At 42.3% G+C, this 72089-nt stretch overlaps 1 protein-coding gene across 3 annotated transcripts; it reads right to left on the reverse strand.

Annotated features, from left to right (window-relative positions):
- Positions 1 to 3082: 3082 nt before the first annotated feature.
- Positions 3083 to 28559, reverse strand: tut1 (terminal uridylyl transferase 1, U6 snRNA-specific). Of its 3 annotated transcripts, XM_078529641.1 has the most exons (10): positions 28440 to 28559; positions 20833 to 21023; positions 17543 to 17752; positions 15070 to 15184; positions 13977 to 14107; positions 12896 to 13134; positions 11520 to 11629; positions 7036 to 7158; positions 4923 to 5015; positions 3083 to 4384 (listed from the first exon to the last, which is right to left on the reverse strand). In XM_078529641.1, exons 1-10 carry the CDS (start codon positions 28513 to 28515, stop codon positions 3309 to 3311), a joined length of 2364 nt encoding a protein of 787 aa, XP_078385767.1. In that variant the 5' UTR covers positions 28516 to 28559; the 3' UTR covers positions 3083 to 3308. The 3 variants fall into 3 exon arrangements, with proteins under 3 accessions (XP_078385767.1, XP_078385768.1, XP_078385769.1); XM_078529642.1 differs by lacking the exon at positions 20833 to 21023; XM_078529643.1 differs by lacking the exon at positions 28440 to 28559 and having other exon boundaries at positions 17543 to 17733; positions 20833 to 20946.
- Between the last annotated feature and the right edge of the window lie 43530 nt (positions 28560 to 72089).

The raw sequence follows: 72089 nt of genomic DNA on the forward strand, positions 1-72089 counted from the left end.
AAATACTGGATGTTGTCAAATACTGGATGTTGTCAAATACTTTCTTAAAATGCTGCATAACAAGCTGGTTAACAAAATTGAGGCACAAAGAATAGGACAGTCAGTGTCCAATCAGGTAAAAAGTTGTCTTAAGGACAGAAAACAGCAAGTCGTGGTAAATGGTTATTTTTCTGATTCAAGATAGTAGATGGTGGTTTACTCCAAATGCAAGTGCTTTTTTTGGTATATATGAATGACTTGGATCTTGGAATGGAGTAGAATTTCAAAATTTGACGATGATATCAAACTTGGAGGAGTAGCAAACAGTGAGGATGATATGAATTGCCTCAACATGACATTGATAGACTGTCAGAGTGGATAGGCCAAGCAGGAGATGGAATTTAATATAGAGAAGTGTGAGGTGATGCATTTTGACAGAAGGGATAGGGAGAGGCAATATAGACTTAATGACACAGTTCAAACAAGTGTGCAGGAACAGAGGGACCTTAAAGCTGCATGTGCATCATTCTTTGAAGGTTGCAGGACATATTGAGAGAATGGTTAGCAAAGCATATGGGATCTTGGGCTTCATGAATAGAGGCATTGAGTACAAAAGCAGGGAAGCTCGGCTGAACCTTTATAAAGCTCTGGTTGAGTCACACCTAGAGTATTGCAACCAATTCTGGTCATCATACTTCAGGAAGAATGCGAGGGTCCTTGAGAGGAAGCAGAGGAGGATGGAGGATTTCAGTTACAAAGTTAAGCTGGAAAAGCTGGGGTTGATCTCCTTGCAGCAAAAATGATTGAGGAGAAATTTGATAGATGTGTAGAAGATAACAGGTTTGGATAAGGTAGACAAGGAAATATTATTCCCATTAGCTGATAGTACAAGGACTAAGGGGCACAGATTTAAAGTATTGGGCAGGAGATACAGGGGGAATGTGAGGAAGAACTTATTTTATACTGCGAGTGATAATGACCCGGAACTTGCTGTCCATGAGTGTGGTGAAGGCAGGAACAATCAATGATTTCAAAAAGAAATTGGATGGGCACTTGACGGAAACATACCTGTAGGGCTACGGTGATTGAGCGGGGGAGCAGGAATGACTGGACTGCTTCACAGGGAGACAGCATGGACTTGATGGACTGAATGGCCTCTTTCTGGGTTGTAAATTATGCTATGACTCTAAATATCATTATTAGCATCATGTAATTCCACAACACGGTGAGAATAAAAGTCTATCATTGCCAAACAAACTAAAAACTTTATTTTTAGAATTAACATTTAAGTAATATAAAACCAACTTTGTAGAACTCCAATACAAATTCAAACAATAAATATATACATGTATAAAAGTTGAGAGAGCATCTGCCTCATTTCAAAAGTCGCATTTACAAGTGTTAAAAATATGAGAGAATGCGAGATCCAGATGTTCATATTGTTTCATTCTGATATGGTGCTGGAAATACACAACTTACTTTTGATCTGCAAACTATCCTTACCAAACAGCAACTGAGCCCTTAAAGACGAAGGCCACCTCCAACATGCCCCCAGTTTAACAGCAGAATCATGCATTGCAAAGTCCTTTCATTACCAAACAGCTTAGCAGGAGAGATACCGGAGGACTTGTACTGGTAGGTGTTCATTATAAAACTAGTAATTTCATTTTTAAAATGTACGTACAATGAGACTTGGGCCAGGATTTTACAGCCCCTCCCACCCGATAGGATATTACAGTCCTGCCGAACTGAATAGAGATTTAAATGGCTCGCCGCATCGCTGGCGGAAGACACGCCACAGCAGGGCCTTAAAACCCTGCCCCAGGAATATTAAGCACTAAGTGATTACACATTTATCAAATTTACAATGTAGTTGAGGATGGGAAAAGTTCAAAATTAAAACTCCAGGATTCCAGTAAATACATGATTACAGATTTTCATTAATTCCATTTGTCTTTCACACGTGCTACGTATCAAAAGGTGTTAATTAAGCTTATTCCAATGTTTTCCCAATCACTTGTGCTGTTGCCAAGTACAAAAAAATGGTGATAATTGCAATCCTCAAGAACATTTAAAATTTAAAAATAATGGAGTGGTAAATCTCAGTGATATTCCTCTCCTTTTCTTCCAATATTGGCCGCTTGTATCCAACCCACCTCCTATCACTCTGAAAGGAACCCCCTCTCTACTCTGACACACACAAATAACTGCCATCAAACCCTTCAAACTAGATTACAAACACAAAATCACCAAGTTTATGGTGCAGTATATTGCCCATTATACGGTGACAGCATTGTTTAATATGGTTGATCATCTCCACATTCAAATGTTTTCAATAAAGGATATTCACACTGAAGCATTAATGATAGTGATATTCTTAATCTAAGTTTGTGAAATATAGGGAAGGAGGGTAGGTCACACATCACTTCCGTCACCCTAATAGTTTGGTATGTATCACAAGAATAGATATTTCCTGCATTGTTGTATTTATGCATCAATATAAAATGCTCAGTAGTGAATATCAGCCAGAAATACAGGCAAAGTCCCAAATCTATTTTCTTCATAGTGATGTTCAAAACCTACCTTTGACATTTATGTCTTGTACCTTTTCATCAAGAAAAGTTTCAAGAGTCAGAAAAACTCTGGTACATCAGTATAAGATACAAGAATAAAAGCAAACAGATCTATACAAAGCAGAAAATCTACAGTAGAGTAAAAGTGGAAGGCTAGTCATGAAAAGAGCATTTACAATGCCCAAAAGAAACTTCACAAGAATTCACTGTTGATCAATCCCTGAGTGCAGTGCCAAAGCACATGTCCATGTGTTGGAGAGATTCCATTCCCATTTTGTAATTTAAGTCTGTCAAATGAGCTTGAAAGTTCAGTTAAGCTCAAATTTGCTACATCAGTAAAATAAGCAAGTCAATGTATAAATTTTTTGTTCTCTGATGTTTCTCTCCATTAGAGGTAACATGTCTACTGGATTTCTCCCCAGATAATCCCAGTTTACATCAGCTCACTATGCAAATAGAAGAAGCCAAATATCATCATTTTTTTGCTGCAGAAAGTTGGTATAATAATAAGCTTCATCATCCTCACTACATTTTTGCCGAATACAGGTGTTTATTTGGAACCCTGATTTAACAGTTATACTATTTATATGATAGATCCACTCCTGTTCAGATTTACTCAATGCTCTTCAGAGAAACACACAACTTCATTATACATTTCATAACAAAGGCTTTCAGTAATATTCCAGAAGTCAATTCACTATTTTATTAAAAAGCTTATTTAAAACATAACCACATCAATGCCATGTCCTCGACATTTTAGTCAGATTTCTCAAAGCATTTTTCAGTCATCTTAGGAACAAACGATTCTAGAAAATGAAAGAATTCTAGAAATAAAGTAGTGTGTTGAATGGGGGTGACTCTGATCATAGTCCTTGTGTCTTCATTACCTCCAACCAGAAAGGCACTGAGTTTAAACATTATTAACGGGCTAGATTTATCCCCATTCTCCTCCTGCTGCGATATGGCTTCAGTAACTTTTTCTTCAATTTCCAAGGAATTGATAATCGCGCTAGTGTTTGCATCAGATTCGCTTGTTCTATAAGGGAGCTGACGTCTCATTTTTCTCCGCCCAACCCATACTCTGTTCCAAACAGCACAGTGCCATGTTACTTCGCCCTGGTACTGAAGAGTTTCAATTCTTGCTTTTTTGGCGCTTGATGTTTCGGGTATCTCTTCCATAGGATATGGTCTCTTTAATCCAAAACTGTCTTCCTCTTTGTTCCTAGTTCCATCAAAGCTACTGATCTTTACATACTCGGTTTGTACATTATTTCCCTCATTACATGAACAACTACATTTAAGGACAGTCTCCATCACATAGAGGACAGCATGGCACACCTTGTTAAACCAGATTTCTCTGAAATCTGGAGATCCATGCAGTTTTTTCCTTGTTTGCTCTGAAAGGCATGACAATTTGAAGGGAATAGTTAACATATTCCCTACATGGCTCAATTCTTTGCCTGGATTATAATCCACTGCTGGAGAATGTGCAGGGGAACAGTCAGTACTACTTAGAGGTTGAAACAATCTGACTAAGCCCCAGATCTTCCCTTTGTTTGATTTTCTCTGATACTGTAGGCTGCGACAGTACTTGAAGGCTTCATCCAATTGTCGTTTAAACTTTTGTCCCGTCCTTTCGTTAATGTTTCCAGAAACATTGTGACTCAGCTCAAACGGATCCTGGATATTAATTGGCCCAAGTCGGAGATTTTTGTCTGACTCGGGACCAATAAAATCAGTTACAAGATGAACTTTACCTTCACTCAGTGAAATGACAGTTCCAGCAAAGTCAAACTGAGAGTAAAATTTGTAGAACTCAGCAAGAAGCCCACCTGTCATGAACAAAGCAATTGTTAGACTTCCAGGAACAGATTTACAAATTTAGTACAAAATTTTAACTTCTTTTTTAAAAATCCTCATGCGGTTTTAAGCCTGGTGATTGAAATCTTTCCAATTCATGCACCACTATCAATGAACACCATAAGTCTGGTGAAACACATAGATGCAGAGTGAAGTTGCCTCTAACCTTTTCCAATTTCAGGTGATCTTCTTGCACTTTCCATATAAATTATCCTATGGCTGAGTCAAATTGGCAATTAGTGCAAAATTAGCAGTTTTATACTGGAGCTGGATAAAGTTTGCCAGAACGCATTTCATGCAGGATGCTGACAGCCAACAGAATTTTATCTTATCAGTCAAAATTGCAGTCAAACACAGGTCACAGTACTTAATTCATTACACCACCCAGGCCCCATAAATTTAAAGTTTTGAAAAACAAATAAGCAACACTTTTCATTATGTATGAACATAATTAAGTAACCTACTGTATTAAACTAAAACAATAAAGATCAATAACAACTAAATACTTACATAATCCTTCAGAATTTGCACTGGGTTCAATTTTAGTGCGATCACTTGGAAAAGTACAGTCCCAGCCATCAATTATACAATGGTCATCCTCATCTCAATAAAAAGACAATGAAATTAATTTTCACTTCACTACAAAGTTGTACATAACCTAAATACAGACATGAAAAATGATTAAAATTAAAACTTGCATTACCTACAAGGTAAGACAAGTTGTAAGATATAATGTATATTTCTCCAAGGTCAGTTATCTGCTGAAGCTAAGGGTATCTTCATGGATTAACCCACCAAGTGTTAACCCAGTGCATGCCTGTCAAAATAAGAGTGCTCTAGTTTGATTTATTTCAATAGAGCTCGAACAATCACTTTGATTTTATCATCTACAAATGTCTGATGGAGAATCTACATGATTCAACAATCATAAGAGTTTTTTTTAATGAGTTACAAGCTGTTGTGCTATCCTGGCCTCGTCAAAATGGTCTACATAATTCATGGTATAAGAAGCCTGCATCCTCCTCTGCAGACAACACTGTCTCTTACTCACTCGTCATCTCCCCTTTCAAACAATTCCCGAGTAATGCACCTCCAATGGCTAAGAGGGCAAGCTATGGCAGTCAGTCAGCTCATTGAGAGTGCCTTTGTTATCTTATTGCTAGAGTGTTCAAGGCAGCAGTCCAGTGGAGGGTATCCATAAATGTTTCCAGCCAACATCTTTCCCCCTTGCAGCTAAACAAGGAAGAGTAGCTCTGGAAAGAGGAAAATCAAACTTGTGCCTTTCCACCTCATCACTAAACAAGTGACACCTTGCATTTTGAGAACCAGAATATATGAGTGAAAAAAAGTCCAAGTTCTGATGAAAGGTCATCGCCCTGATACATTAACTCTGTTTCTCTCTCCACAGATGTTGCCTAACCCACTGACAGTTTCCAGCATTTTCTGTTTTTTAGTTCAGATTTCCAGCAATTGTGGTATTTTGCTTTTGTTATCTATTGTACTGTGTGATTTTAGCTTTTTTGGAGATACGAACATACGAAAAAGGGAGTAGGCCATTCGGCCCCTCAAGCCTGCTCTGCCATTTAATAAGATCATGGCTGATCTGATAGTAACCTCAAATCTGCATCCCGCTTACCCCCAATAACCTATCACCCCTTGCTTACCAAAAATCCATCCACCTCTGCCTTAAAAATATTCAAAGGCTCTGCTTCCACCACCTTTTGAGGAAGAGTTCCAAAGACTCACTACTCTCAGAAAAAATTTCACCTCACCTCCATTTTAGATGGGCAACCCCTTATTTTTAAACAGTGACGCCTAGTTCTGGATTCTCCCACAAGAGGAAACATCCTCTCCACATCCACCCTGTCAAGACCCCTAGGATCTTATATGTTTCAATCAAGTATTTTAAATTTTGTGCTCAAGGTATGGAATGTTAAGTGTTGGGAAATGCAAACTATTGTCTATTGTTTACATTTACTGATAGTAACAAGCACCACCAAGGTCAGGGAAATCTCTCCCTACATTACCCCAATAAGGTCTTGCCCCAATTTCAGAAAATTCCCCACTGCTTCAGTGTGACATTTCTACTTCCATTGTAACTAAGTAAGATTTGGTTCCTGGTTCATTCTAAGTAAGATTGCACAATTCAAAACTGTTTAATATGACATTTTGCACTGGATTGAAACTGCTCAACCTTATTTCATATTGGACTCTTGCAGTCCACTAGTCTAGGTTGAATTCAAATTGATCCTAGATCTGAAAAAGTCAGTGCCAAACACAAACTTGTTGTTCCTGTAGTCATGCTAAACTTCTCCCAGAAACTGACACTGCTGTACTTTATAAAAATAATTACAACTCAACAAAATTATCAAAGAGCAAGTATAAAGAATTTAAAGACGTTCTACTGGTTTCTTGAAAGTATCGAAGAAAGCAAAAGAGCAAGTCTGCTCTCTAGAATTTTACTCAACTGAAGTAACTTCCAACAATTAGGAAATTTTGAAATTTGCCTGGTTAACCTCCATTGAAAAATCTTTTGGGGATCTGCTGCAAATTTTACAATGCTTCTTTTAACTTTATTTTAGCAGAAATTTTGAATACAAGATCTCCTTTTTTATATCTGTACCTGCAAGCTCTTTTAAATGATTCACGGTAGGGAGAACTGGAGGTGTCCTGTTCTGAAGGAAGAACATAACCAAGAGTGTCACTGCATAATTATTCATCAATGGCCCCCCTCCAAAAGGATTTCCTGAGATAAAAGTGAAAAATAAATCATATATAGCCAAGGAGGTGTAAATATTTTTGTCAAACTATGATTTTAAAAGTTAAATAGCAATCACAATATCATTAGTTCATTAACAATGAAAAATCAGATTTTACAATAAAAACTGAAGCAGCAATTTTCCAGTATTCAATTGCAGAGTATTTCTGTGAATGTTTTGATACCACAAATACCCCTTCTTCAATTATTTTCCATAGATTACAGACAATTTCACATTAGTAGATTCGTCTTTGGTACATACTGACTAAAGCTACACTTGAATTAGCAAACTTCTAAAGCAGCTTTAAAGTAGTTCTTCTGTGCACATTTGGTTCCTGGTTCAAGTCCCAGTAATAGTAGTTGCACCTGCCCATCGTGTGATGTTGACTGGACATTCTTAGGTGCATTCTCCAAGCCCAAACTTCAGAAATACAGAGCAGAATGGTATCAATATAACCATGTAGTAATAAAGAAAACCAGGAAAAATGTATCACTGTTGCAAAGAATTTTATCTAAATATAAACATGCACAATTTTACAAATATATAATTTTAAACTTATTTTTCAATATTAATGTGTTGAGAAGTTGATGAAAGTGGGCTTCAAGGACTGATGAGGGGCATTCACCTCTTTCCATTTTCCCCCTGACTTTCGTCCTTAACACCACCTCTGTTGAAGGCAACAACTTCAACTAAGATATGGCTAAATGGATGCATCATAATTATAAACAAGGAAAAAGAGGGGAGAAATTATGCTGGCAAAATAAGGGGATTTTCTCTTCTGAGTTTGTAGTTCAGGAACCATATTAGAATAAAATAGAGGTAGGTTTACTATTTGTGTAATCTTTGATTACTCCATACATCAGGTATGCAACAAGCAGCATTCAATTTCCCAGCGGTGATATCCTAGGACATCACTCAAGAGGTGATTCTTCATGTGCGAATAATAGGCACTGATATACCGTTCACATACAGAGGCCATTTCAGCCAAGGCTGATCTTGTACCACACGTGGTCACTTTTGACCCCCAGCTGCTGCTTTGTTTTCGGCACAGACCAAGGATTAAGCTTTAGCTTGTAGTTTTACATGGCTCCAATCCACATGCTACATTCAGTCACCTAGGAATCAGCGTAACTGCGACAAGTATGTTTAATCTAAATGGAAAATTAACAGGAGCAGCTCCTCATTCACGAAGGCCCTCCAATACCTCAACCAGGTGTGAGTTCATCTTGCGTGCACACAAACAGCAAATGTCAGATGGATAAAATAAAGACAAAAGATATTGGAAACACTCAGTAAATCAGACAGACAGAGAGAGAAACAAAGTTAACGTTTCAGATCAGTGATCTTTCACACAGGTCAGCAACCTGAACCATTAACTCTGTTTCTTTGATCACAGAGGCTGCTTGACCTGAAGGTTTTCCAGCATTTTTTGTTTTCATTTCAAAATCTATCATATTTCCTTTTAAGAAGAATATTATATGTGGTAGGGTGGGGGGTGGGGGCACAGGACAAGGAGGGGTTGGGATCACAGCAGATACTCGACCTGCCCTTATCTATATGCATGAAGATTTTCCACCAGATTGGGATTGGGAGCGAGAACCTTACTGCATTACCATGCACCATTTTTTTTAACATCTTTTAAATTTTAAAATATTCACAGGCTCTTTAACTACTTTTTAAAGGCAGGGGTTGCTATACTTTATTCTTAACCAGTTCTACTATGCCTTCCTTATTTGATCAGTCATATAAAAGGAGCTTACTTATCCCTCAGTTTCTAGTTCTGATGAAAGCTAAACCAATCTTTTCTCTTCATAAACACTAACAGACCTGCGGTGTACTCCCAGCATTGCCTATTGTTCACATTGTTGGGTGAATCTTCATGCCTTTTAAGATGATGAATGTCACTGCTGGGAAACCAATGTGTGGAGTAATCAAAGATCAGAGAAATTGCAAATCTACTTCTACTTTGGTAAAGTAAGGGGTGTCTCTTCTGAGTTTGTAGTTAAGGCACCATATCGTGACCTCTCCCCATTTCTGTCCTTACTTACAATTTTTGCTCAGGCTGGCAATTCAGAGGAAAAGTAGCATAAAATTACAAGTAATCTTTTATTGTGAACTCTGAAGTAGGTCGGCACTTTGCAAACTCATTTTAGGTAAGGCATGCTCCATCATTTATGGCTGAATTCAAGCCTAGGTTATAAAAGGTGACAGGATAATGTACTAGCCTACTGCATCCTTCAGGTCTCCTGACATATTCTCTCTTTGTTGTTTCCAAGCTTTTCTGAAAAGGCATCTCTAATAATGGGTACAGCTGATGGAAGTGAGGGAAATGAAACAAGCAACAGAATTTGCAATTATGAAGAAAATTTAGTTTTTTTAAGAGTGCATTATGCAATCTCCTCCAAGCTAAAGCAACTTTATTTGGGTCATGGTATTTTACAGACAAGTGTACTTAACTGTAATACATTCCTACTCTTACTTTCTGCAAGTTCATAAAATAGTATAGCACAGAAGGCCAATTGTGATATACCTGCTCTTTCCTCATAGCCCTGCAATTTTTCTCTCTCAAAGTATTTATCCAAATCTCTTTTGAAAGTTACTGTTGAATCTGCTTCCGCCACCCTTTCATGCACTGCATTCCAGTTAATGAAAAAAAATTGCTGTGCAAGAAGCTGTTTACTCATGTAGCTTTCGGTTCTTTTGACAAACATCTTAAATTTGAGTCCTCTGCACACCGATCTTATTGCCAGAGGGCTGTAACTTTCAACTAGTGTCAGAAAGGGATGGCCCGCATTTTCGGATGGTTCCCAGAGCAGGACAATTGTGCAGAGGTAGTTTACACTTCTAGGCAATTGCCGTGCAAACCCTTACCTGGGAACTTCCGAGAGGGATTCCCCAGCACATCTTTGGGGTAGCCCCTCCGATATCCGATGCTGGGGAGCTCGGGAGCTACGGCTCAGTTTCTCCTTACTTTCTCTATCAATACCTTCCATAATTTTGAACACCTCTATCAAATGTCCTTGGAACCTTCTCTGCTCTATGGAAAACAATTTCAGTTTCTCTAGTCTCTCCACATGGTGCCAATCTAGTGAATCTCTTCTACACCTGCTCCAAGTATAAACTGTATATCAATTGCGTTTAATTATATGCAGGCGGAGAGCATTGATTGGGGTTTCACTTGAGCACCTATAAAGAGATACTTATTGAAACTGTGATGTGTTTGAGTTAAGAGGTGTATGCTGGCAATGTTTCACTCCATAAATAAATGTAAGACTAAATAAAGATTGGCTCCACATCATCCTTCACCAACCAGTTTTCCGGATAGAACACCAAGGCCTTGACATTCTTCCTAAAGTGTGATGCCCAGAGATGGATACAGCTGAGGCTAGTGCTTTATGAAGGTTTAGCATAACTTCCTTGCTTTTCACACTATTTCAATATTCAAAAAGCCAAGCATCCCATATGCTTTTTTAACAACCTTCTCAATTTGCCCTGCCACCTTCAAAGATTTGTGTACATGCACTACCAGAACTCTGTTCCTGCACCTCTTTATAATTGTACTATTTAGTTCATATTGCCTCTATTCATTCTTGCTATCAAAATGTATCACTTCACACTTGTGTTGAATTTCATCTGCTCATTTTACCAGTCTGTCTATAACCTCCTTGAAGTCTATTACGATCTTCATCGTTTATTAGATTTCCAGGTTTCATGTTATCTGCATACTTTTAAATTATGCCCTATACACCACATCCTGGTCATTAACATATATCAAAAAGAGCAATGACCCCAATAGTGATTTTGGGGAACAATCACTGTTTACTTCCCTTAAGTCTGAAAATTAACTGTTCATCACGACTCTCTGCTTTTTGTTTCTTCATCAATTTTGCATTCATGCCCCTCTAATTCCATGGTCCTTAACTTTGTTAACAAATTATTAAAAACATTTGCTAAATATATATCTTTGAGGTAAGTGAAATTGATAAGGAACCACCACCTTCTCAAGAGCAATTAAGGATGGGGAATAAATGCCGGCCTAGCCAACAACGCCCATATCCTGTGAAAGAATTTTTAAAAATCAAAATCACTTTGAAATAAAGAATTGGCAGACTAAAAAAAACAAGGAGGCTTTGATGTTTAAATTTGGGGAAAAAATGGCCTGTCACATTTTAATATTGCTAGATATATTATGGATAGTAAATTTAGCTGGTCTTTCAATCAGGCTAAACTGCTCATTCAGTCTGAAGTTTTCACCCTCAACTAAATTAACTCTGGTTAGGTGAGGACTCCACATGGATGGCCTTTAAGGCTTCCTGAACTGAACTGCAAATAAGGGTGCTTTTCTTACCAGCTAGTTGCTTTTGTTTTGCCCAGTAGCGAACAGCATAAACCAGAGGCCTCACTCTTGGATCCACTGATGCACACAATTGAAGAAACATTGTGTTACGTACAGCCAACCTATAAAGACAGATCATCCTATTATTCATGTAATTTCAAGCAACTCAAAACATTTTTAGTTTGTTCTGTATGAAAAATGCATAAATAATTAATCATATAGATAGCTAAAATTGTCACAAATTGTACCGAAGGTCACTGATTAGGCGGTTCAACAAGGTGATATATACTGAGTATGCAAGAAGGATTCTATCGTGTTACCTCTAATTTGTACATTATGATCTGAATGCTGGCAAAGATAAAAAAAAAGGATAGGAAGAGAGAAGTACTCAGGGCAATGAGGCCAAATGTACAACCAAACTGCTGCCCTTTAATTAAGGAAACATCCCAAGAAGCTTCAGAGGACACCAAGCCATAGAAGGAAATATTAGGAGAAGCAACCAAAAGTCTGATTTTCCCTCCAGGGACAGGAAACAGAAGTCAGGTCTGTTTCCAGATCCCAATACCACCCCAGGGAGAAACAGTCGCTCATTGGGATTTTCACAGGGCTACTCCCTTAATTGGCACAGAGATAGGTTCAGGGAGGCAGGGTGGGCTTTCAAAGTTGGAGGGTCAAACAGAGGCCTTCCAGTTTGAACAGAGCAGCTCTAATGGAAGGTAAGAAAGAGAGAGGACTCTTTAAGATGAAGACACCCGTATTGAACCTCTTAAAATATTTAATTAAAAAATAGATTAAAGTGAAGGGGGAGGGGCGAGTGGGGGGAGGGTTGGGGATGTGGAAAGTGGGAGGAGAGTGATTGGGAGAGGGTGAGCAGGGAAAGTGGGAGGGGAGCAGGTGATGGGGGGGAAGGGGAGCAAGTCGGAGGGGGGAAGGGGAGGGCGGCGTTGGGGAAGGGGGGGCAGCGGCAGCGTCAGGGGAGTGGTGGGGTGGGCAGTGGCCAAAGAGAGAGGACCATTTACAATATTAACTAGAAAGAAGGTGAGGAATAGAGATCAGCACTTTCCTGGTAAAGGACAGCAGGGCGCAGGAGATGGCACTCATAATCAAGACAAGCTCTGAGGGAGATGGGAGAAAAACTAGAGAGGGACTTGGGTTCCAGAATAGGACACTGGGGAAGCAGCAAAGCCAGTTGAAGGAATGCTCTCAACGTTAGTGACAATGAAGTCCATGAGCATCTTGCACCTGCTGAACCTGAGGGTGGAGGATCAGAGAAAAGAGGTTTACTGAGACTGTTAGTAGTGGAAGTTATCTTTGCTCTCCAGGGTAGTCCTGATATATATACACAACTTATAAATATCAATATTATTTTAGTTTGTTTGCTACAGTACCTGTTATTAATAGAGATGTCTCCTTGCAAGCTTGATTCCTTATGGATAAATTTAACCACAGGTAATCTGGCTGTGGTGACAGCTTGAACTTTGTGTACACCTGGAACACACTTCTGCAACACAGTCGCTACAAGTTCAAGCACCTCAGCTGTTGTTGACGTCTCTAGGTCTATGTCAGACAAGATCGAATCCTCAGATTGAGTTTCAGACTGAGTATCCAGTTTAGTTCCATTAACCTCCTGTAATTGTATAAAACATGTTATTTGGGTCTATGTATTACAGTTCTTAACTGTCACCTTTTGTTTCTCACTCTTTCAGCAAACTTCTCAATTTTTAAAAACTATCATAGCTGGAATTTAGGGTGCATATACTAGAACTTTAACAGAGCTACAAAGCAGACATTAAAGTTAAAGTTAAAGTGTAAGTCCAAAGACAGGACTCCAGAGCAAAATGGAGTGAATTCTATCCTTCTGTCCTCTCAAAATTTATTTCATACCAAAACAGAGGTTACTCTAAGAGTTCCCAACAGAAGAACTGAAGGGTTATAGCAGATAAGGTTATGAAAGTGACACTTAGGAAATTTGTTGCTAAATAACTATGCCAAAATCTATCAATAAAACTGGGTACATTTGCCTCTTTTCATCATTCAAAGGCTGTTGTGGACCTTTTCTAGTAAAGCCAAATTGTTGTATAAGACTGAAAAATTATGGTGCTTCATTTCAAACTACCTTCACTCATCCAGTTCTAAGCCAGGAAAACAGTGCTAGAGTGGGAGGTCAAGTGTGATCAATTCCAAATATTCTCTCCCAAAAGAAAACTACAAACTGACCATATTGCATCTAAAATGAGTTTATGGCAGATGCTTGAACTTGTTTTCTAAGCATCTTTCTGGGAGTTCCTTGAATGCAAGTTCAAATTGGAACGTTTAATACTCTTTTAGGGATGCTCAGCTTTTTAAAGCATGACTCAGTATGTAAATACAGGCATATACATAACAGCTGGAGACATTCTAATCTTTCGAAATTTTTGACTATTGTGCAGATACTTCCAGATTTCCCAAATGAAGTGATGTAAACCGTACTTCAGTTTCAGCTGTGCTTCTAGCATTAGCCTGAAAAATCTTGGTGTTTTCAAGATCCAAAAACAAATCCATGTCGCAGCCATGGATATCGAATGCATTCACCGATGATCCAAAGGGCAAGATTCTACAACCTAAAAACAGAAACACATTAAGCCACTTGCCACAATGGCCCCATGTTCCAACTGTCAGTAAAGTAAAAGGTACAAATGCTTTTGAAAAACTTAAAGCGAAACCATTCCCTTTCTGAAATAAGTTTCGTCAACATATAATCAATATAGACCAGGATTTTCCGGTCCCACCCACAGCAGGAATGGAAAATTTGGGGAGGCAGCCAAAAGTCCATTGTCTTTCAGCAGGACTGGAAAATCATGACTGCGGATGAGACCGGAAAATCCCACCCATAACGTCTACCAAGAGTATGATGCAGGGAGTTACGTACCAGACTTCCAACACTGACACTTGGGTTTACAAGCACCTCAATTAATGGGAAGAAAGCCTTTTCTGTTTATTGGTTATAAGGGTTCAATGAGAAACAAATTTGCTCATGAGCCCACGGTGTAATAGCTGCTCCTGATTAGGCACAATGCTGGGACTCCAAGTGTAGGAAATTCTTGTGCAGTAACAGGTGCTCGTCTCAGATTGAGGCTATGGCACATTATTAGCACAGAAATGACGGAACTTTGGGTATCTGCACCCTGTGCGGTGAGTGCTTAACACTGATACCAGGTGCCTAAAGTGGGAAAAGCGTTTCACTTCTCAGCGCTAATATTTAAAATGATGAGCGCAAAACTCAAAAATAGAAAATCTACTGAACAGAACTTTATTACAATCCTTAGTTTAAGTGAAACTTAGTCCACAAGCCTTAATGATCTTGTGTAGTGGAAAAATGATATAGCAACAATATCTTTTTTGCAAAGACATTGAGGGATTTTTGTTGATATTAACATATATTTTGAACAGCAGGCCCTACTGTTAATATTGTTCCATTTCATATCTACAGTGTAACGGAATTGTTAAAAATCAACCGATAATATGTTGTTATAAATATAATGTTATATACATTTATAAAGTTAAATAAATTAAGACCAATTACTTGGGAAGAATTCTAAGAAGACCTCCTGTAAAAGCGACACAATCAGCTTCCTTAGCATTTTCTCACTATCTGTAAGTTCAAACAACTGCAACAACTGCTTCATTTGTTCATCCACCTGTCACACAGCAAAATATTGTTATTGAACAAGAGAGGCAATTGAAAGATTTACATGTTTATACATAGCCAAATGCTATGATCCTTTGTAATGACTGAACGGTACATTTCGCATGAGCAGTTGAAGAAAGAATAGTGTGTGGAGTACGTGCAACCCTTGACATGGCTATGCAGGTAAATTCAATTGGATTCAATCATTATAGTGTGGGTTGATGCCAGAGATAGGGTAGCCTTTACTGATGTGAGGCATCCATAATGACAACTAACAAGAAATTTAAATGAAGAGGGAGCTACAATAAAGCATTCAACTTTGTATCATTTCTCTCCAATGGTCTTTTTAAAAAAAAACATTTAATTGTAGGATATCCAAGGATCCCAATATCAACTCATTAATTATGCAGGCATGCTAGTGAAGCTTAAGACAGATAGATATACTGCATCTGCTCCATATCACTAAAGACTGTTCTCTCACAACTTTCCTCTCAATCTAGAAAGTAGTTGCTAAGATACACTTTTCAAAACTGACTATTGCTTCCTCTTCTTCTGATAATGAATAAATTATTCATTTTTTGCCTCATCCTACACCACAAAAGTTCATTTGGAATGACTATCCAATTTGCTTGCATTTTCTCCAATATACCGGTGAACAGTAATAAGTAAGTTTCAGTTGCAGGCATTAGCTAAATTACCTGTTTGCATCAAGATTCTATCCCATTGAAGTACTTTCATTAAAGTAAATTGTTTCCTTAACTTTTAGAAAATATACACCATTCCCTCACATAATTGTACAGAAAGCTGCAAAGCAAAAATTACGACAGTCATATTCCCAAGAATCATCGCCAAATTCACTGACCAAAGGGAAGGAATGCTACTCTTTGCGGGCAACATTACAATGCAGAATTATTCATGTAATAGCTGCAGATGGCATTGAACAGCAAAAAAAAAAACACATTTTGCTTGAATAACCTAGTGATGGTATTTAAAACAAAAAGATTTGATTGCATAAACCATGGACAGACTTGTCAGTTCAGGTGCATAATGTTTAGATATAATTTCCCATGACAAAGGAACATGGTTTGAAATTAAGTGAATCTGGGAGCATGTTGTTCACAGTTCAGAGATAACTATCACCCATCATTCCTTTATGTATTATAAATTTCACTCCATGTTAAATCTGGACTCTAAAAGTACCATGTGGCATATTTTCTGACTGCAAAAACTTGTAATGATAATGCTAATGTTGCTCCCATGCTGACTGTGAGCAAAAGCAGCACCAGGCACAAATTTCAATTGTTAAATTTGAATGCAAGTTGCAAAAAAAAACGAAGCCTTGTTCAGGCTTTATCTGATCACTTCATCTTTAGCTAATATGTTGCTAACGTCATCCTTCATTACCCAACACAATTATGTAAGGGACAGCTTATGCTAATTATTTATTATTGATGTTCCAAATTGGGTTCATTTCAGAGATCACAATAAATTGCAGAGTTATGAATAAAGTTAACATTGAATAATGCAGATTGTTTCTATCACATTTTGCAGTTAATGCACCTGTCCAATATCTTAACCAACAATTGTTTGGGAGAGTATTCATCAAAAATATTACTTTTTTTTGAAAAACAAAAAGCAGAAATTGCTGAGCACTTCATCGACACCTAATGTCACTTTTTATCTCTTATGTTAGAATAAGAAGGGGTTAAACTTCAATAAAAAGTCATGAATAACCTCCAAAGGATAGGAAACACTTAGTTTCATCTGAGGCATCTGAACCTTCATACCACTACTGCTCTTAGTCCTTAAAATGCTAGCCACAGGTGGAAAATGATATGAAATTAATTGTAATAGATTCTGGATAAAACGTATATCAGGGTTTGATTAAAATTACACTGACCTAAAGAGAATAATCTAAACAGGCACACCTACCTATGTGCAGCATCGCACCACAATAGCATTTACAGGTTCACTGACATGATCACCATCTGGTTCCATGGCAGAAATGCTGCAGTTGATCAGAACGCCTGAGGAAATTTCCGGTGGATTACTGCACTTAATTTTTTATGAGCTGCAAATTTACCTTCGAAGCCCCGTTTTAAGAATGCTAAGCAAGTCAGCATTTAGGCCACCCACTCTGCAGCCCTCACATGAACAAGCATGTCTCCTGTGACTTGTCCTGCAATTTTCTTTCCCTCCCCGAGCCTTTCTAGTGGCATAAGTGCAGGAAAAGAATAATAGGAGAAATACACTGGGGAGGCTGAGGGGGGGGGTTACACTAATGCACTCCACCATCAAGCTGCATCACTACATGTCAAAAATCTTAAACTATTGCTTTAATTAGCTGGTAGCATCAACAAGTACTTACATCGACTGCTTGACAGAGAACTTGTGTCACCTCTTCAAAATCAATCAGCTGTTTTTTCCCAGGGTCCTGCTTCTTCTTTGGAATATATTTGAACTCCTTATTCTCTTTGTGCTTCACTCGTAGCTTTTGACCATTCATACTGTGCTGTGTGATAGACAGCACCTTTTCCACTTCCGCAATACTTCCCATTTCTAAAATTGCATATAGACCCTGCAAATGGTAATACAATACATTGTGCGACCACATACATACAAGACAAATTACACAAAGCCTTTATAAATAAAAAGGTGTTACAGTAACCTTACATGGAAGCCGTTAATAAGTTCCATTCAAATCAGCGAACTAGTTCAACTGTTTCAAATTTCTAACCAATCACAAATTTCTAAAATTGCCAGTTATTGCAACATCTGGTGGTTCAGAACAAAGGGAAGGTTATCAATAAAGATGTTTTTAGGGTCTGTCTAGTCTGCAGCAGCAAGTATAAGTACAAACTATGGATCAAGATAGACATTTTTCATCTGTGTGCTTAACCATTTATTAAATGAGTTTCCAGCCTTCCGAGGTTGCCCAGTTGTCTCTTGAATGGGGCACGAATCACTTCCACTTTGGTGCTATCTGCTTGCGACATATTCATAATTTAAACTTCCTGCCACAGCCTATCCAAGGCAGCTCTGTGATTACACTGCCACAGAGGGCTGTGGCCAGCTAGTATCACAAGAACAATCAACAGTACAGTGGGGGGGACTCTCAGGAGTTTGGGGAAGGAGACAGGAACAGGGGAGCGAGGAGGTGGAGGTGTCAGGGATACGAGGATGGGAGATCATTGAAACGTATAAAATTCTGACAGGGATGAACAGGCTGGATGCAGGGATGATGTTTTCTCTGTCTGGAGTGTCGAAAACAAAAGGTCGGTCTCAGGCTACAGGGTAGACCATTTAGGTCTGAGATGAGGAGAAACTTCTTCACTCAGAGGGTGGTGAACCTATGGAATTTTCTACCACAGAAGGCTATGAAGGCCAAGTCACTGAATATATTTAAAAAGGAAATTGATAGATTTCAGGGCTCTAAAGGCATCAAGGGGGAGAGTGTGGGTGTACAGCAGTGAGATAGAGGATCAGCCATGATTATACTGAATGGCAGAGCAGGCTCAAAAGGCCGAATGGCCTACTCCTGCTCCTATTTTCTATGTTTCTATGAGATCAGGGAAACGGGTTCAGGTACAAAGAGAGAAATTGGGTATCCAGAAGGATGAGAAAGTGAATAGGGAAGGCATGAGAGCACATGGCTGAGGAACTTATGCAGGCTAGCATCTCCTGCAGAACCAGGAGCGGCAACATGGTGACTGGGAGCAGTATCGAAATAGGAGCAGCTAGTAATGGGGATGAATTAAATCTAGGAACTTCACTGGGGTAAACAATGAAAAATTGTTTCCATCAGTAGATCCATGGGGAACAAAGGAGTGGAGACCAAAGACTCTCAAGGAACAGCTAAGAGGTAAGCAAGGTTCTTGCATGGTGTGCTGTTAGACCACACAATGTCTATCCCTAATGGCTATGAAGTCGAGGCTAGAACATCTTTTAAAAAAAATAAGACAAATATTTGAAAATGAGGAATAGAAAATAATCTAGAGGGAAATTGGCTTACAGGAGAGGGCACTAGTGCCTGCACAGCACTGAGGGCAAGGGACCTCCTCCTATGCTGTAATTTCTCTCACTCGATGAAAACTTTCCTCTGCTGAGTCCAAGCCCAGGGAAACAGTTCTGAAATGTTGGTGCTCAGCTGGGTTTAGGACCTGCCCTGTGCGTATGCCCCAAATTCAAATTACACTGCCCATTGTGTGATCTCTTAGCTTTGCCGTGTAAAGTACAAGTACAGATTGTCTTTGACTGTGGCTTCCCACTTCAGAGTTGTCACTTTCACACAGGATTGAAGTCCAAAACAAAATCCAAGGAGCCAGGAAGAAAGATTTAAAAAAACTGGACCACACCTTATGCAGTGTCGGGAGATTCAACTGTGGTTTTGGGGTGAATATCAGTGGGTTATAGAATTACTATTTAGCTGCATATAAGATATTAGAGCATTTTGCCTATTGCCATCAGTTACATATGGACAATCAGTGTAATTGAGTATTATTGAGACACAGCATTGTTAGTTTTCAGCACATATTTGGTGAATTAATAAGATACTGGCGGAATCAAAATTCCTCCAACCTCTAGTTACCCCTCTGTGAATCCCTCCCCTACCTTTAATTTCCCCTTTTCACATGCTCACCAGAAATTCCATCCCTCCCCAGCCCAGTTCTTGGGACTTCTTTTAACAGCTGCTGCAGCAAAACCACAAGCCAAGATACTCAACAACATGAACCCAGTCTTTAGGAGACCAATGCAATAACATACACAAATGTCATGTGATCAGAGGCCACTTGGCCAGAATGTCAAGTGAGTAAACCTCAAAAATGCCTCCAACCAAAGTTGGTAACCCTGCTCAGTACATTAATCAACTAAAGCATCAGATGGTCAGAAATTGAGTTTTGTCAATTGACCTCTCTAAATTTGTGATGCTTAAAGTAGCGAACAATAGCCTAATCATCCAATTAATTTGCAGCTATGAACAAGGCATTGAGCGTTTCAATGTAATTTACAGATGTGTTTACTATTGTCAGTTCTCTGCCTGAAGGCAGGTCTGACCCACAGCACTGCAACCTCCACCATGGGTAGGCAAGGAGACAGGTCACAAATCCACCCCAGCCGGAACAGGGATCAAACCCCGTGCTGTCGGCACCAATCTAACCTTCACCAGCCATCCAGCCACCTGAGCCAAACTGCCCCAAGGAGTCCGGGTCGCTGCAGCAACATGCACATTTACATGCACGTTGTAGTCTGGAGCTACAAATAGTGACAGTAGATGCTCCAATTTTCTTGCTATCACATGGCTGACCAGGAATCTCTCCTGCTCCCAACACGTGACATGCTGGAAGGATTTGTAAGTTGATAATCAACCTATTTGGCCACGTTATGAATGGACTTCCCCTGGCCACCAAGTCCTGGAGTGGGTCTTGAACCTGCGGCTTCCGGCTCAGAGGCAAAGACGCTACCCATTGCGCCACTAGACCTCCGTGTTTACTATTAGAGGCCCTCAAAACTGTTATGTGATTAGAGCTCACTCTAGTGGCAGAAAACATTATTGACACTTCAAAGATTCCAATGCACTATTCTGCCTCCAAATTTTTAATCTGCTTGTTATCAAATCTAAGTTAAGATCATATGGAAGTCATCTGGCATTAAACTTACTTTGTCTTTGTCCATTATCACATTTGCCACTGTGCCAAAGTTCTGAAAATAATCAGTGATCTCCAGATTGGATGTGCCTTTGTGGAAACCACTCACAAACAGGCTCTTCTCTTGTTGGGATTTCCTGGCAGTTCTCACGCTCAGAAGTTTTTGATGTTTCTTTCCTTTAAGATGATCATTTAGGGTGGGACCTGAAAGCATGCAAGGGCATGACTATAAAAAGAGGGCAACCACCTTGCTTTGCCAGAGTACACTTCAAACAAATTTAAAGTAAATCTTTTTTTGTGTATGGTTACTTTTTGATTGAAAAGCTTCTTCTAACAAAGCGTCAGAGATTCTGGAATTCAGTTACCAGCACTCGCCCCAGAGCAGTTTTTTTATTCGTAAAACAGGGAAATTACTGCAGAGAAACAGGTCTTTTGGCTCATCAATTATGCATTGGCGCTTTTCTCCAAATGAGTTATACAAAGGGACAAGAAACAAAGGTAAAGATACTCATTGTAACTTCAATGAGCTGAAGAGGGTTAGCAGTAAATCAGCAAAGTGTAGCCTTTAAAGAGGAGATAGCTTGAAATTCAAAAAGCTAGAGCTCCCTGGCTGTCTAAAGATATAGAAATTAAAATGAAACAGACAAAAAGCAGCTTATGATAAATGTGAAATTGATAAAAGGATCAAGCAAAATACAGAAAGTCCAGAGGAAAGCTGAAATAGGAAATAATCGGGGAAAAGAAAGTGCATGAGAAAAGATCAGTGGGTAATATAAAACAGAACACTAAAGTCTTTTGTAAACATACAAATGGTAAAAGGATAGTCAAAGGGTGGATCCGCACCAGAGACAAGGATGTTGCCAATGTCACAGTAATGGAGGAAGTAGTAGAGAAATTGGATAGGATAAAAATAAACAAGAAGTTACTTAAAAGGTTAGTATTGCTCAAAATGGAGAAGTCTCCTGGCCCGTGTACAGGCTTTTGTCAATCTTTCAATCCTCTTCGGGTATGGGAGAAGTGCCAAAGGACCAGATAATTACAAACATTACATCCCTGTTCGAAACAGGGATAAACTTAGTGACCACAGGCCAGCCTGCTGAACATCACTAGGTGGGGTAACCTGGGAGGCAATATTCCCAAACATAGTTTGCTGACTTGGAAACACTTGAGTTAATAAATGACAGCCAGCATGGATTTAAAGGCAAATATGTTAAACTTAACCCAGTTCATTGATAAAGGGAGATGGTTGATGAGGGCAGGATGATTGATGTGCGTACATGAACTTTCAAAAGGCATTTAACAAACTACCACATAATAGACATGTTGGCAAAATTGAAGCCAGTGTGGTTAAGGGGGCAGGGGTAGCACTGATACAAAATTAGCTTAGGATCAGAAAGCATGGCGTAGTAATGAATAGTTGTTTTAAGACAAATGTGCAGTGATGCCCCTCCCAGGGGTGGGTTTGGAACCACTGCTCTTTTTGATAAATATTAATGACGGTCATTTGGTAGTACAGAACTTGAGTATTACTGGAAAAAAAGAGACAATTTTGTTAAAGCTTTTTGTCTTGCACTCATCAGGACAATTCACAAGAATACAAATCCAAGGGAGACAACAATTTATACTGTATGAGAAGAGAGTGCTGATTGGTTGGCAAGTGGACTCAGATGGCTAGAGGTGATGCCCTGAGAAATGAGTTAGTGAATGGCTGTCACTTATTTTGTTTAGCTGAAACAGGCACAATGTGTGTACATGTTCTTTCGGTCTGCAAAGAACAGGGCCCTGTGAATTAATATATGTAACTTCCAGTACATGCAAATGCACTGCACTGCGAGACCAACTGTCAATCTTAAATTGGATGTCAGTGTTATTCTCAGCACACTGAGGATTATTTAGCATATGTTGTCTAATTGCGGAATCACATCTAATGTCGGACACAGCGTTTTGAGTTTTGCAAGCGCGGGCTGTTTGATACGAATCAGCCAGTCTTTGGAACATCTGACCTACATACCTAGCATCACACTGGCACTGAAATTCAGATACCACATTATTCATTTGCGTGAGTGGGAAAGAATGTGTTTCTGGCTTGACGGCAGCATCCTGTTAATGGCGAATACCACTCACATTGCTACAGCATAGCAACAGAGTGAAACAGCTAGCTTCACCTGTTGCTCAAACTTTTGAGATACCTTGTCCTTCCAGGGTAATCGGAGGTAGAGTGGACAATCTTCAGGGCTGAAAGTGATGGCCTTAGGCCCTTTCATGAGTTTGCATGATATATAGCACAAAATCATCTGATCCGCTGTTCGCAACGGGCAAGGTACAGACACAATGTCTGTAGGCAGATGAAACTTAACGCAGGCAGGTGTGAAACGATGCATTTTGAAAAGAAGAATAAGGAGGTAATATAAACTAAATAGTACAATTTTAAAGGCAGGGATAGAGAGACCTGCGGGTTTATGCACGCAGATCTTTGAAGATTGCAGGACAAGTTGAAAAAGTTATTAAAAAAGCATACAGGATACTTAGCTTTATAAATAGAGGAATAAATAACAAAAGCATGGAAGTTATGCAAAACCTTTATAAAATCACTGGTTAGGCCTCAACTGGAGTATTGTGTCCAATTCTGGGAACCACATTTTAGGAAGAATGCCAAAGCCTTGGAGAAACTGCAGAGGGAATTTACAAGATTTGTATCTGGGACGAGAGTCTCCAGTTAAGTGGAAAGAGTAGAGAAGTTAGGACTGTTCTTCTTAGACCAGAAAAATCCAAAGGGAGGTATCATGGAGGCAGAAAAATCTGATAGTTTCTCCATATTTATTGTTTTCAATGGCAGGCAGATCAGTAACTAAAGGACACACATTTAAATTAATTGGCAAAGGAACCTGGGAGGAGGGAACGAGAAATGAGAAATTATTTTAATCAGCGAGTTACGATGATCTGGAATGCACCAGCTGAAAGGGCAGTGGAAGCAGAATCAACTGAATCTGTCAAAAGGGAATTGGATAAAAGCACGAGGAAAAAATTTTACATGGGTGTGGGGAAAGTAGAACAACAACTTGCACTTCTATAGCAACCTTAACTTTTTAAAACAACCCAAGATGCTTCACAAGAGTGCTATTAAACAAAAACTTGACACCAAGCCCCATAAAGAGATTTCAGGAAAAATAAAAGCTGAGTCAGAGATAAACCGTAAGGAGTGTCTGAAAGGCAGAGAGGCGGAGAGGTTTAGGGAAAGAATTCTACAACTTAGGGTTCAAGCTGCTAAAGGCACAGCTACTAATGGTGCAGTGCTAGAAATCATGAATGTGCAAGAGGCCAGAATTGGAGAAAAAGAAGAGATCTCGGAAAGTTGTGTGGATGAAGGAAGTTACAGAGATAGAGGGGGGCAAGGCCATGGAGGATTTGAAAACAAAGGATGAGAATTTTAAAAATCAAGGTATTGCCAAATGAAGAGCCAATATTGGTCCGCAAGCACAGGGGCGATGAGAGAACAGGATTTAGGTAAATTAGGATATGAGAGCAGAGCAGTGGAATTACTTGGATCGATTTTTTTTAGTGAGCCAGCACAGGCACGATAGGCTGATTTGTCTCCTTCTATGCTGTATGATTCCATGGGATGCCTCATCAAATCCCACTTTCCTGTGTGCACCTCGACTTTTTAATCTTCCTTTTTTTCAAGCAACTAATTTCACTTTAAAAGAATTTATAGATTTTATTTCAACAACTATAAATCTGATTTATGCAATTTAAATTTTTTTTCTAGTTTTTCCCATTATGGAGTTTTGCTTAGTTTTATTTTGTTTTTTTTAAAAAAAGGCTAAATACATCACAGATGTTATACTCCAGGTTTCAAACTAGGCCTTGCAGACTATAGCTGGCAGTCCCAACTTTATTGGCACTTTTTCACTACCTGGCACATTTTTTCTTAGACTAAAGGATTTCATTGAAGTCCAATAAAGATTAAAGTCTAACGGTTCTCATAGGTTGATGACTTGGGTGGATGCAGGCTGGACTCGGTGGTCCTTCCGGTTTTGGCATCGAGGTAGTTTGAAGATATAGACGGACAATTTATCAGTTCTTCTGGAGACAGCAGCTGCCAAGTTGAGTTCTTTAAAAATCTCTCTCCCTGCGGCACAGAGAGTGTCAAACTTGTTGAAATTGGTGGAGAGAGGGAGAGTCACACAGGGATCTTGCCTCTTGGGCGTCTCTTTGGCTTCTGGCCTGTGTTCTCTCCAGCGGAGACCAAGAGTCCATCAAGACAATGGGGAAATGCCAGCCAGCCAAGGTGTACAACCAACAGACAGTCAAATCACCTGTGGAGGATGAAAGAGTCCCATCTGCTGTTGGTCCCCACTATCTGGTCTGTATGTGACTCCAATCCCATATTAATGTGGTTGACTTAACTGCCCTCTGAAGTGGCATAGCTACCCACTCAGTTGCATCAAATCAGAACGATCATAGCCAACAGGACCTTCTCAGGACAACTCAGGATGGGCAATGAATGCCAGCCAGCCTTGTCAGAGACACTTCCATCCAAACAGCTAGCTCCTTTCCCTTGCCAGCCAAATGGCTAAGGAGCTATGCACATTTAATGTTAGAATTGACTGGGTGTTAAGCAGCCATTCTCTCTCCCACCAATAAAACCTCATATTTTAAAAGTTTCCAAGTAATCTAATGGAGCCACTTGTAACCATTGCAAAACACCATCAGCATCATTCTGACTGGCAAATGTGAAGCAGGAACACTGCCTCCTGGAAGGGGCTGGTATATTTTCCATAAACCAAACAGAAAATGCTGGAACTACACAACAGCATCCGTGGAGAGAGAAACTGTTAACGAGCTGAATTTTTAAGCCCTAATGGGGGCAAAGAGGCAGGTGGACTCGTAAATTCACTGGCCAGCATGCCAGTTCCCCAGCTCCTCTTGCCCCTGGGACATTTGCATTGCTAAAAACCTATTAAGGCCCATTGTCAGAGGCCAGCCTCCAGGTCCCCCAGAAGTGTCAGAAAACAGTGTAGTTGCCTGGATTGATGGCCTGGCTGCTGAGGCCATTTTCTAAATCAAAGTTAAAAAAAGGTTGGAGAGAGGGTGCCTCCATCTTGGAACATCCTCTCCCTCATTTACCTGGAAAGGTAGCCTGTTACTTCTTCAGTACTGCGGGGCTTCCTATTGGTCTTCAAGCTCCAAGAGCCTGCCCCCTGTATTTAATTGGTGTACTTAATTGGCCAATTAGGAAAAAATCATAGCTAGGTGTTATGTCTTGTAGTTCCCAGAAGTTTGAAATAATCACACTTTTAAATTCAGATGCAGGAGCTTCTTATGTATTTCTCAGATCACACCATGTGCTGCATTACCTTGACTGTAGCACAGTAGTGAATGATGTGGCATTCTGGAGATATGTATACATGCGCATAACAATATAGTTCTCAAATCATTCTGGAATAAAAATATAACACCAAGTGACTGCCCACACAGTGCAAGCTTCCCCCCCCACCGGCCCCCGCCCCCGGGAGAAAGTGCCCTGGAATTTGGGATTTTCATTCCAGGGTGGCAGGGTTTTCTGGGAGTCGGACTAGGCAGCCCCAGAATGAATGCGTAGGCTTACCAGGTGCCAGGCGGGTTGGGCAGAAAGTCTGCCTCAGTGCTGTAGCACTGTGTTGAAGTTTTAAAAAGAGTAAAACATAAAACAGCCCTCACCCTTCACACACTCCACAGGCCCAGCCCTTGCCTACACCCACAGCTCCTCGTACCCTCCATGCCAACCTATGCCTCTCCACCTACCTCCCATGGCCTCTCATTCCCCTGTGCCAAGTCATGCCCGCACCCAGCCCCATGGCACTTAATAGCACTTATGCCAATTTAGTGCCAACTCATGCCCCCACCCACCTTCCTTTGCCCTTAGACCTATGCCAACTCACTCAGAATCCACCATGGGTAGACCTTAGGAGCCTAACTGAGATTAAATAAAATAAAGTTCTATTGCAGACTTTATTTTTAAAAACTCACTCATAAAAACCCATTCACTACACTTACACTCCTTCAACTACATAATCCCTTATAAAACAAACATTGGAATTCATTATCCCACTTCAAATAGTCTACAACCACTTGGAGCTGTCAATCAAACATAAAATGACAGGCACCCTCCTGTGAGAATGGAAGGTTGTGGAATCAGTCATGCAGCACTAATCCAGTAATGGTAACTGTCAGGTTTATGCCAACAGGCACAGTGAAATTGCAAACAATGATTTTTTTTTTTGAAACACCCCAGACATTTTTTCAAAGATTTAAAGGTCAGGGTATTTAAATGCCTTGACAGCTTGACAGTTGCCTTTGACAGTTACTTTAACACTTTTGACAGTTCCAATTAACTTGACAATTAACAAGTTTATGCACTTTTTTTTAAACACGCATACGTGCCTATTTTAACAATCCCAAAGAGCACCTTACCTCCCTCAAAGCTCACCTGGCCTCCCCCAAAGATGTCATGGGTCCACATCTAAAGGGGGTACCATACCTGTTCAAAAGGATACCCCAACTTTCCAAAGGAGTCCACAAAGTTCAGACCTGCTCCTACCAGGTCTAACCTGTTCACATTGTGTTTCACACCAAAATTAGGGATGAATAGAGGCAGCTGCTGACTTATATGGGTAGCTGCCTTTGCAAAGCACTCATGATGAAATCCCAACATGGGCTCATTCCCACCCTTGCAAAAATGGTAGGTGCCATGTTTGCAGGGGGAACGACTTTCAGATTTCAGCCTCTTCCACCATTTTTGCAACGGCACAGAAAATCCAACTCACAGATAACCTTTCAGGTCAATGCCCTTTGGAGAGAACAGCTCTGATCGACCTGAAATGCTGGGCAAGATTTTCCAGTCCCACCGAAGTCAATGGGACTTTTGGGTGACTCACCACATCCACTGCGGCAGGACCCGCTGCGCTGGGGCCGGAAAATCCCGGCCATTAGCTCGGTTTCCTCTCTTTCCACTGGTGCTGCCTGACTTGTTGAGCATTTCCAGCATTTCCTGTTTATTTACCATAAATCAGGTACCACGGTCCAAACAAACTGATGCCAAGGCAGACAGAGTGAAACCACCTTCCCCTGTGGCTCAGCCGGAGATTCAGGTAATGAGGAATGGTCGGAGAAGTTGGGACTGTTTTCCTTGGAGAGGGGAAGGCTAAGAGGAGACTTGATAGAAGTTTTCAAAATCACGAGGGGCCTGGGCAGAGCAGAGAGAGAGAAAGCGTTCCCGCGCGTAGACAGATCGCGAACCCGGGGCACAGTTTTAAAGTGCTTTGCAAAAGAAGCAAACGCAAGGTGAGAAAACACATAGTTAGGGTTTGGGATGCGCTGCCTGGAAGTGTGGTGGAGGCAGGTTCAATTGAGGCATTCAAGGGGGCATCGGACGATTATCCAAATAGAAACAACGTGCAGGGGCTCGGGGGGGCAGGAGATTGGCACTAAGTTAAAACGCCCAGAGAGCTGGCGCAGACACGATGGGCCGAATGGACAATTCAGTGAACTCTGCGCCTGTGGGGCTGTGGGGCGGCGGTTATTTTCCTGCTGCAAAGGCCGCGGCGCCGCGGTCCCCGGTTCAAAAGCTTCTCCACTTACTGTTCGGGACCCGGACATCGCACAACGAACAGCGGTAACCGCCGCGAAGCAGCGGCTCGATGTCCGACTCGCTCATGCTCCAGCTCTTCGGTCCCTTTTATCAATTAAATCCGGCGGCGGCGGCGGCGTGGATTCACGAACCCCCCCTTCTCAACAGCCGGCGTGTCACCGTCTTGTCCCTCCCCGGGAACCCCCCAGCGCCCGGGCAAACGTTCCGCCCGGGAGGTCACAATGCTGAGCCCTGGAGGACGCTCATTGTCAAGAATCTGAATTCAAATCTTTACTCCCCAAAGTCTATTGATGAGTGAGCTGCACTTATTTGCCCTTGGTGGAAATTTGTCTGTGTAACCAACTGTCCTCCCCCCCCCCCCCCAAAAAAGACCAACTGTTAAAAAAAAAAATGACTGTTGTATTATTCCAATATGATTTAGGAAATAAAAACAGAAAATGTTGGAAAAACTCAGTAGGTCTGGCAACATCTGGGGAGAGAGAAAAACAGAGTTAATGTTTTGATTCTGTGTGACTCTTCTCCAGAGCTAAAGTGAAGTAGAAATAGAAGAGTCACATGGACTCAAAAGGTTAACTCACTATCTCTCTCCACAGATGCTGCCAGACCTACTGAATTTTTCCAGCATTTTCTGTTTTTAACTCCAGATTTCCAGCACCCGCAATATTTTGCTTTTATCTATTTGATTTAGGAAGTATATGTTCATGCATTTGTTCACATAAGAATCGCTCACTGCTGCACTACAGTCCAGGTACCAATGCCTGCAGCACATGGTCCGATCTGAGAAATAATTCAATGAAGCTCCAGCATTTCAGTTTAAAAGTGATTATTTTGAACTTCTGGGAACCACGACACTTATTGACAGTCCCAAATCAATTATAAAAAAGTACAAGAGGCACTGTGAACCCTTGCAGCTTATGGACAGCTCTCAATATATTAAGTTCTTTTTCCTTAAAACACAGGACACCACATGGTGTCACATTTTAAAATGTTCCAAGTAGCTACTCATCTGAGTCTGAGCATCGTGATGAGAGGTGTATTGTTACTGGATTCCTTTTCGTCCCTACATATGTATACTGGGTTTGAAACCGCCCCATGTTCTCTATAGCTGCCTGCATCAGGGTTTGAATTCCACACCCCACCGTCTCCGATGGCCTCTGTTCCTCTGTCCCTGTCAGACACTAAGGGCAGAATTTTACATTCCGCACCTGACCCGATCGAGCGTAAATCACACAAGATGACGTTGGGCGAGCGTCCCGATGTCATCGTGCACTTGCACGATATTTCGCTCAGCGGACACGCACGGCAGTCGAAGGGCCTGCCGAAAATTAAGTGGGTAATTAAGCCCATTAACGGTGCAATTGAATGCGACTTATCATGGCCTGTCCAACCTTACGGTTGTCAGACTGGCCAATCGGCCAGGCGGCCTTTATATTTTTCATGAAACCTCATCCAAGGACAGGATGAAATCTCCATTAGGAAATAAAATAAAAAGAAATACCTGGGGACAACATTTTTATGAGGTATGCTTTCAGGTGCTTGATTGTACTGCACGGGCATTTTTTGAAGCTTTTTTATGTTTTATTTTATTATTTGCAGGTCTGCAGCTCCCTGAGGAAGCTGCCTGCCTTCAGGGAGCTCTCTCGAAGAGCTCACCCGTGCCCATGGTGACATTGTCACCTGCTTTTAGGCTTTTAGTTATCAGGTTTGCTTTGTCTGGCGAATGCTAGCTGCGCCCTTAATATTAACACATTAGTCGGTGCTTGAAACAATATAGACAGAGAGGCCGATTAACTAAACAAACGCCAGTAGTTTATTGGAACAAAGAACAGAGCACTAATAGCATGTGTGCTTCTTCAATCAACTCCAGACTTCCCAGTTACCCAAGTAGCCCACACTATGTAACGATTGGTTAATACAGTTACATGGTCAATTAACTACATTCTCTTAAATGTACATAGCACTCCATTTTACCACATCCCTCCCCCTTTACTTGAAAGTACAATTGACAAGCTTCACAACATGCCAATTATTTATATGAATAATTATTTACAAGTCAAGTTTCTCAGGATGCTTCCTTGGACATGTCGAGCGTCATAGCTCAATGGCCTCGGCTGGCTTTTCGGCGACCCCCCTTCTCAGGGGTCAACTGTCCACCAGGCTCTTTGGTGGAAGTGAGCAAGTTTGAGTCTTTGACCCTCTCGGGTCCAACAGGCCCCACCAGTACTTAAAAATCGTGTGACATTTCTTCCACATGAGGTGCAGACCTAAACACAAACAATGACGGTATTCCTCCTTGTGGGACTCTCTCTCTTCTCCGGAGATGATCCAAGTGTCATCTAATTATTCGATCATTTACTGATACATTATAGGAGAGAGGTCCTGTCACGGCACTCACTTCGCCTAATAGCCAACTGGGCCCATCTCCAAAGTTCTTCGCAAGGACTGTGTCTCCCACAATGAAATTTCTTTCATGATTATGGCCATCACGTCTAGCCCTCTGGGCCTCTTGGCTTCTCTTCACCCTCCCCACTAAATTTCGCCTGATAAGAGTTAGACGGGTGCAGACACGTCTCTTCATTAGTAATTCAGCAGGGGCAATACCGGTGGTCATCTGTGGTGTTGTACGGTATGCGAACGGGAACCGTGACAATCTGGTCCTGGTGGAATCCCCGTCCAGCTTTTTCATCCCAGACTTAAAAGTTTGGATAAAAGTAAAAACCTGCGGATGCTGGAAATCCAAAACAAAAATAAAAATACCTAGAAAAACTCAGCAGGTCTGGCAGCATCTGCGGAGAGGAACACAGTTAATGTTTCGAGTCTGTATGACTCTTCAACAGAACTAAGTAAAAATAGAAAAGAGCTGAAATATAAGCTGGTTGGGGGGGTGGGTGGAGGGGGGACAGGTAGGGCTGGATAGCGGGCCAGTGATAGGTGGAGATAGCCAAAAGATGTCATAGACAAAAGGACAAAGAGGTGTTGAAGGTGGTGATATATTATATTATAATATAATATAATTGAAGGTGGTGATATTATATTATATTATAATATCACCACCTTCAACACCTCTTTGTCCTTTTGTCTATGACATCTTTTGGCTATCTCCACCTATCACTGGCCCTCTATCCAGCTCTACCTGTCCCACCACCCCCCCGTAAACCAGCTTATATTTCACCTTTTTTCTATTTTTACTTAGGTCTGTTGAAGAGTCATACGGACTCGAAATGTTAACTGTGTTCCTCTCCGCAGATGCTGCCAGACCTGCTGAGTTTTTCCAGGTATTTTTATTTTTGTTTTAAAAGTTTGGACCGCCTGCTCAGCCAAACCATTAGAGGTGGGGTGGTAAGGTTTTGTTGTGAGTTATTCCATTGAGGGTTGTAAACCTGTGGAACTCCCCGCTGGTAAATGTGGTCCCGTTGTCCGACACGAGCACCTCTGGTAACCCATGCACTGCAAAACTCTGTCACAAACTGTCTATGGTGGCAGCAGACGTGGGTGATTGGACATCGTAGACATCCATCCACTTGGAGTGGGCGTCTATTAGTAAAAAGAACATCGTGCCCAAGAAGGGCCTCACGTGGTCGATATGGAGGTGCATCCATGGTCACTCCGACCATTCCCAGAAATGCAATTGAGCTAAGGGGGGGTAGCTTTTGTACCTGCTGGCATTGAAGACAAATTTTAACTAGTGTTTCGATGTCCGCATCCATCCATGGCCCCACAAGTAGCTATGCGCAAGCATCTTCATCCTACTAATGCCAGGGTGAGCACTATGGATTTCAGATAGTAATGGCCTTCGCTCTCTCAGGGTCACTGACCCTTGCTTCCCAGAGTAATATGCCACCCTGGCAGCTGAGCTCATATCTGCTTCGTGTCATCAGACTCTCCTGATTGGCTCTCCTGACCATCCATTCAAGACCTGTTCCAGACATGAGATAAAAGAGGATCTCGGCTGTCCACTCACGGATTTGTTTGGCTTGGAAGTGGGGGAGGCATCAAAAAAATGTAGTACTAAGGCAAGTTCCTGGGGAATTGGAACCTTCACATTGTTATCTGGCAGGGGGAGGCGGCTCAGTGCATCAGCATGTGCAATCCGGCTGCCCAATCAGTGAATAAAAGTGTATTCGATAGCAACCAATATCAGTGCCCGCCTCTGGATACGAGCAGATGCAATGGAGGGTATCGTCTTATCCTCTCCAAATAATCCCAGCAGAGACTTGTGGCTGGATATAATGTGAAAATGATGACCATGGATGTCTTGATGGAATTTCCGAACACCAAACACAACAGACTAGTCCTCCTCAATTTGAGAATTTGAGAATATTGTCATTCTGCAGCACTGAGCGTGCAAGATATATAATCAATGGGTTGTTCGGAGACATCCACCATCCGATGTGAAAGTACAGCCCCTACTCCATAAGGGGATGCGTCGCAAGTTAAAATCAATTCTTTCTTTGTGTCAAAGTGGACCAGTAGGGACAATGATCTTAACAATTGCTTCGCCTTCAGAAACGCATCCTGGTGCGGAACTTGCCAAATCCATTTATGGTTTTTCTTAAGTAACGCATATAAGGGAGCCAATAAGGTGATAGGTTTAGGAGAAATCGCCCATAGTAGTTTATCATGCCTAAGAAGGCCTTTAGTTCTGAAGTGTTTCTCGATGCAGGTGCCTCGCGAATAGCCTTGACCTTTTCTTCCAAGGGATTCAGGCCCTGCACGTCAGCCTTATGGCCAAAATAAAGTATCTCTTTGGCTTGGAAAGTACATTTTTCTCACCTCAAGCACACCCCCGCTTGTGAGAATTGTTTCAGCACCTCCTCCAAATTAGCTAAGTGTTCTTCGTCAGTTCGTCCAGTGACTAAGACATCATCCAGAAAAACAACGACAGGGCAGTCCCTGAAGCAGATTTTCCATGGTACACTGGAAAATAACACACGTCAATGAGACCCCAAAGGGTAGTCGAGTATATTGATACAATCCTCGATGTGTATTGATGGTCATGAATTCCCTAGAGCCTTCTTCCAACTCTACCTGCTGGTAGGCGTGGCTCATGTCGAGTTTTGAATATGTGATGCCCCCTGCCAATTTTGAATATAATTCGTCAACCTTCGGCATCGGGTGTCTATCAAGTTTGACCACTCTGTTTACAGTTTACTTATAGTCAACACATTAGTGAACACTTTGCCCTGGCTTCTGCACGGGTACTATGGGTGCCGCCCACTCAGAAAATTGCACCGGTGTAAGATACCCAACTTTTCCAGCCTGTTTACCTTGGTCTAAACCTTGTCCCATAGAGCATAAGGGACTGGTCTGGCTCTGATAAATCTGGGGGTTGCGTTAGGGTCTTCATGGATTTTGGCTTGTAGCCCATGCACCCTCCTTAGCTCGTCACTGAAAATGCAAGCGTACTTTTGTAACAATTCCTGTAAGTTTCTCATTCTGATTTGAAAATTCTCAGCCCATTGCAATTTAATCTTTTTGAGCCAGTTGTGACCACCCCAGCTGCTACTATAAAGGATAAATTTGCAGACTGACCCCATACTGCACCAGCACTTGACATATCCCTTTCACTCTTATTTCTTCGCCCGGATATGTCTTTAATTTAGTGTCCGATTCTTCCAAAGTTAAAGGATGGACTCCTTTATTCAAGTGTCTGAATGTATGTTCCCCTATGACAGACATTGATGCCCCAGTATTGACCTTCATCTTATTGGGTTGTTCATTGACTCTAATGACTACCCGGATTGGCTCAGTTCTACCCACTTTCAGGTTGTATAATGAATAGATGTTAGATTCTGCTTCCTCTGGTTCTTCAGCAAGACAGATTTCACGATTTCTACCTTTGTTTTTAAAAAGCTGTCTCAGCCGATCTTGCCAGTGCTGTATGGTGTGACCATTATGGTGGCAGAAAAAGCATTCAATATTTCTGAACTGGCGATTATCTGTAGGCTACCAGGATGCATTCCTCTCATTAATGCTATGGGTTTTCACTGTTGTACTGTTGTGCTTCAATGGTCTGTACATAGTGGGCATTCCCCAGTTGTCTGCGGAGTCTGATATTTTCGCGCCTTTCGTTACTGGCCCTTCTCACCCTACGAGGTGGGTGGCGCCATTTTGTGTGTCTTTTATTGCCTCTGAGTCTCAAACAGCACTCTGCATGGCTGTTGCCAATTCTAATGCCTTACTGAAGTTTAGATTAGTTTCAGATAGCAATCGCTTTTGAATAGCACCACCCCCGATTCCGCATATCAATCAATCTCTCAACATGTCATTAATTGACGTTCCAAACTCACAACATTCCATTAATTCCTTTAAAGCAGTTACACAGCCAGCGATTGTCTCTCTTGGAAGCCTATTCCTCAAATTGAATTTAAAACGCTGCACAGCGACTGAGCGCTTTGGCTTTAGGCATTTTTTTTACAATGTTTACTAACTCGTCGAAAGTCTTCGTATCAGGGGTGTCAGGCGACGTGAGGCTGCGGATTAGCCCATATGTTTCGCTCCCGCATGTGGACAAAAGAATCGCCCTCTTCTTGTCCTCCCCGCGATGTCATTAGCGGTAAAGAAGAACGCTGGGCTTTTGACATGATGAGACCAGTCATCAGAAACAGGGTCGAATGGTTCAAGATGCCCAAACCATGGCTTACTCGATGACTGAGGAGACTGCGCTTTCAAACAGCTTCAAGGTAATGGCAAAGTAACGTAGCTAGCTTACCGCGGCTTTCTTGATTGACGTCAATTGATCCAGTTTATCCTCATCTTATGTTTTATGGTGGGATTGGGGACGGTGGGGTGGAGGCCCCTCAATGATCAAGGGGCTTGTTCTCGGGAAGTGGGGGGGTCCCACTGAGAGCCACCTCCCTGCCCTTACTACTGACCCCCCCGACACCCCTCTCTCCACGACCCCCACCCCGCGAAACCCCACCTCCCCCACATTATTTGCCTGTAGCCTGCTGCTCCGTGATCCTGGGACTCCAGTGCCTGTCCTTCCAGCAGCAGCCATGGCCTCCCCAGTGGTGCTGCTGAGCAGAAGAGTTGCTGGCCTCTGATTGGCCGGCAGTTCTCGGTAGGAGAGACTTCTGGGCCCCCCATTGTCTTAATTCCAGGAGGAGGTCCACCGCTGGCCTCTGCCTAATTGGCTTCTGGTTCGGAGGGGCCTCCCTGAAAAGAGGTAGCACAGGTTCTTGCCGGCTCTCCAGCCGGTGGGTGAGGCTCACAACACCTCAACAAGATTCTGCCCCATATCTTTAACCTCCCTTTCCTCTGCAAAGACCTTTAATGTGTTGTTATCACCAGTTCTCCTATTTCAAATTCTTTTCAATCCTTTCAGGAGTTCCACTTTATCCAGCACATCAAGACCATTGAATTAAAGTCATCAACATCTTCTGTGACTGCATTATCCCTTTTTGTCATGTCACTTTGCTGTACCAACCAGCTAAGCTTCAAACTCTATGTCCGATCCATCATCAGGACTGTTTACTTCCACCTCCATAGCATTGCCAGTCTTTACCCTCACGGCAACTGCAATTTTTCTTTGTATTTTAATTTCACTCCAAGGATTAAAAAGCAATTTGAACAGTATTTGTTTTGTACACGCTCTTTTGAAAAGAAATGGTCCATCGAGACAAACTTTGTTGCCCACTGTTGTAAATGTTCTTCTTGTTTAAGGTTGCTGAATTATTTCTCTGGTCCTAGGTATAATCCACTGTATAACAAGACATTTTACAACATTTATGAAATCGTAGTTATATACAGTGAAACCTATAAATTATGGACACTTAAGGGGCTCACATCAGCTGTCTTTTTCAAAGATGCCCTTATTTTCAAAATGGTCATTGTGTGTACCGTAAAAATGTTCCCAATAATCTTGAAGAACCAACTGAAATTATGATCAATACCCGATCAGCTGCAACAATATGGGAGAACTTAATATTGGACACATATATAACAAAACTGATGTTCCTAATACAGTACCTGTACAGTGGGCCCTGTTGCTAATAATCCTCTCAGATGATGGAAAACCGTACTGTGTGGGGTCAGGTGATTGCACGTCTTCTAGTGTGTCTTGTTGACAAGGTTGTTTCTCGAAGCTTGCACAGCAGCAATGGGCCAATTTATCTCCCAATACAGGCAAGGCCAGCAGTCGTGGGGTAACTTAAACTATTGAAGTCTAGGCCTGAATATTTCCCTCGTCGGGCACAAGTGATCGGTGGGCCCAGGAGCAGTCGGGAAACGGGTCCCCAACTGCGACCAGCCCCTGACTGTGATTTCGCGCTGGCTGGACAATTAACAGCAAACCCCTCCACGCCCCCCCCCCCCCACCACCACCCCACCCAACCCCCAATCCCCACCCCCCCAAGAGGTGACAAGCTGGCCACACAATTTCAACTGCCCTGTGTGTTGCATGGCAACAGGTCTGCCTGCAGCTGGTTAATACTAGCAGCAGCGAGATGAGGCTCTTAAATGGTCATTAATTGGTGACTTAAAGGCCTCAACAGGCAGCGGGTGTGGAAAGGCCGACCTCAGGCCTTCCCTCGCAGAGGCAGGAAGGCAGCAGCGTTCCAGTGTGCCAGCAACCTGCCTAAATACATGCCCTTCCCACCTCCAAGCTCGCCACCAGCAAGAGCACAAGATTCCACCCATGATCACATTCATTGAGGACAGAGGGATTGAGGATAGGTTGTAGAACAAGAGATTTTGATGGGGAGGGAGGTAGTGCCTGTAATAAAGAAGCCATTTGTGATGTCGGCAATCATTGGAGAAGGGGAGAACATAGAGCAATATGTTTTTGGGGCCAGGAGTAAGAGCTTGATTGAGCAGGAGAAAAATTTCATGGTACAAATGACTACAGTGAGATTAAGGGTGATGGGAAGAAGTTGGAGTGTGATATTGAGTTGGTAGCTGGAGTGGAGGAGAAGTTGGGAAAGCAACAGGAAAAGGATTGGCAATGGCACCTGAAGCAGCAAACAATGGAATATTCTGATTTTAAGGTGAAGAAATGGATTAACTTTCTGACACTTATAAGCAGTGCAGATGATGATGGAAACTGCTAGGGCAGAGGGATGGCAGAGGAGGTTGGCAATTGAGGAAAGTCTTTTGCAATTACGCTTGACTTTGAGGATGATCTTGGGATCATCCATGGAGAAGAAGCTATGATGTTGCTTAACATGGTCAAGCCAGATCTGGTCACGATTAGTAAGCTCATTGCTGGTAACAACACACACCTAATTACAGACCCATTTGTCCTACCTATATTCCATGTAAAATGTTGAGAACAGTGTCAGGGGTAAGTATTAGGATTTTTTTTACATTTTTAAAAAATTAATTCATGGGATGTGCATGTCGCTGACAAGGCCAACATTTATTGCCAATCCCCAGCTGCCCTTGAGAAGGTGGTGGGAAGCCACCATCTTGAAAACAACTGAGTGACTTGCAAGACCATTGCAGAAGGCACATAACAGTCAACTACATTGCTGTGAATCTGGAGTCAGACTGAATAGGGACAGCAGTTTTTCTTCCGTTAAAGAACCAGATATATATATGACAATCCAGTAGTTTCATTGTTACCGTGACTGATAATAGTTTTTTTTTTAATTTAGAGTCATAGAGTCATAGAGGTCTACAGCACAGAAAAAGGCCCTTCGGTTCATCGAGTCTGCACCGGTCAAACAAGTACCTAACTATTCTAATCCCATTTTCCAGCACTAGGCCCACAGCCATGTATGCCATGGCATCACAAGTGCACATGCAAATACTTCTTAAATGTTAGGAGGGTTTCTGCCTCTACCACCCTTTCAGGCAGTGAGTTCCAGATTCCCACCACCCTCTGGGTGAAAAATTCTTCCTCACATCCCCTCTAACCCTTCTGCTCCTGACCTTAAATCTATGCCCCCTCATTATTGATACCTCCACCAAGTGGAAAAGTTCCTTCCTGTCTACCCTATCTATGCCCTTCATAATTTTATACACCTAATCATGTCCTCCCCTCAATCTCCTCTGCTCCAGGGAAAATAACCCCAGACTATCCAATCTCTCCTCAAAACTAAAATTCTCCAGCCCAGGCAACATTCTGGTAAATCTCCTCTGCACTCTCTCCAGTGCAATTACATCCTTCCTATAATGCGGATTCCAGAACTGCGCGCAATACTCTAGTTGTTTCAGATGAACCTAATTCCAGATTTATTCGCATTTAAATTCCACAGCTGCTTGATAGTATTTGAGCTCATGTCTCTAGGCCATTAGCCCATACTCACCATGTTACCACATCCATTAATACTCTAATGGATGTCTGGGCTCTCAGCCAAGAATACATAATGAGGCTTGGCTAAGTGCCCAGGAATTGATTGATTGATAGCTCCGGCTCTCTATCCCCTGCTGTCAATTGCGTAATGTTTATTTACACAAGGTTAAGAGGTTTCAAGTGCTTATAGTTTTAGCTATTGAAACTATAAAGGGTCTGGGTGATTGACACTTATTGTCCTGTAATAAGAATGAGTTTTTAACAAAATGGAAAGTTATGAATGAATGACTGTTTTTAAAGCTTTTTTTCACACATCCTATTGTCACTACAGGGTTCATTGGTTCTATACAGTGTACAGTGGGTCAATGGGCATGGAAGTGCTGCAGCTTGGCATACAGGGCAAGAGGGGCCATGGAGGGTGGGTGGAGGGGCTTGGCTTGGCATAGGGGGCATGAGAGGCCATGGAGGCTGGGTGAAGGGGCATGGTTGAGACGTGGGGAGTGTGTAGGGGTGAGGGGATGTGGTGGGTGAAGGCAAGAGGGCTTTCTATTTTTATTTTAACAGGGACAAGGGCCCACAGCACTGAGGCAGGCCCTTTAAACAACCCATCTCGGCACCCGGCAGCCCGTGGCTACCTCTGAAACTTTTTCCATGTCAGCTGGCCCAACTGGAGTCCACACCCAGGTGTCCCACACCCCCACCCACCACAATAAAAATCCTGCCCTTGCAGGCACTTTCTCCCATGGTGTGCAGGCCTTGCTGGGAATTATCCCGACTCCCGCTACCAGTCTCATGGATGAAAATCCAGGCCGATGTATCTAGACTTTCAAAAAGGCTTTTAACAAAGTTGCACACAAAAGGCAATTAATTCAGGCTAAACCTAGCAATGGATAACAAAGTGGTTGAAGGATAGGAAGTAAAGAGTATTTGTTAAAGAAATTTTGTCACAGTGAAGAAAATAATATATAGTACTGGAGAAATTAATGGGACTTAAATTGAATAAATCCCATGGGCCTGTTGATTTACATCCCAGAGCATTAAAAGAGGCGGCTGCAAAGATAGTAGATGCATTGGTGGTCATCTGTCAAAGCTCTATAGACTGTGGAATGGTTCCAGAAGATTGGAAGGTGGCAAATGTAATTGGAAGCGGGGAGAGAGAAAAAGGGAGCTACTGATCTGTTATCCTAACATCAGTCACAGGGAAAATGCTAGAATCTTTAATAAAGGATGCGATAACAGGACATTTAGAAAATAATGGTATGATTGGGCAGAGTCAGCACGGATTTATGAAAGGGAAATTGTGTTTAACAAACCTTATGGAGTTTTTTGAGGATGTCACTGGCAGAGTAAATAGGGGGGAACCAGTGAATGTGTTATATTTAGATTTTCAGAAAGCTTTTGATAAATTCCCACACAAGAGGCTAGTAAAACAAAATTAGAGCACATGGAATTGAGGGGAATATACTGGCATGGATTGAGAGCTGGTTAATGGGCAGGAAACAGAGAGAATGAATATATGTGTCATTTTCAGGTTGTCAGGCTGTGACTAGTGGGGTGCTGCAAGGATCTGTGCTTGGGCCCCAGCTATTCACAATCTATATCAATGATTTGGATGTGGCGATTAAATGTAATATTTCCAAGTTTTCAGTTGACACAAAACTAGATGGAAATGTGAGTTGTGAGGAGGATGCAAAGACTCTTCAAGGAGATTTGGAGAGGATTTGTGAGTGAGCAAAAATATGGAAAATGAAGTACAATGTGGAGAAATGCAAGGTCACCCCTTTGGTAGGAAGAACAAAAATACAGAGTATTTCTTAAATGGTGAGAGATTGGAAAGTGTTGAACTTCAAAGGGACTTGGATGTCCTTGTTCATTAGTCACTAAAAACTAACATGCAGGTACAGCAAGCAATTAAGAAGACAAATAGTATGTTGGCCTTTACTACAAGAGGATTTGAGTATAGGAGTAAAGATGCCTTACTTCAATTGTATAGAGCCTTGGTGAGACCACATCTGGAGTATTGTGTGCAGTTTTGGTCTGCTTGCCTAAGGAAAGATATACTTGCCATAGAGGGAGTGCCATGAAAGTTCACCAAACTAATTCCTGGGATGGAGGAATTGTCCTGTGGGAAAAGATTGAATAGACTGGCCTTTATTCTCTGGAGTTTAGAAGAATGAGAGGTGCTCTCATTCAAACATACAGAATTCTTACAGGGCTCGACAGGGTAGGTACAGGAAGGGCCTAGAACCAGGGGACACAGTCTCAGAATAAGGGGCAGGCCATTTAGGACTGAGATGAGAATGAATTTCTTCACTCAGAGGGTGGCAAATCTTTGGAATTCTCTGCCACGGAGGACTGTGGAGTCTCAGTTGTTGAGTAGGTTCAATACTGAGATCAATAGATTTCTACAACTTAAAAACATCGAGGCATAATGGGGATAGTGCAGGGAGATGCTGCTGGAGTAGAAGATCAGCCATGACCTTACTGAATGGCGGAGTGGGCTCGAAGGGCTGAATCACAGGATCACAGAATCTCAGTGCAGAAGAGGCCCTTCGGCCCATCCAGTCTGCACCGACACGTGAGAAACACCTGACCTACCTACCTAATCCCATTTACCAGCACTTGGCTCATAGCCTTGAATGTTATGAGGTGCCAAGTGCTCATTCAGGTACTTTTTAAAGGATGTGAGGCAACCCGCCTCCACCACCCTCCCAGGCAGTGCGTTCCAGACCGTCACCACCCTCTGGGTAAAAAAGTTTTTCCTCACATCCCATCTAAACCTCCTGCCCTCACCTTGAACTTATGCCCCTTTGTGACTGACCCTCCAACTAAGGGGAACAGCTGCTCCCTATCTATCCTGTCCACGCCCCTTATAATCTTGTACACCTCGATCAGGTCACCCCTCAATCTTCTCTGCTCCAACGAAAACAACCCAAGTCTATCCAACCTCTCTTCATAACTTAAATGTTTCATCCCAGGCAACATCCTACTCCTGCTTCTATTTCTTATGTTCTTAGGAATATAAGCCAGCAAAGGCATGAAGAGCCAAATGCCCTTTTCCTAAGTTGTAAGATTCTAAGCTCCGAGCGCAGTAACTAGGGGCTTAGCACAGGAACCACAACTGTTTCTAATTTACATAAATGATCTAGAATCAGAAACTCAATGCTTAATGGTCAAATTTGCAGATGATGTCAAACTGAAAGGGACATGGAATTGGAAGAGGCAGCTCAGAACTTACTTATTAAGTTGGAAAATATTAAGATGTACATTATCTATATGGACTAAGCAGAACAATGGCATGTGAAAAATAATATGGGCAAATGTAAAGTGATGCACATAGCAAGTAAAAATAGATGACACGTATACTCCATGAATGGTTTGAAATAGCTATGGATAAAATTGAAATGGAGTTAAGGGTCTTAGACGAAGCATGAACATTGCACAAGAGCGGCAATCAACAAAACTAATAGGATATTGAACTACACAGTCAAACCAATAGAATTATGAGTCAGAGGAAGTAATGATGAACTGTATAGTGGACCTGTCAGTTGTGCCTTGAATATCAATTCCCAATTCTGATCACCAAGAAACAGAGACGTTCGAAGCACTGGAAACACCACCAAGAGGCAAGCCTTAATGTTGGGGATCTGAGTTATGAGAAAACAATGGAGAATCTTGGGCCTTTCAATCTGTCTTTTTTTCCCTATCTTTTCAGATTTCATTTGTCTAGGCCCTAAGCTCTGGGATTCCCTCCCTACATCTCTCCACCTCTCTTACTTCACTTTCCTCCTTTAAGACACATCTTAAAACCTACCCCTTTGACCAAGCTTCTGGTCATCTGACCTAATATCTCCTTATGTGGCTCTTATGTGTAATTGTTTTGCTTTGCTCCTGTGAAGCACTTTGGCATTAGGTTAAAGGCATTAAATAAATATAAGCTTAGTTGTTGTGAAGGAGATGAGCTGAGGTCATCTTAAAAGCATACATAAGATCATTAATAATAAATAAATAAATTAAGTCAAAATAGTAAATTAAAATGCAGCAAGAGAACCAATGGAGTGGAGGAGAGACACAGGTTTAAACTAAAGAGCTTCTTTGGAATGATGACACTGTTGGACAAATTGGATACACGTAAGCTTTCATGCCATGTACAGAGTTTAAGCACCAGAGACCATATTTCCAACAAAAGTAAACAGGAAATGCAATAATTAGATGGGTCCTCCTTATCAGCACTGAAATTCAGGGTGATTGGAAATACACCAAGGGAAGATCATGAATTGATGGGTTAGATGGAACAAAGGCCTTCTCCTGCCTGAAACTGTTATTTTGATAGCATACGCAATAGCATAGGCAATGGCACCATTAAAAACCAAAAATATGTAAGACTGTACATATTCAGTTACCATGCATTGAGAGCATCATGTTAAATCGACAAGAGAAATAAACACTGCATTCTGAAGACTTATGAGATATGATTTACTTCTCAAAAGTTTGCTGACCTGGTAACTTACAAGAAATGGAAATGCTCGCAAATTACACCATTCATTAAGCATTGTCAAGTGAATTCTGTAGAAGCATACATATATATTATTTTATAATGCATTATATTTATTCCTGATTTGAGTCCAGTGCACCTGGAGGCAATATGAGGGCTAATTTGGAAATTGTTGTGTGACGTGAGTTTATGTTTTGAATATTTTCTTCAAAATGATTTTTCCAAGGAAAAAATTGTTCCATTAATTAAAGCATGATGCAGTTCCACAAAATGTGAAACATATTTAGTGGAAACACAACATTATCAACTGTGTTGTAACATATTCGCTGACCTGATCTGGCTCTTCTGGGAGAAACATTTAGCATAAGGTATATATTTTGCAGTTATTGCTTCTAAAACAAGTCAGTCACTTTTTGGAGTGATTCCTAACGCAGCTTCTGGAGAGTTGGAAGAATAGTGAATACTTGCAACTAATTAACATAACTGAAAAAGTAAGCTGAAGTGTAAAAACAGAAAATATTGCACGTGAAACCAGGTTAGTCAATATCCAAAAGAAGGATTGGCATTGCATATAAGTATACAAATAAATGTGTTTTTGTTAATGCCTGAAGTATATCTATCTATACTCCTATTTGATATGAGCCTGTGTTTATGTAAGAGCAATTAAGGCCTGAAATTCATGGGGGCAGAAGGGCATAGAGTGCACATATCACATACCAGAGTCCAGAAAGAGCATACACACATACATCACACACTGGGGGCCAGAATGGACATGCAGTGCTCACATTACCTGTTAGAAGTCAGAATTTTGGTAGAACTCATGTTTGCCAGGTTTTTGCCCTGTTAACTTTATGTCCTAAATTATGCCTGGGAATAGCAGATTTAACTTTCCATCCAACCCACCACGTGATGTCGCATGTCTGCAGTAGTTCCTGGGATACCCTGGAAATACATCCCATTGAGCCGCCCAATAGACTCAGCAGAACCTACACCAGCTGATAGCCGACATTATTTACATAAGACATCAATAGTGAGACACTCAGAAAAATGTCATTGATCTCAGAACAGATTGATTATGTTCAAGCTCTTTAGAGCAATTACCATTTTTCTATGGAGATAGTCTGCAGCCCAGGAAGGACCTCAGGGTCCCTTGTTACCTGTGTGCTGCTCCAACTTCCATTAACTGTTTAGTTGGATTGTGGCTACCCATGCTGTGTACTGCTTAGACACCATTAAGCAATCTTGTGGAATTTACCAAGATGTCTTTATTAATGCTACTGAATTATGCACATATTTACAGTAGAGGGTAAGTATGAAGAAGACTCCGTGGCATGTCCTTACATGTTGCTACCTAGCTCTACACTGCTGACCTAAACTCTAGGTCAGGTGCCTTCTTACGTCATCGGTGGATGGTACTGTACTCATTGACAGGTTAACACTTAATGTAACAAATCCTTCTACTACACATCCCCCCAAGTCTTTATCTTCTGGATATAGACTGACAATAGTTACTTACAGTTTGATTCAAGTCGTGTGTTGTCATAAGGCTTGCGTACTTAACTTCGGTGTTGCAACTATAACTACTCTAGCTCTAACATACTTCGTGATTAACATTACAACATTAACTGCATGCCTTAATAGAGTTCATACTACCCCATCTCCCCCCTTCAAGTCTTTGGATTCAGGGTTTGAGGTAGTCTGGAGATCTTGCACCTCTGCCATGTCTCATTTGCAATCCGGCCGGGAGAGTGGCAGGATCCACTACTGGCTGTTGATCTTGGTGGTGAATTGTTGGTTGGAACTGGGTGTAGGCATGGCTTCATGCGCCTTTTCCATTGGCTAGTGTTGCACCACGCTTGGTCAGTTGGGTTGCTGTGGCGGTGGTTTGGTACCGTGAGGGGTGGTCATTTCTTTCTGGGAGGACGGGAGTGGTGTCTGTCCGGCTGTTGGTTGCGTCTCTTTTTCTTCTTCTTCTTCTGCCTTTTCCGGCATCGGGAAACCTTCCGGGTTGAGGGGGAGCCGTCCTGTGGATAGAAGAAGAGTATGGAGGTGGCTCACTTTTGTTGAGTAGTGTTTGTGTTGGGCTGCTACCTGTTTCCAGTGGACTCTGTGGTTTCGTCACACTAGCTGGTGGTTGTCGAGGCTGTGTGTAGGTTGTCATCTCAACCGACTGCACCGTGGTTGCTGGTGGAGGCAGAAGCTCTTCTGGAAGTAATTCTAGCTCTGGCGTCGCCTCCACTGGTGGTGCTGAGGTAACCTTCTGCACTATGGTTTAGTCTGGCCCTTGGTTTGGTTCGGGGACCTGAAAAAGAGAAGAACAGATCTGCTTCACGAACCAGGAAGAAAGGTTACAAACAAAGTCAACATTTGAATATGGTTTTGTGGTTGAAACTCTTTGGGAGGATGCTGTTCCAGCTGGATTACGACTGAGGGCTGGTTTCTGCCCCATGAAGTGTTCTCTCCAGTGAGTTGTTCTTCCTTGGCAGAATCTAATTCCTCTATACAACATTTCAAGGGCACATTCCGTGACTACTCTTCCACCAATTGGTTTTGCAAGAGCTCACACTGTTTAGCGAGAATTTCAACCTTCGCTTGCCATTCTATGTTCCAGATCCTCAGCTGCTCGTGGACCTCTTTGGGAATGTAATGTCATCAAAGGTTCCTTGCAAATGAGAAACTGTTTCCTTCAGCACTGCAGCCACATTCTTGTACCTCTCGGCTTCTTCCCATAGTGAACATTCCTGACTCTTCAGTGAAAACTGGGTTGTCAGCTCCGAGTGGCAGTAAATTCATTTTGTCTTGCTTCGTAATGTTCCCGAGGGACAAACTCAGACTCCGAGAGTTCTTTGTGGCATGAGATGGTCCTGCAACAGGTTTTCCTTTTCATCGCGGAGCTCAAGTACTTCATCTTGAGTATTCTCGTAATTTAGCAGAGCCTCATGGAGTCTGTTCTGCCTTTCTATTGTTCAAGATGGACTGTATTTCATTGTTTTGCCGAAGGTTAAGAGATTGTGTTTGAATCTGCTCTTAAAGGACAAGTGGCTGCTCTTTCAAATGTTTATTTCCTTGTTCTGCTCTTGCATCCTTGAGCTGTGTATCAGTGAGTATGTTTGTCATTTGCTGACAGCTCCAACACAGCTTTCTCTGCAGTAGCCTTCAAGGTCTTTGCCAATTCCTCATGTTTTCCAAGGGATACGTATCAGTTTGTCAAAGAGTCTTCCAAGGCAATAAGTTCAGTGAGCGCCTTTCTTGTCTGCTCTCGTGCTTGGCTGAATTTATGTTGAGATCTTCCAGCTTGGCTTTGAGCCAAACGTTTTCAGCTTGCATAAAAGCAAAACACTGCGCATGCTGGAAACCTGAAACAAAAACAGAAAATGCTGGAAAAACTCAGCAGGTCTAGCAGCATCTGTGAAGAGGAAAACAGAGTTAACGTTTCAAGTCCATATGACCCTTCTCATTTTCAGCTTGTATCTGTGCTATTTCTTGGTCCTCCCGGTGCAGGGCTTTTTCCTTGTCATCCACTACCAGCCACTGATACGGGTCAGGAAATATGTCTAGGTCATCGAGAAAGAAATAATCTGGGTCTTCTGGCCCAAGGTACCTATAACGATAACTCAGCTGGGGTTCTGGCCCATGGTGTGTCGCTTTGGCACCCTAATGTGGTTTGTTCGGGTTTCGTCTTTTGCCTTTCCTTCATTTAGCTGGGAGTTTTTATGGCCCTTTACACTCTCCTGAGCATGAAGATTAAAATATCCATCAAAGGCTGCTGACAGTTCCCTGAGACTGGTGTCGGATTCATCAATGCCCTGCATCAGGACTACGCGATTCACAAGATCACCAAACCAGGGGGAAAAAAAACATTGAGCTGGTGTTGCTCTGATTTTTTTGCTGATGCCTGATGCATTAACTAACGTGAAAAATCACTTTTCAAGGGTGCCAAATGTCCTGTTGGATTTGGTGTAATGGAATCGTGATGCATGTTTAGAATAATTTGAAGTGTAGGTGTCCTTTTAAGAGATCAGTGGATTTCGAAATGGTGCCGTCGGTATTGCCGAGGAGAAGATTTTCACATGCTCGAGACTTTTGGCGCGACTTTTAAAATGGCGGCGACGGGTTGGGAGGAGGAAGAAGCTGCAAAATAGCTGCGGGTCGGGTCGCGACTGTGGGTCAGCTGAATGGCGTCGCCCATCTGCGGGTTGAGTCTGGGTCGGGAGGGCAGAAGTCTCACTGGCCGGGGGTGGTGGGGGGGGGGCGAAAATTTTGTGAGGCACTTGGGCTTTCATTTAAAAGGGAGTTTCAGCGTGTTCAATGCTTTTTATCCTTTTATTTTGTTGTGCTCTGGACTCGGGGGCCACGTGGAGAGGGCGCCAAGTCAGAGGTCAGGCTAGTGATGAATGTACAACTGAGTATTCTGCCTGACTGATTTTTAAAAGAATTAATTCACAGGACTGGAATTTCTCTGGAACTTTAAAAAGGTTGTATTTCACCCTGCAGGCTGTTGGATGCTAGCTCTGCTTTGTTTAAGCTGCTTTCACAGGGATCCAGTGGAGACTTCGGCTTGAGCTTAACTTCTGCCTTTTTTTCTCCTGCCAGGATCTTCAATCTCTGGAGCTTTTCAGATGAGTTTTCGCAGCTTCTTGAATGAGGTTTATCAGAGCAGAAATTCATTGCTGGTATCTTTTTCTTGATTTCTTTGAATCCTGGGCCACTGCACTTCTGCTAGCAAAGGTGGGATCCCAGAATTTCAGGGCCTTAGACCTTGTGACCTAACATATAACTACGTAGAATATACAGCTCTGAAACAGGCTATTCAGCCCAATCAATCTATGCCAGTGTTTATGCTCCATAAGAGCCTCCTCCCACTGGATTTACTTCCTCTCATTACATCAACATAATCTTCTATTCCTTTCACCCACATGTACTCATTTAGCTTTGCTTTAAAGGGACACAGATTCATAGCAAAATAATACATTTTGCAATACATACTTTTATCCCTATCCTTACAAAACATCTGGTTTAGCATGTGTAGTAGAAAGCGAGGTCAGCTAGTAATAAAATATAATAAATGGTATGTCTGACACATACCAATACCACATCTTGTTATAGAGGCAAAAAAATCTTAAACAAAGTCAGTGATTTAATGGTGGCTGTTTCTCAGTAGCGGTTTGAAACTGACAAGCACTTCCCAATCTGGCTAAACAACACTAAACATCAATTGACCCAAGACTCTCTTCATTCAAACATGATATGTTGTGGCCGTAAATGCTTAAAAAGGGAAAGTTTGATCTGTAACTGACTCAAGTATTAATTTCAACTTGGCAGAGCATTTATTAAGTATCTTTAATATGCGATCAGGATATTCAAAAGCACTCCATATCCAATAAACTACTTTGTTTCGATGTAGGCAAACGCATGAGCCTATTTACATCACTCAGAAGACACAATGCCTGGTGTAACAGTCAAAGATGTGAACCAGCAGGATCTCATTGGAGCTTGGGGCACCTTCCTCAAAAAACATGTATTGATCGTTTTTAAAGAATACTTTCAGAATACCACATACAAGGCTTCACCTGTAGCCTGTGTACTTACTGCATCTCTTATTTGTAATCACTCACTATTGTGTCAGCTCCAATAAGATGCTGCAATTCAAAAGCCACTGATCTAAAGCCCATTATGTGTCCTTGTAAATACCACGTAGAAATCAGTTACATGCACTGATGAGCTTTGATGACAAGCTACAAGTAATCCAAAACTCTACTGTCCATATCCTAATTAACACTAAGTCCCATTCACTCATCACTCCTGTGCTTACCTAGATTTTAAATCCTGGTTCTTGTTTACAAGTCCATTCACGGCCTTGCCTCTCCCTATCTCCGTAATGTCCTCTGGCCATCTGAGATGTCTGCATTCCTACAATTCTGATTTTTACGCACCCCCAATTCACATCAGCTCACTATCGGCAGCCGTTTGTTCAGCTGCCAAGACACTAAGCTCTGGAATCCCCTGACTAATGGCCAGATTGTCCTGTCCTGACGCAGGGCCAACCCACATCAGGTAGGTTTTAAAAATGGTGGGTGGGACCCAATTCCAGGATTCCCATCAACAGTAACCTTCAAAGGCATGGGATAAGGATGCAGGGTCTGAGCCCACATCCACCGGTCCCAACATTGCATCAAGGACATTTAAGAGCCCCACGTTTTTTGATGGAGACTGCTGGCTTTTGAATGTGATGTGGTTCACAACAGCTCAGAGATGTCGTGAGCCATGGGAAACCCTGTTCTGGAGTTGCGTACCTTTTAACAGGTAAGTTCTAAAGGTGTTTCCAACTTCACATGTCGTCATTCAATGCTGTATGATAAGTTACATAATGCTTTTAATGCAACGATTGATGACAGGACTTTGTTCTTAAAAGGTAAGTCACCATTACATTGACCAGTATTGTGAAAGCGGAAAAGCCTTCAGATGCATTAGAGTACATTATCCATGGATAAAGTGCTCTTCTGCTTTGGATAATATTGAAATTTAGATTTGACGGTGTCAATTGTCCCCTCTGATTTAATCTTTTTATTGATTAACAGCTCAGATATGTTTTTTTGGTACAAAGCTTCAACAGATGGCTATGTTGTCTGAGTGACAGCTGACACCTGATTCCCTGCTACACACCTTGAACAGATGGTTGAGATCTTTTATTGATCTCAACAAGCCCAGAAATCTTTTTCCCTACTCCAAAGCTTGAACAAATGGCTGAGCTCTTTGAATGACTTCTTAGGTTTTAATGTATTCAGCTCTGGAGGTTATGTTAGCACAATTGTGCAGCGGAATCTCAGTGTAAATGCTTATCTGAACTTCAAACCTGTTGATGGATTCAACTCAGGGGGACTTTTTGATACAGCTGTCAAGGAGACTGAGGTGGGCAGAAAAGTTGGCGTGAAACTTGTTGGGCAGCAGGACAGCTGAACATGTGTGATCTTCCACTTTTGAGCTCATTAATTATGTATCCATGAGGAGCTTGGTGAATCTCGTGGCAGTGGGGGCAGGAAATCACCTGCCTCACCATTCCCTCATGAAGTCAAAGGTCCTGACACCATATTTAAAAAGCACCTGAACAGACATTCACTCAATGCAGACCAGGAACTCCGCATTCCTCCTCCAAAGTCCTTATGGCCGTGGTCTGTACTGGAGAAGCTAGAAGATGTGAGCAACCACACCCTGAGACATACGACGGCACTTCCAGCATTGCCTTTCTCTCACTTCTAGATAAGAGCATCACCAGCGATACACTCATGATTGGGCCAATGCTAGCTGTTGAAATTGGGAGAACTTTCAGCTAGAGTAAAATTGACTGTTTCATTCATTCATGCCAAATTTAACGCCTTCACCCACCACGATTCCTGCTGCTGGCAGAAGTGGAAAATTCCACCCTGAGAAGTTTATTTATATTGACAGTGTTATGAGCTCTTAAGGGGATGTTTGTTGAAGTGGTTTTTGAATGAGTGTTTATTTATTTTGACAGTTTTATGAGCATCATAAAGACTTCCTAATGTTATTATAGGGCTGATGAGTTCTGTGCATGGTGGATACTAGGTGAGTGGTAACAGGGTGAGGATATGGGAGCATAGATAGGCATGGGGGTACAAGGATATGGGGAATGGGTGGTACGGATGGGGCTATGGGGTGATGGTGTATTTAGAAGGCATGGAGGGGATATGTGGGTGGGTGGGCAGTGAGGGGAATGAGGGTTGGAGAGCTTCACACTCATCTATCAATGGGGACTGTTGGCCCAGTGAATGGTGGTGGGCCTTTTAACCTGACCACCTCGGCACACCCCCGCCTCCGGTTCTGCCTTGGGCCTGCATTTGGAGGCTACAGTCCCAACTCCAGCCGTCCCTGCCACCCAACCAGGAAGATAGAGTGGGTGTGCACGGCTGGGCAGAAGGCAGGATCACAAAGTCAGGATATGGCCCAACTCGCCATTCCTACCTCAAAGGGGGAAATCTGGTTCTAAATCTCTCTGGCTGTCCACCTCTCTTCCTTTAAGATACTCTTTAAAAGCTACCTCTTTGATCAAGATTTTGATCATCTGTCCTAATATCTTCTTATGTGGCTCAATGTCAAAGCTGAAGAGTTTAATTCATGGACAATCAAATGCTGATAGCAGCACAACCCAAACTTCCCCGTGTTGTATTCAACTGTCCCCTAATTAACATCCATCACTATTGTTTGTCCATAAAACAAGAGGTGTAAAATGGAAAGAAAAAGAATTGTCTGCAATCCAGAAATATGACCCTCTCTATACATATCTTTTAATCTTTTAATCTATTTTATGTCAATTAATTTATCTTAGAATAATATTCCCTTTGTGTTTTGTACTGAGTTAGCTTATCACAGCCAAGGTGACAATAAAGGGTGCTATAATTGATCTTTATGCCCCCAACCTGAAAGAAGCAAAAATCTACAAGATGCACTGCAGCAAAAGGCTCCTTCAATAGCACCTTCTAACCCCACAGTTACTGAATCAAAATCCTGGGACTCCCTTCCTAACAGCACTGTAGGTAGGTGAACATGCACCAGGTGGACTGCAGCAGTTCAAGAAGGTGGCTCACTACTTTCTTCTCTAGGGCGTTTCGGGATAGGCAACAAATGTTGGCCTTGTCAGCGACACCCACATCCCATGAAGGGATGAAAAAAAAAATCAACACCTCATACAAGAACATAAGAATTAGGAGCAGGAGTAGGCCATTCAGCCCTTTGAACCTACTCCACCATTTGATAAGATCATGGCTGATCTAATTGTGGCCTTAACTCCACTTTCCTGTTTGCTCCCCATAATCCTTGACTCCCTTGTTGATCAATAATCTATAATCCTCATCCAAAATGACTGATTGGTAAACATGGTCACAGTAACTTCAACACAAGCTCCTATTTACCAGTTACACATTTCAAATTCCAACTTTATATAGCCAAGCAGTGACTACCTCCAAAAAGAGAAAATCCCACCATCTCCCCTTGGCATTACCATCACTGAAATCCCCACAATCCACATCCTGGGGGTTACCATTGACCATAAACTCAACTGGACCAACCATATAAATACTGTGGCTACAACAGCAGGTCAGAGGCTGGGAATTTTTTGGACAGTAATTCACCTCCTGATTCCCTAAAGCCTGGCCACCATCTACAAGGCACAAGTCAGGAGGTGAAAGAATACCCTCCACTTGCCTGGGTGAGTGCACCTCCAATAACACTCAAGAAACTTGACACCATCCAGGACAAATCAGCCCACTTGATTGGCACCCCGTCCACCACCTTAAACATTCACTCCCTCCGCCACCAAAGCACAGTGGCAGCAGTGTGTACCCTCTACAACATACACTGCAGCAACTCACCAAGGCTCCTTCAACGGCACCTTCTAAACCCAAGACTTCTGCCATCTCAAAGGACAAGGGAAGCAGATACATGGGAAGACCACCACCTGTTCCCCTTCAAGCCACAAACCATCCTGAATTGGAACTATATCACTGTTCCTTCACTGTTGTTGGATCAAAATCCCGGAACCCCTTTCCTAACAACACTCTGGTTGTACCTACGCCACATGGACTGCAGCGGTTCAAGAAGGCGGCTCACCACCACCTTCTCAAGGGCAGTTAGGGATGGGCAATGAATACTGGCCTAGTCAGCCGTGCCTACATCCCGTGAACGAATATATAAAAAATTCAACCCAATCCTAACGGCTATCAGTGATTCTCCAGGAAGTGCTGAAGTGTGGAGGCCTAGATGAGTACAGAGTCAAGTTCAACCACGATAGATCCACAGTTAGGAGTAAGCCATCAACATTCGATATCTAAGCTCACATTTGAAGAATGTCATTGTACTCAGAACTATTGCCCTGTGTGGGCCTGTGGCCCACCATATGCGCTTTCCCTCAAGGGACAGGGTCAGGAAGAAACTTAGAGGAGAAAAAAGACAGGCAAATGGTTTAAGTCATTTTGGTTGTGCTCCAGGTCTATATACAATAAATGATCTGTTTTTTCTGGTTGACATGGGTTAAAAAAAATTAAATTTATTTAAGTCAAATTGTTAAAGATAAATCCAGGTATGGAGTGTAGTTCAATCATAATTTACAATATGCATCTAAAACCTGCTCAAATACATCATTATTGACTGCATTTCATTAGGCAGTCATTTGCAGCGTCTAAGCATGGCTTCCTAAGACCATTACCATTAGCTGTAGTATGAACTGGCTTTATGGCTTGTGTGGGCTAAATTTGTTTTGTTCAATTGTTTCTCTGTCCCAAGGGAGGATGCTGACATTTGAGTCAGCCAGTCTCTGGGCATGTTTGAAAAACTGAGTCACCTAATAACCAGGTATGAATCATACATCTCTGAGAAAAAAGATAACATCCTCTGGGGTTCAGTGGTCACAATATTGTGGCTAGGAATAATTGCAGAGCCTTGTTCTTGCTGTAGATAATCTCTGAACCATTAAATACAATCACACATTTCAATTTCTGTTGAAAACCTCTATAGTTGAAAAAGGCACAATCACCACCAGTACAGCTTTTACTAAATTCCAAAGTAATTGCTTTTGTTGTGTAACCAAGGCACCAAGAAAGCATAAATTGTAGCATGCAGTGGTCTGCCATTTAGACTACAATATTTTCCTGCATTCTGCTATTTTTATTTATACAAATACTTCCTCTAAAGATACATTATTATCATCACAGAATAACTAGAATATTTAGTCCACAATATTCATTTTTATTTCATTAACAGATCGCCTTATATACTCCGGTTGCAAACCAGTCTTGTTTCATTTGAAATCTTTTAAATTCTGGTTCGGTTTATCTCATTTCTTTATTCATTCACTTTGCATTTGGACAGCTGCTATTCCGCCATTCACACTCATTTGGACACATCGTTTATTAGTTCACTTTACCCAATATCACAAAATCTTAATCTCCCTTGCCCTCCACCCTATCACAGCCCTCCCCTTTCCTTCTTTCTCCCCATCCCCCCTTTCACTTGATCTAAACCTATTACATTTCTATGGGCAGAATTTTTAGGTCAGTGTGCAGGCGCGATTGGCAGGCCCAGGAGCGGCCAGGGAACAGCCCACCGTCCACAATCAGCCCCCGCCCGCAATTTCACTCTGGCCAATTAGCGGCCAGCCAGCATCAGCGCTGCCTGGGGTTGGGGTGGGAGGTGGGGGAGCGCTGAAGTCAGCGCAGGCCCAGGTGGAGCGCTCACAGAAAGCTCCCTGAAGGCAGAGAGCTGCCTCAGGGAGCTGAAGACTTCAAAAGTATCAAATAAAGATTTTAAAATCCAGATAAAAAGGTCAACGCAACACAAGCAGTCACCTGAGCATAGACATTATAAAACTTCTGTGCATGGATTCTTTTTTCATTTAATAACAGAACCCTCATCCAGCCCTTGAATGAGGTTTCCTGAAAAATGCAAAGGCCGCCTGGCTGATTCACCCACATACCATACGCAATGTTGGACGGGCAGCGAAAAATCCCAGTTAATTACGCCATTAATGGGCTTAATTGCCCTCTTAATTGCCGGCAGGTGCACTCCCAAGTTTAGCGTGCGGCCGCCGACCGAAATATCACGGGAGTGCATGATGACATTGGGACGCTTGTCCGATGTCAGCGCGTGCTATTTTACACTCAAGCGGGTCGGGCGTGTGCCCGCCCGCTCACCGAAAAATTCTGGCCTACCTTTCCTCAGGTAATTATTGGCCTGAAAAATTGGGCTGGATCTTCAACGAGTCGGAATGACTTGTGAGCCCTTTAAAAACGGCAAGCGGGTCCCGATTCCCAGATTCCCAACCCCATTCCCGGGGTTTCCAATTTTCAGGAGTGCCTTTTAAGGGTGCGGGCTGGTTTCGGTGGTGAGCCCACACCCTGCACTGCTGACCCGGCCAGCTCCACGGCCGGGATACACATGTCCAAGCCCTCCGCAATTTTCATGGAGTCGGTCCAGCTTTTCAAACAGTCACGGTTCATGAAACCTCAGAGGTGTCATGACCCATAGTCCGTATGAGGGAACTTTTTGAAAGGTAAGTTCAAAAGGGCCTCCTCATCCCCCCCCCATGCCAAAGTATGCTCCCCGCCCACCCCCTGTGGCCTCTCATGCCCCCCATGCCAAGGTATATCCCCATCAATCCCTCCGGCTCTTCATATGTCCATGCAAGAGTATGCCCCACACCCACCTCCTAATGTCCCTCATGCTTACATGTCAAAGCCTGCCCCCTGTAAACAATCGCTATGGCCCCTCATGTCCCTATGCCAAACTATGACACTTCCATGCCTAGTCAACCACTATACACTATATAGAAGCAATGAACCTTGTAGTGACATTAGCTTTAAAAATCATTCATTGATAAATTTACTCTTACTTAAAAAAACTCATTTTTTGCTACAGCCTAATAAATATGTCAATCATCCAGACCCTTTACAGTATCAATAGCTGAAAATGCAAGCACTTAAAACCTTTCATCATGTGTAAATAAACATTGTGAAATTGACAGCATAGATAAGTGAGCCAGAGCTGTCAATCAAGCAATGTTCTCCTTGGGGCTCAAGTGTTTCAACAGACTAATGGATGCCTGGGCTCTCAGCTAAGAATACATAATGATGGGCCATAGGGATAATTATACATTAGCATAGTGGGCATGAAGGGCCATAGGGTTTGTTTGGGGGCATAGCTTGGCAGGGGGAACATGAGGGGCCATTGGAACTGGTGGGAGGCATGAGGTGGCATGAATGAGGCATGGGAAGTATCTGGGGGTTGAGGGGTGTGAGGGCTGGAGGGACTTTCTGTTTCTATTATAACTGGGATGAAGTCCCACAGCACCGAGAAGGGCATTTTAAACAGCTGGCCTCTAAGCCCAAAAGCCCCTGTGGCTGCCTCTGAACTTTTTCCTGGGTTGGCTGGACCAGCTGTAGCCCATACCCACACTCCCACCCCACCCCGAGATAGGCAGGCCAAGCCAGGCATTTTCGCAACTCCTGCTCCCCAGCTCAAGGTTGAAAATTCAACCCATTAACTCTGCTTCTCTCCACAGATGCTGCCTGACCTGCTGAGTATCACCAGCATTTCCTGTTTTTATTTTAAATTCTTCTCCTTAATTAACTTGCTTTTTTCAAACTGCTTGACCATCACTGTTCGGCCTTTGGATTACGCTGCAGTCCACTGCAGTGAAGGTTAAAAGTTTCAATCAGCCTGACTTAAATATTCCACAGTTCACCAAACTGCCTGATTGGACTGATGAAATTCATCCAACCTTTCAGAGGCACATTCAAATGGCTGGCTACCATGAGAATTGGACCCATAACCATCTAGCCTGGACTAGCAATCATTTCACAAATATCGGTGATTAATATTAGCAATGTAGCAAAGTCTAAATATCAATAGCTTAGCAAACTCTGAAGAAGACCATATTGACAAATAATGGAAAAAAATTCAAGCATAGTGCATATCAACAAAGGCGTTGAGTGGCATTTGGTGGACGGGACGGGGGCCTCGTCTGCTGGCTGGGGAGCCCTGCTTTGCCTCCTTTTGAGAAGGCCCCACTGAAGTAATTGCCTGGAGGCACTTAACTGGACAGCGGCAGGCCTTCCCCGGGGTCAAGGACCCCTGGTGTGGAAATCCCACACTCCAAGAGCTGCTGGCCAGTCAGAGGCTGGCAGCTGTGCCCTGCTTGGCAGCACCGGAGGAGCAGTGGCAGCTTCCAGTAAGGCGGCCACCCAAGGCCCAGGATTGCCGCAGGACCCAGGCCACAGGTGAGTGTTGGCAGGATGGGAGTCACAGGTTGGGGTCACAGGGGAGAGAGGAAAGGGATCAATAGCAAGAGCAGTGGGGTGGCCCTCAGTGCTAAGTCCCTCGATCAGACACTGAGCTCCTTTGAACGAGAGATCTCCCCCGGAAGCCTGCAAGCAACCCTGACAGGCTTTGCCTATAGTGCTTCCTGTGTGGCCAGCCTCCCATCCGCCACTGGGTGAATACCAGCAGCGACAGGATGAGGCCCTTAAGCGGGTATTAATTACCTATTTAATTGGTGGTGGGGTGGGAAGGCCGCCCACAAGCCTTCCTGCCACTGACTTAATCGTGGCAGAGGCTGGATGGCAATGGGGTCCCCACCCGCCACCCTCCCACCCAATTAAATGACCCCCCTGGCACCAAACTCACCTCCAGTGAGCGCATTAAATTTTGCCCATTGCCACATGCACTTACAAGGAAAAAGATGGATAATCATCGAATATTGAAAATAAGCTGAAGTATATATTGATGTAAGCGTATAATAACAACATCACAACATGGCAGGCATATTAAATATAACGTTCTAGAACTTGCCAGACCAGGCCATTTTAGACAAATGGGATTTTATTGGGTTTAGGAGCATGAAGGACAGAACATTGGAGAAATCAGCCGGAGGTAATTAATAAACTTAATGAAGTCACCTTCTCTTCAACTTTTTCAAATTTGAAATAAAAAGAAAAGGTCTTTGCTGTCGGCCACCACAGCTTGCAGCTGCTGCTGAACCTAGGTAGGCAGGGAGGGTGTTTAGAGCCCAAGTATACCGCTGGGGGGGGCTGCTACAAGGCAGCTTTACCATCCCCTGTCGCCTCGTTCAATTGACTACCCCCATCCAGCCCCCAGGAAAATGGCCCATGGGCTGGATGGAGCCAGGAAATCGGCACACAGGATGGCGGCACTATTTTTAGCACCCACCCACCTCTGTGCCCACCCCTCAGCGGTGTATAAAAATCCTGCCCATGACACTTGAAGTGAGATGCAAAGATACGACATTTGCATTTTTAGGCCAATGCTAGAATTTGATGACACCTGAATCAAAGGGTCATTAATTCAACTGATCCATTTTAAATCAGGGCAAGAGAAGTCTCCTTGATTGGATTGCTATTATTGTTCTGCTTCATGAATTTTGCAACCAAAATTGACACAAATTAAGGATTCTTTGAGCCTCTGAAGTGTTACTGTACACTTCTCATCTCCCTAACCAATGTTTTCACTTCTAAGTTAATGTGTAATTTCTATTTGAGTGTGGCATTATAGAATGATTATAAACTAAGAGAAACTTTTAAAGATTTCTATTTCAAAAAAATGGACAAAATACTTTAAAAAAAATTTTCATGGTATTTCACTTGGATTTTCAAAAGGAATTCCAACAAAGTTGCTCATGGGGAGAATTCTCTCCCTGTCAGGCAGGCCAGTCAGGAGCAGGCACGGAGCCGATCACTATCCGCGATCGGCTGCGCGCTGCCATTTTGCGTGGGCCCACCCAGCGTGATGCGCACCTGGAAGCGCTCAGCACTACCTGTGTGGGCAGTGGGTGCCCGCAAAAGAGCGCAGAAATCTCCCTGAGGCACGGAGCAGCCTCAGGGAGATTAATTTGATTATGAAAAATTGAAAAAAAGAATTTTAAAAATTATTCAGACAGTGTCACATGACCTGGGGCATGTTTATGAATTTTCATGAAAAATTTTATTTAATTAATAAACACTTCATGAAACCTCACCCCGCCCTTGGATGAGGTTTCATGAAAAATTACGAAGGCCACCTGGGCTCTTCACCTGCTCCCCGCCAACCTTAAGGTTGGATTGGAGCCCTGACAATTATTTTATTTAATTAATTAATGGCCTTAACAGGCCTTTGACAGTTCAGCGGGTGCGCAGCCGATTCCAGTGCGCGCCCGCCGAACTAAAGATCGGAATGACGCGAGGTGACGTTGGGACACCCGCCCGATGTCACCGCTCACCGAACAGAAGATTCTGCCCCATGTGAAATTACTATAAGGAGGTTAAGGCTAATGACAAATTGTGCCATTGGTTTGATCATTGGCTTAGCAACATTAGAGGATGTTGAGAATTGGAAATGCTCTTCCTAGGGAAAAATAACCAGTGGTATTTTTCAGGCGTTTATTCCAGAGACCTGAACAGGTGCCTGGAGCATCATTATTAAACGTGCTAATGAGACAAAGCAATAGTAAAGAATAGAATGGAGACTGATAATGTTCAGAGAAACTTGGACCAACTATGTAGGTGAACTACAATATGGCAAATAGATTGTAATGTAACTAAATGCTGGATGACACACATTTGGAATGGGTAACAATAATCATTTGTATAACACAAAAGGGTCTCCACAGCAGAGATTGATAAAGAAGAAGAATGGATTTGGGAATGATCAATGCCCACAAATGCTACATGTGTCATTGATTAACAAAAAAGGATCAAACTTGCCACTCCCTCACTCAGAATATAGTACCCGACCATTGCCTGACCACCTGACAACACTGATCAGAGATCAAATCTGGGACTTTGAGTGTGTACAGTTCAGCTGCTCATCGTAGGCACCAGCTGAACTATTAAGTGACTGTTTAAATTCCTAGATGTGATTGCAACAGTTTTTGGAATTTTCATGATAAATGTCACTCTTTTATCCTGTGAATCCTGCTGCCAATGTGTTAACAAAGATATTTTGCCTTATGCTACTTCTAACAGAAATCTTCCTGCCGTTATGTATTAGTGACACCATAAACACAATGAGAAGAAGACTTTCCCCAGGAAAGCCTTTTCTGACTGCAATATTCTAAAAAGTACAAAGCCATCTTCTTTATGCTAACTTTATCCCATCTGCATAGAGCACAGCCTAGGCTAAGTGTGATTTTTGACTCCAGTGGAGCAAGCATTAAAATTGCTGTAAGGCAGAAAGTCACCTGTTAGTTATTAAGGAAGGTAATATTACTTTTTAAAACTCCACAAGATGGCAGCAGCAGCATTGAGCTATTTTATATAGTTCTTGACTGACACGTTTAGTGATATGGATTGCACAGTTAAAGAGTATCTTTTCCTTTGTTAGCTAATTTCAGTGGAAAATAGACATGGGTATAAAACTTTATGCTTCATCAACATTTTTGTTAAAATTAGTGAATGGAAGAATATATAATAGCAGCTTTTTAATAACTTCTGTAATCCTAAAATTCATTAATACATCTTGATATGCATCAAAGAGAATTTGAGAGAGGTTTTGATCATGTTCAGCACATGAGAAAAGAGATGAGAATATAAGGGATGATATTTTGGAAGGACTGAAGGAGCTTGTTCTTGCCAATGAATAGAGGCTTCACCCTTGATCCCTCACAAGACCTCATTACCTGCACATCAGCCTATAGAAATAAGCATAGCAGATGCTTCACCACTGTGTCAGATGTCCAATAAAGAGCATTAATACATGTTCATATAAGAATAGGAAATTCATCAACTATCATACATAATAGGATTGCGATGAATTTTGTAGGCATATTTAGACACAAAATTATATGACTATATTTATATTGACTCTTCTTTTGGTTGTAAATTAAGTCAATTTGCTTTTGCAAGGAAAACATCTATTTATCTATATGTTTTATGGACCTCTCACCTTTAAGATCTAGTTAACATTTTCAGCCATCTATTGGTGTGTTTTTTCCTTCTGTGTAACAACTCTTAATTGAATGCCAATCCTTGTGCACAAGGATAATCCATTTCTTGGTTATCCAAGATGTAAGTAAAAAAGTAAAATACATCACACGGTATTCAATAAACTTCATGTGTGACTTAAAGTTCTACGATTGATGTTCAACAGCACCTCCCAGCCTTGCCACCTTTACCATCAAGAAGGTCAATATCATAGAAACACATCACGTTCAAGCCACATGTTATACTGGTATGGACACAGCTGTTCTTTCAAAATGGTGGGGTCGAAATCCTGATATTCCCTAACACCATTACCACCAGGTCAGCAATAGTTCAAAAAGAAAACCCACTATCACTTTCTCAGGGTAACTAATGATGGGCACCAACCAAGGTTATGGTCAGTTATCTATTAGTACAAATATGTAATATAAAATGGCTTTGTGCTTTAACTCTGAAATTTGAAACTCAAATCACAAGCCATAGCCTCACCTTAAGTATCTTCTTGTTTCAGCAGAAGAATGATTAATGACTGCATAGTACATGTCGCAACCACAGAGATAATGCATACAAGATGTGAATCACCTAATAATTTTCCATTCTCAAGGATCAGCTTTAGCAACAGTCGTGAGATTATGTAGAAACTTGGCTTGAATCTGGCAGCTTCTTTTTATTCATTCATGGGATGTGGGCTTCACTGGCTGGGCCAGCATTTATTGCCCATCCCTAGTTGCCCTTGAGAAGGTGCTGGTGAGCTGCCTTCTTGTACTGCTGCAGTCCACGTGGTGTAGGTACACCCAGGGTGCTGATAGGGAGTGAGTTCCAGAATTTTGGCCCATCAACAATGAAGGAACAGCGATACATTTCCAAGGTCAGGATGGTGAGTGACTTGGAGGGGAGCTTCTAGGTGGTGGTGTTCCCATCTATCTGCTGCCCCTGTCCTTCTAGATGGTAATGGTTGTAGGTCTGGGAGGCACTGTCAGAGGAGCCTTGGTGAATTCCTGCAGTGCATTGTAGATGGTACACTCTGCTGCCACTGTGCGTCAGTGGTGGAAGGAGTGAATGTTTGTGGATGTGGTGCCAATCAAGCAGGCTGCTTTGCCCTGGAAGGTATCAAGCTTCTAGACTGTTGCTGGAGATGGTTATTGCCTGATGCTTGTTTGGTGTGAATGTTACTTACCACTTGTCAGCCCAAGCCTGGATATTGTCGAGGTCTTGCTGCATTTGGACATGGACTGCTTTAGTATCTGAGGAGTCATGAATGGTGCTGAACATTGTGCAATCATCAACGAACATCCCCACTTCTGACCTTATGATGAAAGAAAGGTTATGCTTGAAGCAGCTGAAGATGGTTGGGCCAAGGACACTTTCATTCTTTATGGGGTGTGGGCATCACTGACAAGGCCAACATTTGTTGCCTATCCCTAATCACACTTAAGAAGAAGGTAGTGAGCCACCTTCTTGAACCGATGCGGTCCATCTGGTGCATGTGCACCTACCTACAGCGCTGTTAGGTAGGGAGCTCCAGGATTTTGATCCAGCAACAGTGAAGGAACGTCAATATAGTTCCAAGCCAGGGTGGTGTGTGGCTTGGGGGTAAACTTGCAGGTGGCAGTGTTCTCATGCATCTGATGCCCTGGTCCTATTAGGTGCTAGAGGTCATGAGTTTGGAAGGTATTTTCAAAGAAGCATTAGTGAATTGCTGCAGTGCATCTTGTATATAGTACATCCTGCTGCCACTGTGCGCGAATGATGGAAGGAATGTATTTTTTTCTTCTTTCACGGGACATGGGCATCGCTGGATAGGTCAGCATTTTTGTTGCTTATCCCTAATTGCCCTTGAGAAGGTGGTGGTGAGTTGCCTTTTCAAACCGCTGCACTTCATTTGTTGTAGGTACACTCACATTGTTGTTCGAGAAGGTGTTTCAGGATTATGAGCCAGTGATAGTGAAGGAATGACGATATAGTTCCAAGTCAAGATGGTATGTGGCTTGGAGGGGAACTTGCAGTGGTTGTGTTCCCGTGTGTCTGCTGCCCCCTTGTCCTTCTAAGTGGTAGAGGCCACGGGTTTAGAAAGTGCTGTCAAAGGAGCCTTGGTGAGTTGCTGCAGTGCACCTTGTAGATGCTATACATTGCTGTCACTGTGTGTCAGTGGTGGAGGGAATGGATGTTCAAGGTGGTGGATGGGGTGCCAATCAAGTGGGTCATTTCAGTGAGCCAAAAATTAACTGTATACTGTTCTTCTTCCTAGACACAAATCAAATGTGCCTTTCATCAGCAATAGTCATATTTTTGTTGAGAAATAATAGGGATTCAAGGATTCCCAAAATTATATTTGTTTTATTTAAATTGTGTGGAATGACAGATGCATAATATATTGGACTTTTTTTTCTCATAATAAAAAATCTGGATAAGGAGTTCTAAACAAAGAAAAGATGCACTACTTAACAAAAGCTGTTCGAAATATCTTGTACACACATGCCAATAATCCATATTTTTCACAGGGTCGGACCATTAGACTTACTGTACAATGCCTGCACGGAAGTCAGTGGATCCTCTTGATTCTCTCTTTACCCTTAACTGAAGAATGTTCCCAGGGATTGAACCTTGGCTGCACCAGGATTTGAAATTTCATGGTCTTGCAAACTTCCACCCACAGAGTGTGCCAGCGTTTTGATCCCTGGAGTAACAGGGTTCCAGTCTGGGATAAAGGGAGAATCAGGGAAGAACAGAGCCAGTGTGAACTAAGAGAGCAGAGGAAAGGGTGGGGGGGGTGGAAAGAAAGGTGGCAGCATGAACTCATGAAGAACGAGAAACCGACCAATGTGAGCCAGGGAGAGGAGTGCCAGCAGGGATTGATGGAGAGGTGAAGAGCATGAACTGGGCAAAAAGTTGAGGAATGCCATTGGTTTTCCATCGCATGAGGTTACCATTTCTTTTGGATCAAAATCACAACTGATCTCTTGGGCATTGAGGGTATGCATATCTCAAACATTTTAAAACAAGTGGTATTGATCTCCAAAACTATTACCATTATCCACCTGTATTTGTCCCCATCTTCCTAATAACTCTCTTGACTCCACAGCTGCTTTCAGCTTCTGCTTTAAAAACCCTCTGCTTATGTCTACTATCTCCCTGTCCCTTTGCAATTATCTTAACAGCATCCTGCTTAATGGATGAGTGTGGCTAGCAGAGCGGGAAAAAAAACAATAAAAACTGGGAAATAAGGATACTGGTCCAAACTGGTCTCATGTACTTTAAAATGGAACATCAGCAAAACTGGGAAATAAAAGCATTGGTCCAAACTTTTTTTTCCCTTCTGGAGTTTATTTATAACTTTAGCTGCAGAAGCCAAAAAATCATTGGCCATGTCATTGAGCCTGCAGAATCCCAGGTTTCATGATTGCCAATATCCTTCTTGTGGCTGACAGTCATGCACGCTCACTCATAGAACAGAGGCCATCAGCTATTCCAACATGGTAATCAACCTTTGTTGCAAGGCCATCGTCTTGCCCAAGTCAGTTAAAAGGTGACCTTTTACTGATGAAAGGAACTGGACGGTGGTCAGAAGCTTTTCAGCGACATTGAACAATGCAGTTGGCAATCGTAGGCACTCATTTTAATAGCCACGTGTGCAGACATGCATCCATAAATCCCCACAACTCTTTTGTGATTAGACCTCAGCCTTCAACACCATGTGTGATCTTCAATTCTCTAATGTAAATGAATTAGTAGTGAAGTGATTAAGAATGGCTCTACTTCTATTCAATTTGGCACCCTATTCCCGTTGCAGTCCTCCTCCTTTTATGGGATTTTTTTGGAAAATGAACCTAGTATTTGGTGCCTTAACACTGGTTTCATAAGGTATCGCCTAAAATAAAAGCACTCTAAGGAGTGAAAGACTTCTCCAGATGTGCTGCCTTGTTTTTTTTAAAAAACAAAGAACTGCACGACAGTACCTGTCACGCACAGTCTGTTATTAGGGATAAGACTGGCAACAGAATTTGTTCCAAAATGAGTCAAGCAACAATATTTGGACCAAAAGCCAATCACGCTCTCTCAAGTGATAAAAAGCCTTTTTTTTTCTCTTCGGTATCTGTATTCTACAGGCATTGGGCCCACTGAGTAGAACAACCAAGTGTAGAGTTTTCATGTTAGCGACAAGCGGCAATCCAGGTGCAAATTGCAGTTTCCAGAATTTAAAATTTTGCTCAAGTTCTCGCGCAAACTAATTTTCATATCACCAAACATGCAACTTTCCATGAGCCAGTGCAATTGAGCATCGTCTCAGAGCATAATTGTTTATTTTATTTTTCTCACAATAAAAATATTTCTTGATATATAACCTGGTGCAGTTTTACTGATACAGCTGAAAAAAAAGTCAGCATTTTTAATAAGTGTCTAGTCCACTACCTGTGAGAAACCTGATTTTAAATCATTGAAAATTACAGAGCTATTAAACAGTTTAATTTCTAATTAAATTAAATCAATTTTGATATTTAAAAGTTTTTAAAAGGTGCTTATTAGTGTCCTTGTGTCTAAAAAAAATACGCAGTCTGATTTTAAGAGCCTGCCCAAAGGCGGCCTAATGGCTCAATTAGCGGAAACTTGGAATATTGATTCATTCGGCCTGAGGTGCTGTAAGTTCTATGGACGGGGCCTGCTTCCAGCGGATTGCTACCAAACCAGCGCAAAAGATGTCAGAAACTTGATTTGCACTGGACGTTCTTTGCACTTGAAATCCCTTGATCATTTGTGCTGGTTTGGCCGATTTCAGCCGAATTGCACTGAAAAACACAGCACAACCTAGCGAAAATGCCAGGCCAAGATGTTGTGCAAGCTGCATAAAATAAGATTTTTCTGCAGTGGAGCTCTGCATCTCAGAGTCTTTATCTCTTTCCGTTAAATATTCATTGAATTTACATAAATAGTTTAAAAAAAATTGAGGCCTGGACCTCTATTGCAGGTAGCGAAGTAGTATTTGTTTTGTACATTGATGTGATTCAGACCTATTCACCCACAACATTTCTTCCACGTGGTACCTTAAATCCAGGGAGAGTCATGTTACACCCTATTAGTTGATACAAAATCACCATCATGTTTACTTCCTAGGAATCATCTCCCAATACCGAGTGTATAATTTCCATTCTCTAAAGCTAATTAAAATCCTCGGTTAGTATTTCAAGCCTTAATCAACTCTTTTATGTTCTATTCCAATGAAGTTCCTACTCAATCAATCAGTCAGTAGCAGTAGCATATTAAAATATTGTTAAAAAACAACGGTTATCATTTGTAATGTAATATCTCACTCAGAAATTGGCCAGTTACATAAGCTATGACAGTAGTGATGGGAAACTCATTACCTAATACCTTCTGCCTAATTATTCATATTCATGGTGTTATTTTTAACTAGGTGATGTTTTCAAAATACAAAGCTGTGCTGAAAAATAAAAGAGGCTAGTGTTCAGAGGATTAAAGAATTAGCGTTACAATCAAATTGATCAACTTTGTCTTTGTCTTCTGTCAGAACACAGCTTTTCCGTCTGGCATCAAAAGCTCAGTGTTTCCATGGAAACTTACTTTCATCTAATACTTGTGTCCTGGAACTTCAGCTGTAATCTGTCAGTGAAGATGCCAAAATGAAACCTTGTACCTAATTTTAGCCTAAAATTAGCCTACGCAGCCTACGATTGTTTTGAATCAATGAAAATGAAAAGTCCATTAGAATTATGATTCAAGGGGGAATTTTAAAATAATTCAGCATGTTGTTATGCAAGAAGTTCCTACGTGGATCAAAATCCTGGAACCTTCTACCTAAAATTATTGTGGGAGCACCTTTACTCAGCATAAGCAATAAATGTTAGCCTTCCCATCGATGCCCACATCGCAAGAATGAAACCAAAATTCCGCAGCTCATATTTAAATTTGCTGGTTTTGAAAATCAGTCTGTTGTACCTGAAGAGGCCGTATCCCTTCTTGGTGGTCCACATCAGCAATTTAAGCTGGTTTTAGTCCGCCTTAAAATTTGTCATTCAGCTGTCTTTGCTTTCTTTCTCTATAGTTCCCCATTTCTCACTTTGGCTCCATACCAATGCAGTTCCTTACTTACACTCGGGTACAATGTAGCTTCAATCATTCTACTTACCATCATCCTTTTAAGTAACAAAATTTCACTGAACAAAAAGGATGGAAATGATAAGGACACAGACAGTCTCTGTCAAATGTGATGTTTTGCGTGCTGGTGGGTTGGGTTTGGTGGAATAATGAAATAGTCGCGGTTGAAATTATTGATTCTAAGATTGACTATTTACATCGAGGGATGTGGGGATAGTGGGGAAAAATGGCGTAGGGGCAGACGATCAGCCATGCTCTGTTTCAATGGTGGAGCACGTTCAACAGGCCAAATGGCCTATTCCTGCTCCTATGTTCCTCTTTTGGATTATCAATACTGAGTTTTGTTTGCTTGCCTTTGGGGGATGGGGAAAAACTTTACAAAATGTTATCCTTTTCCAGTTTGCCAGTGGACGGTTGCCTCCCTCAGGAGGCTGACTAGGTTGCGTGATTATAAACATTGTATGTGGTCCATAGAGGAACTTTTTTGAATGGCTAATTATTAACCAGCACTTCCTATGTTCTTGAAGGAAAAGGGAAAGTCAGGAGAGTGTAATTTATTTAAAACGGTCCCAATTTTGGAGAATAAAAGATTTATTTGACGTGTTTTTAAAATCATGGATCTTTCCACTGACATGAAGTAGGGTCTCCCTCCTTTTCAGGCCATTCTGGTTTATGTGGAATATGCCTTCACACCTTAGATGAGCTTCATTGGTAGGAGTAGGATCTGTGACTGCAAACCAATTTGAGAGTCACCAGGAACCAACTGAATCCAGGGGCTGACTTTTACCAGACATCTGGAGACAGGCTGGGAGGTGGGAAACCTCGTAAAATGAGGAAGGTGCAGGAGGAGAGTGCAAAATCAGTCCACCACTGCAGTGTCAACGACAGGAATGGCAACGGCACAGTCACCCACTCAATTAAGTGGCCAATTCATGTCCGCACCCCTGCCAGCATTTTCCAGCATCAGAGCCCATACCAGCTGGGGAGACTGTCAGGAATATCGAGGCAGCCTCCCTGAGGGTTCCTGATGAGGGCTTTCATTTATGGCCTATCCATGGCCCACAGATGCACCCCACCACCCACCCCCTCAGTCCTCTGATTAGCCCAGCAGCTCTGAGACGGCGGCCACTGTCCTTAATATGGATGATGGTCTTACCACGGCCTCTTAATTGGCCTCCCCGGGTAAAATTCCGCCCAGGGTCCTACTGTTCTTTCACACGGGTTCAGGACTCGCTTTTGCTCTTGGCAGCAGGATTTCCTAGCTTTTGGAAAAATTCAACCCCAGGAAAGAGCAGCAAGAATTGGTAAATTTTCATTCCCAGTTCATAGCATAATTTCTGGAAAGTGGAATACTCTGGAGCAGCCCACAAACTTATTGGTTGTGGGGCCCACTGCTGTTTGTAATGATAGTATTACTTCAGAGAGAGGGAAACCCTGTGAGCAAAAAGTCAATGATTTCAGTTTTCGCTTAGTTTCAGATAGCAGTTTAGACACTACAGTCAAAATGAAAGTTCCACCTTCATAAATTCACCACATTTACTCAGATATCAGTAGTGAGATTTTCCATTCTTCAGCTATGAATGGGTGGAAAAGGTGTCTTGTTTACTGAAGTAGACAAATTATTTTGACTTGCTGATATTTTGATTGGAAAGCAGTTAGAAGGCAATGTCGCACAAAAACACTTCCGGTAATCACATCATGACATGCAGTGGGAAGAAAGCTGCTTTTCATCAGAAGGTCATTTAAATTAAAAGTGCTTTGCACCAGGTGAGAATGCAATGGAGGTCTAGAAATCAGGAGATAATCAATACATCAGAAATGTCAAAGGGCTTAGGTGAATATTATACATGTTTTATACCCATTTTGGAGTCTGTAAAGTCCTCTTTGTAGGTTTGCATGAAATGAGCAGCCAAATGATGAAACATCAATGTAACATAGATAGTCCCCAAAGCTAATGTACTTCTTTCAGTGAGTTCCAGTGTTTTTGAGGGGGTAGAACCTGCAGGCATTCAGCAGGTCTAGAGGCCATGTACTTACAAACAAAGATGATTGGAATCACATTTTAAATCACCACATACCTTTCACAAAAAATGAAATGGACAGCAATTAGTGGCCAGGTCAGTATTGGGTGGGGCTGGGGGTGGGGGGGCAGGGGTGTTTGGGTTGGTGGGGGAGGGGTGTTTGAGGTGGTGGGGGATGGGTGCTGGGCAGGTAGGTGCTGGGTGAGGAGGGGATTGCTGGCCAGTGTGGGAAGTAGTAAGTACCACAGATTCTTTTAATGTGAGGTCAGGAGAAGCACTCCTGCCCTTCACCTTTGAAAATTCCCAGTGTGCATTTCTGACACAAGCACAACCAACTTGTCCTTTTGGCTGGTAGTGTAATCCCACCATATTGGATTTTTGGATGGCCCAAAGCACTGGCTGCATGGTCGAATTTCTATAGCCATGTTTTGTTCTTGTGAAAAATATTTTAACTGAACACTATGGGCTGAATCTTCTGGCTGGCGTGCAGGTGGCGGAGCCCGCACGCCAGCGCTTAAAATGTCACGCGCTGACGTCGCAAGATTGTCCCAACGTCAGCGCGCGGCATCACAATATTTCAGTCGGCGGGTGGGCTATGCAGCGGGACGCGCGCCCGCCATTAATTAAAGGCCTTGTTAAGGCCATTAACTCTTCAATCAACCAGAATTTTGAGGGCCCCGTGCGAACTTCTGCTCGGCGCACGGGCCCAACGGGCAGGCGGGTAAGCGATTTTTTTACAAACCTCATCCGGTGGCGAGATGAGGTTTGATATCGGAATTAAAAAAGTGTAATAAAGTTTTTGTGTATTTCATTAACATGTCCCATCTCGTGTGACATTTTCACATGAGGGGGACACGTTAATGATTTTTTAATTTTTCTATTTTTCATGTTTCACTGTCTTTCAGCGATCTCCCTGAGGCAACATTTTGCCTCAGGGAGATGTGCGCTCTCTCGTGTGCATGTGTGAAACAGCGCACTCTGACAGTTGGGGAATCCCACCCCACCCCGCCCGCTCAGGAAGCACATAGCGCTTCCCGTCGGGCGACACGCTGGGCGGGCCTTAATTGGCCCGTCCACTTAAAATGGCGGCGGGGCCTGTTTCAGCGACGGTGATTGGCTGCCCGCCCGCCACCAAGTCGGTCAGGCCCGCCCGCCCATCAAGGGCAAAATTCTGCCCTATAGTTCAAAGAGCAAAGGCAAGTGCCCTTTCTTCAAAATAGAAAGCAAAAACACCTCTTGACCCTTGTTTGGGATGAATGATTTGTCATGTACTTTCAAAAAGGACAGTCCTAGTTTACGCAGGGGACACACTTGGGGAAAATGCATTCAACACGCACTGAAAATTGCACCGGTTTCACGAGATGAATTAACATCCAAGTACCTGCTCAAACTCATTTGCATCAGCCCAAATGTAATCTCCCATGAATCAGTGCAATGAAACAGCATGATCAATTGTAATTGATTATTAACTGGAATATGGACTTCAAGATTACTGAATTAAGCTAATTTAAACTGAAAATGTGTCGAAAGAATTGCTGGAGCTGAAGAAACAATCGTTTCAATTGACTGCTGGCCACAAGTCTTATGTACCAAGGGCAGATCAATTGAATGAATTTGAACTTATTTAAACTAATTGCAACATCAGTATGAGAAACTGACCTGAGAGAGATTTCAATTGACTGCAATGCACTGTAGTTAATGATGGATGACGATGACCATGGTGCCTGTGCGCCCAAAAGTCTGTACGCAATGTGATGAACCCTCTAATGGGCACAGTCAACAGATACCTGCTATGTCGACCTGTGGGTGTGTTGATAGGAACTACTTGGAATGAATTGACTATTGAACCAGCGTTTAACGCTGAACCAACTATTGATCACAGAAAGATGAATGCAAATGGGCTATTTCACTTATGTTTTGAATATTTTCTGGTATTTCAGTCAATTCCATCCAGAGTGTACTGACACCTGGACAGAAACCAAGAGGAAACACCATAATTTTACAATTTACGATATATAGCTTTCTTCTCTATTGTTTAAGTGAACAATAGCATAGAACAGAACTATTTCACATAATGAGGGAAGATTTGTTAATGCAGCAAAATTTTCAACTTGTTTGTAAAGAAAGAAAATGCAACGTAGCTATATCTAGCACACAGAAGAAATCCTTCCCTGTTGATTTGACAGCAGCAGACAGTAGGTGTAGTCACTGTCTTTCTGTACACCAACATGACTGTTTAAAAATTATTATTCATTCATGGGATATGGCCTTCGCTGGCTTGGCATTTATTGCCCTAATTGTCCTTGAGAAGGTGGTGGTGAGCTGCCTTCTTGAACCGCTGCAGTCCATGTGGTGTAGGTACACCCATAGTGCTGTTAGGAAGGGAGTTCTAGGATTTTGACCCAGTGACAGTGAAGGAACGGTGATATATTTCCAAGTCAGGATGGTGAGTGACTTGGAGGGGCGCCTCCAGGTGATGGTGTTCCCATCTATCTGCAGCCCCTGTCCTTCTAGATGGTAGTGGTCGTGGATTTGGAAGGTGCTGTGGAAGGAGCCTTGGTGAATTCCTGCAATGCATCTTGTAGATGGTACACACTGCTGCCACTGTGTTTCGGTGGTGGAAGGAGTGAATGTTTGTGGATGTGGTGCCAATCAAGAGGGCTGCTTTGTCCTGGACAGTGTCAAGCTTCTTGAGTGTTGTGGGAGCTGCACTCATCCAGACAAGTGGGGAGTATTCCATCACACTCCTGACTTGTACCGTGTAGATGGTGGACAGGCTTTGGGGAGTCAGGAGGTGAGTTACTCGTCGCAGGATTCCTAGCCTCTGACCTGCTCTTGTGGCCACAGTATTTATATAGCTACTCCTGTTCAGTTTCTGGTCAATGGTAACCCCTGGGATGTTGATAGTAGGGGGATTCAGCGATGGTAATGTCATTGAACATCAAGAGGTGATGGTTGGATTCTTTCTTCTTGGAGATGGTCAATGGCTGACACTTGTCTGGCGTGATTGTTACTTGCCACTTGTCAGCACAAGCCTGGATATTGTCCATGTCTTGCTGCATTTAGACATAGACTGCTTCAGCATCTGAGGAGATGCTAATGGTGCTGAATGTTGTCAATCATCAGCGAACATCCCCACTTCTGACCTTATGATGGAAGGAAGGTCATTGATGAAGCAGCTGAAGATGGTTGGGCTGAGGACACTACCCTGAGGAACTCCTGCTGTGATGTCCTGAAGCTAAGGTGACTGACCTCCAACAACCACAACCATTTTCCTTTGTGTTAGGTATGACTCC

This window comes from Cetorhinus maximus, chromosome 25 (assembly GCF_964194155.1).
Source record: "Cetorhinus maximus chromosome 25, sCetMax3.hap1.1, whole genome shotgun sequence".
Classification (NCBI taxonomy): domain Eukaryota; kingdom Metazoa; phylum Chordata; class Chondrichthyes; order Lamniformes; family Cetorhinidae; genus Cetorhinus; species Cetorhinus maximus.

Coding starts and splice junctions, on each gene's coding strand:
- tut1 (XM_078529641.1), bottom strand. CDS start 28,515: ATGAGCGAGTCGGACATCGAGCCGCTGCTTCGCGGCGGTTACCGCTGT. Junction 17,753..20,832: donor TGATAATGGACAAAGACAAA/GTAAGTTTAATG, acceptor TACCATTTGCAG/GGTCTATATGCAATTTTAGA. Junction 4,385..4,922: donor TGCAAATTCTGAAGGATTAT/GTAAGTATTTAG, acceptor TGTTCATGACAG/GTGGGCTTCTTGCTGAGTTC.